Source organism: Onychomys torridus, chromosome 2 (assembly GCF_903995425.1).
Source record: "Onychomys torridus chromosome 2, mOncTor1.1, whole genome shotgun sequence".
In the NCBI taxonomy this organism is placed as follows: domain Eukaryota; kingdom Metazoa; phylum Chordata; class Mammalia; order Rodentia; family Cricetidae; genus Onychomys; species Onychomys torridus.
In genome coordinates this window covers 98,360,355-98,425,727 of record NC_050444.1, presented here as the reverse complement: position 1 = coordinate 98,425,727, position 65,373 = coordinate 98,360,355, and the positions used below count along the sequence as shown (strand labels likewise).

General features: G+C 39.1%; 1 protein-coding gene across 1 annotated transcript; it reads right to left on the bottom strand.

Moving 5' to 3' along the window:
• Window positions 1–5,100: 5,100 nt before the first annotated feature.
• Lurap1l (leucine rich adaptor protein 1 like) lies at window positions 5,101–46,907 on the bottom strand. The gene is made up of 2 exons (XM_036178783.1): window positions 45,939–46,907; window positions 5,101–5,839 (listed from the first exon to the last, which is right to left on the bottom strand). Exons 1-2 carry the CDS (start codon window positions 46,227–46,229, stop codon window positions 5,465–5,467), a joined length of 666 nt encoding a protein of 221 aa, XP_036034676.1. The 5' UTR covers window positions 46,230–46,907; the 3' UTR covers window positions 5,101–5,464.
• Window positions 46,908–65,373: the final 18,466 nt, after the last annotated feature.

The following is a 65,373-nucleotide window of genomic DNA, read 5'->3' as shown; positions in this document are numbered from 1 at the left end:
ATAACTTTGTCCGGTGGTCATGGCTAGCTACAAATGAAACTACAAGGATAACTTACTTCTGTGGTATTTGTAAAGGATGTCAAGTGGTAATTTGGTTAAATAATTGCTGGATTGAGCTCTCTATACCCTATGTTATTAAAGTGTATGAAATTTGATGAGCAACCAGCCTGGATATCTTAGATGTAAAATCTCCCTTTATGTATCTATTGCAGATGATAGTCGCATCATTAATTAAGCCCTTGTGCCAAGGGTTACACCAAGCACATTGTTAGTCATCCAACAATTCTGTATCAGGTTTCATACATTCATTCTGCAGACAAGAAAACTGACATACAAAGAAGTAAAGTCCCTTTTCCTTACGTTCACAATCTAGTATAGGAGAAATAGAGAGACGTTCAAATCAGTCTTTGTGTTTTATACCACCCTTAGTTGTAAGTTATTCTGCTACTTAATCCCTTAAATATTTTATTTTTATATTTCATTATTTGAATTTTAAAAGAATTTAATTTATTTTTTTTAATTTGCTTTGCGTTATTCTTTCAACCAGTCATGCTGTTCTGTAAGTGTGGTTCAGATAAGTTTCTGAAGAGTGATCTACAAAGACAGTTTAGCTTGTGTCTGTCAGATAGTAATAGTTGCTCTTAAATGTCTCATCCTTGATTTTCAGAAGGACATTAATCCATGTCCTTAACAACCTTCTCTGACTTAACACCACATAGTTTCAGAACTTTTTAAAAAAGGTTTTGAGAGTTTAAGCAGAATATACATCATCATCTCCTCTATCTTTTTTACAATGGAAACAATTTTCAGGGAGTTTTAAAAAACAATATATACTAATGATTTTTCATATAATGTTCAATAAAAATCACAGTGAAAGTGATTTGGAGAAAAACCAAGGGACAACAACCTGAAATGCATTATGGGTAAAGGAAAGGAGGATCTTCCAACATCTCAGACCCTCCTCTGCATCAGGGAAAAGTGCAGAGCTCAGTGCCAGAAGTCTATTTGATTTATATGTGGATTTAGTTGATGTAAAAATAATAGTCACAAATTACTCTGAGAACCATCTAAAATCAAGAATACATACATTGCCCTAGTAGTGCAGGCTGCTCATGGAGAAATCATGAAATGTCACAAAGTTCCTCCCACATTGGATAAACAGATTCTGCACATGCTATTAAGAACTTGAAGAAATGCCAACTTTGGGAAATGTTTGGAATTTAATTCGTGGTCAAAAACAGATAGATGTGATTCCAGTGCTGGCTCTGGTTTGGCTCAACTAGACCTTGGGCTAATCATGCTACACAAAACAGTTCATAATGATAGGTGAGAATATTAAAATGTTGGTTAGTGTTTAAGTGTTTAATGGAAATGATTTGCTGAGCATCAAACAATGATAACTGTCATTATAAAGAGCTACTGTAAGGCTGAAGCACCAATCAATACAATCTGCACTGCAGAAAAGCAAACTGTTGTTTGTTGCACATTCTTTGGTTCATAGCCACTTGTGGCCTCCCAGCTATCAGTATAATATTTTAAAATACTTTTAATCTCTTTCTCATCTACCCTTCCTTTTAAAAAGCCCCACTTAGATCAATCAGGACGATTGTTTATCTTCTCAAGGTCTTCAACTTCATAGTTTCTGCAGAATTTCTTCCTTTGTCAGGCAAGGTTTCCCATTCAGAGTTTTCACAGATTAAGACATAAATGTTTTTAGGGATAGGAGTAAGGGCATTTTTCTTCACTGCAGAGAAACATACTAGATGGGTGGTCTTGTTGATGGCAGTGTTACATCTTATTTATCTTTGCATCACTCCAACATAGGATAGTCACTATGTGATGCTTCCAGAACACAACAAGCAAACATGTAAAAGTGCTTCAATTAAAGTATTTACTGAGTATCTACTATGTGAAAGACACTCTTGTAGGTGGTGGGAAACATGGCAGTGAATAAAATATTGTTCATGTTCTCATAATCCTTATCTTTGGTTTAGAAGAACAAAGAATGCACACAAAAGTGAGAACTGTGTGAAAGAAAAGACTATGAGTAAGAAATGCAAAGTGCTCTGGACTGCTATAGAAGAGGCCCTTTTATGAAAAGGGCCATTTGATCAGAGACCACAGGGAACTATAGGAGTAGAAGAAGATGCCCACAAAAAAAAAAAAAAAAAGAATTGAGAAGTACATAGATTCTGAGATTGAAATATATTTTGAAACTCTTTAGAGAAGAAAAGTGATGCCTGTGAGGTTTTGCAATGAAAGATAAGTTCTAAGAAGACGAGGGAGGTCAGGGAACAGAAGAGCGGCATGGCTCATTGTATAGTATTTCATAGTCATTGGTAAGGATTTGGATTAGACACCAGCTGCCTAGATGTAGCTTACACAATTTGGATCCTGTGTGAGGAAAGAGAGTAACTAAGATTGACTAGAAGGATTTGGGCTGAGAATTTTCGCTGAGAATTTGACAAGAAGGAAGAACCACTTACTTAACTTGGGAAGATTGTGAAAGGTTCTGGATATGTTCAGAATGAGTTACGTATCAGAAGTTAAGTATAAAACCTGTGCAGGCAGATTGACATGGGAGAATAGAGTTCTAGAAAGACACTGTGGAATATGGTATCTGCTTAGAAATCTCAGCATGTGGGGGTCATGTAAAACTGTGGCGTGGAATAAAACTCCCAGCGTGATCTCTGAAAAAAGCAGCCCAGCGCACTGGGGTTTGGAGACCAGGAAAAGAGAAGAAGGGATAACAATAGCAATGGAATCTGAAGAAGTAGGCAGATAAGGAAAGTATCATTCTGGATCCAGGCAAGGACAGACTTCCAAAAAAAACAGTGACCAAATGTATCAACTACTGCGGATACGTTAGTAGGTTCGGTACCTCTGAACTGTCATTTGTTTTATCATCATGGATATGACTGAATTTTGATGGAGTTGTGGGAGCAAATGCTTTAAGTGAAGTTATTAGTGGTGATCCAAATGTCTGATAATCCAGCCAACTGCAAGGAATCGATGCTAAACCTCTGAGCATTAAAGAATACTTAAAACTCTAAACTCTGACTTCATGCAGTGGAGAATAGTGCCAAAAACATATCAGTATTGGCTTGCCTGAAATGCTTTTGTTCAACCATTTCACTTTTATTAAAAGACTAACAAATTCATAAAAATAAACTAACATAACTCGGGCACATTCTAATTTCTGTGGCAAGCTCAGTGTAGGCAGAATAGTTTGGAAAACATTGTTACTTTAATTTCTTAGCCCACTTCCTCATGGTGCTAACAAAGACCAAATATCAAAAGCTCAAGATCAGAGATTGGTAACAGGAACTCCTTTGTTGAAAAAGAGACTTCTATGCATTCATTCTGGAAAACAGTTGGTTACATTTTTATAATTGTGGGCTTATATTGGCTCTCTCATCTAAATTTTATTATTTAATGTCAACAAAGAGTAAAAGTAAAGGGGGAGGTTGTTAGTGAGTGTAGTCTTTAAGATCAGCAGAAACCTCAGCTCAGTTCAAGCCCTAGCCTTGATACTGGCGGAATCTGATAGCCCCTTTACATCACTTATGTTCCATGTGCCTCAGTTTCCTAAACATAAATTGATGTTGGTCCTCACATTCTAAGACTGCTGTGATGATACTATAAGCATTATATGGGAAAATTTTATAGTGCAAAATATAAGAGCTGACAGACTTGGATTGGAAATTGAGTGATATATCTTAGAAAGAAACAATAAATTTGACAAGTTTACAATGAGCATGTACAGAGAGAAAATAATTCTTGAATAGGGACATTCCTTGGTTGCAATGCAATGTTGTCAAATGTTTAGTGCACAAACATTTATTATTTCTTAGGATACTTTGAAATCTTAATAAATCTACTTCACTAGAAATCATAAAGAAAAATGTATAGGAATAATAATATGTATATGAATAGTATGTATGGAAATAATAACACAACATCAAAATTAACTGGAGTACAGAGATAGCTCAGCTATTAAGAGCTTGGGCTACTCCTTTAGTGGACCAGATTTGATTCCCAGCACCCATGTTAGGTGGGTCACAGCTGCCTGTATTTCCAACTCCAGGAAACCTAACATAGCTGACCACCACAGACACAGGCATCCATGTGCACAAACCACACCAAACCCACACAAATAAAGTAAAATAAAATAAATATCCAAAGGAAAACCAATGTTTTAATTTATTACACAAATGAAAATATATCCAGGTATCATTTCAGAAAATGTTTTTCCATCCCAGGATGAAAAAAATAACATGTTGGGCTTTAGAGTTATAATATAATATTTCTGCTCCTGTCTGTCTATCTATCTGATGGTACATGTTTATACCTTCTACTAGGATGTCAAAATATATACAAGAAAATATTAACAAATCTCAAACTATCTTTAAATGTAGGGCATTTTTAATAGTTTCCTGTTAAATTGCTATACTTCTCAGCTTCTTTGCAACCAGGCAAGGCAACTCCTGAAGGGAGAGGAGTTTGAGACAGACCTTAATATACATGTGGTAGTCATTACTGCCCCTGTAAAGGTTGTAACCATCTTTGTCCTGTGGAAGGTTTCTCATCTGCCTACCTGGACCCACCATCTCTGACACTGAGATGGTGCCCCTCACTGTGTGCCTACCAACAAACATGGTCCTGTCTTAGATCAGCCTCACTTCACTTTCAGCCTTCCCATCTCTTTTTTAAGCCACTCAGGGAAATCTGACTATCTGTGTCTATACTCATCTTGAAAACTACTGCCCATTCTTCTTTGAAATCTAATAGTAAAATACATATTGTAACTCAAATAAACTTAAGATTTGAGTTAAACTTATTGATTATAAAATGCTATTCTACAATGTTAACACCAGAGTGGACTTAATCAAGTCTAAGGTGGTTAGTCTTCCAAATGTTGATCATGTTGATGAATGTGACCAAGAGTGCTGCTCATTATGCACTAACATGTCCTGTCTTTGAATTAATGTCTAACTTGCTCCAAATATTTTGTTCAACTTATTATAAAAACAGTAAAATGTCTTCATATCTTCTGGCACATAGAAATATCAAATCACTTAAGAACACAAGCAACAAAAATGAAGTTATCAGACTTTGGTTTATTGTAAAATTTAGTAAAGTTTTCCTTATAATCCCTGACCCCTTGCTCTGAAAACATAAGCGGAAACAATTATTGCTTATTCTTTCCCCTCTATTTGTCTGTGCTACTATAAAAGAGGGGAGGAAGCTTATTGTAATAAATAAAAATAAAAATGTAACAGAGAAAAATAAATCAGTCTAGATGAGAAATATTAGGAGCAAAAGAATACCATTAAGCAGTTTAAAAATAAGCTTCTTTAAAAAGGTTGCCTTATTAAAATAAATCACACCAAAAATATAGCAGCAGAGAAGAAGGATACATACAAGTTAATTGCACACCAGTCCCATGCAAAAAACTGGGTCATTAGCCAAAGCAGTAGTACTCAGAATCCAACTTGGGATGCTTGTGCAGAGCCTGGGAGTCCTCTATGATGGAGCTGTCACTGAACTGATCCAAGTCCGAAGGGGTCTGATGGCCTGGTACATCATCTGCCAGAGTGTCCAGATAGCTCCCCACAGAGATGCCATCCAGCCCATCACTGCCATCGTGGAGGCTATTGTAGCTGCCATGTAAGGAAGTACCCTGACTTTCCAGCAGGCTGCACAGGCTGCCACTGAGACTGCTGCCTCGGCTGGTGATGGTGGCCTTTTCCTCAATCATCCACTTGATGGACTCAATGCTCTCATTGATGAGGAGCAACTGGCGCATGAGCCTCACATCTGTGGCTCTGAGGTTAACCTATGGCAGAGAGGAAGAGAAGAAATACATGCCAGTTATTTCACGTTCTAGAAAAAATCTCAAAATTGCTTATCCTGTGTACTTTATAGTCCACAATTTCAAATTCATGGAATTTTTAAAAAATGCTCTTGTATCACTCTCATTGGAAACTGTTGACTCCTGATAGAAGTCAGACTCAACAACTCACTTCCTGGCATATGCATCAGCCTCCTAATTGATCAATAAAAGCTCCATTGTATTTCTGACACCAATCAAGCTCCTTGAATATACCCATCAAATGGCAAGTTGTCTGTTAAGAATGTATTCTCTTTCTGGATAAACAAATAACTTATCTATATTTATATGGTACTGGGCTAACAAAAAAGTGCAGAAATGAAAGAATCCTCATTAGTTTTACAGAAACCTCTGTTTATTAAATGATAACATGCCAAGCAGCATTATAAAAAAAAATCAACATTCATTAGAAAAACCTAATTACACTGCACTGCAGGCAGTATCACTTTCTTCTCCTTTTATAAACAACTGAAAACTGCAGGGAAAATTTTAAGAATACAGTAGAAATGGGCAATCCTGACTGCTTCTCCATAAGGAGTGCTCGATAATACATTTGCTTCTAAGAACCAAACTGGGAGGCAGGGACCTGTCTGGCCACAAGGGGGCCTACTCACATTCATTACAGTTTGAAAATGGATATCCATTCTCCCACTTGGAATAGTAAGCCAAAAACGCTGGCCATGCCAATTCTCTCTTTAAGAGACAGGACTAATTCAGACATGTAGGTCTCTAGACTTCTCAAAAGCGTTCCTTCTTGAGTGACTCAACCCACAAAGAAAAAGAAGACTATTGTCATCAGAAATGTGCTTTCATCCAAAAGGACTTCCTGCTGGGGAGTTCATCCATAACTGAAGGTGAACTTTGGCTGTTTAGTGTGTGGACAAATGGAAGGATAAAGTTTCCACCAGGAAGCAGCTGGGGATACCCTGGGTTCAACCCAAAGAGACAGACGGACAGAGTCACAGAAAGAAGAGAAAGAGACAACGAGAAGAAAGAAGTTTCACTCTAGAGTACAATTTTCAAAACATAAGGAAAATATAAGTGTAAACACAGGAAGTACAAAGTGCACTTTTAAAATACCATGGAATCACTAAAATATTAAAGCAACCTCTGCATCTTCTCAGTGAAAGGCATAAACAGACAGTAACAGGTGGAAATTGGTCTCCCTATGGTATTCTCAAATAGAAGGATATGAGCTCAGTAGGCCTCAAACTGCTTTTTTTTTTACAAATGGATTTTCAATAACTTTACAATGACTGTGACCAAGGAGGAGGCTTTCTGAAAGTCTTTGTGTTCCAGTTCACCCACATACCTTAAAGGCCATCAAGACTTAGTTCAAATTACAAATAATACAAATATTTACAAAGCACCAACAATGTACATGGGTCCACTGGTGAGCACAGAAAATCAGTGGGTAAAACTTCTACAAGATTCTTCAGTAAGTCCCTAAAACTGAAGACATTTCCCATGCCTACTAGAGGCGTGGGACAAGATTTGTGTGGCCATTTCCCAACCAGTCCCCAAACGGACAATAGATGCCCCTTCCCACGTGGGAAGCAGTGGACCATCACTGCTCCTTACTTCTCCAAAGCCTCCTCATTCCTTCAGATGCACTGTTCCCAGCTTACTGACTATTCTCTTCTGCTGATCTACGAGCCTCTATGGCACTTTTTTGTTTCTATCTCACAACATTGCTGAATTTTGTGCAGTTGCATATTATGACTGACTGGGGAAACACATCACAAATAAATATGTATATATTGATCTTCTCAATTTAGCAATAAGTCCCTTAAAGAAGTGATTCTTACCATTCTCCTACATTGTGAAATCTTTCCTAAGCACGTTTTTAAAATTTTAGTCATATTTTTAGATCTTTGAAATATCTTAAGATATTAATAAATTCACACAGAAATTTCATCACTCAAGGGTTAATATGTACTAAGAATATATTCTTTCAGTAATTATGGTCTTGTATAGTGGTAACATCTATTAGACATTTTATTATTTTCAATTTTATCAAGCAGTAAGAATAAAAAGAAAGTAGGCTATGTAGAAACAAGTTTCCTTTGACCATGAAATGATTTAAATAAGGAAATCATTGGCTTCTAAAAGCAAAACATTCAGATGTTATTGAGTCATTGTTGGGGGGTGGGTTATGAAAGTAATGTGGTTAAAGCCTGTTGTTGTAGATAATGATTATAGATTTAAGTGTGTGTAAGCCCATGTTCTCTAGGACAGTAAACAGTGTCTGCCAGATTGCTGGGTGTGCTACTTTCTATGACTGGCTGCTGCTAGTCTGTTCCAGGAGTCCTTGTCTGTTATACAGGGCCTTGTCCCAAAACTGAGGTGTGGTTATGGTATTGATGAACCCTGGGTATATGAGCAATCAACCAAAAACTGAATCACGATGTTACTCGTGACTCCAGTGGTTGCCCCACCTTTCCACGCTGTTATTCATCTTAGTCCTTGTGATGGTTGCAGCAAGAACAGAGTAGCTTTACCACAGTGGCTGATGTTCTCTCAGCCAGAGTCTTGTAAGCCCCTTGACTTTATTCTGTGTTTACTGAGATTTGGGACCCTCCTCACGCTCTGAGCTTCAATGTTACCATAACCTTAGAGAGCCCATTCCTGATTAATCATGCCCAGTCCTCAAGCCCAGTTACAGATTGAGTTTCATGACTATTGTTTCCTGCATATTTATGACTTGTTAGATTCAATTTGCTTATTACTTACACATGAAGGAGTTTCAGAGTACAGGGAACTTTGACTGCCTAATCATCACTGCTTGCTAAGATGTAGAGGAGTGCTTGGCACACAGTATCTACTCAATCAAGATCTGTCCAATGACTGAACACTATTTATGCTCCAGATTGGACCCTCGGTTCAGCAGCCTGCACCTTTGTGAGAGTTGGTAGTAGGACTTGAAATGAAGGAAAATTATCAGGAAGAAATACCCCAGGACTGAAGCATTCCTAAGCATGTACTCCTGTTTCTATTCATTCACAGGACTCTGGGACTGAGTCACTGGCATAAATTCTCCCTTGCTTAAATTTACAAAGTGTAAGATAGCATCTCAAAGGGAAGCGGACTTCAAGCTGTGAGTCACAGTGCACACATGATTCTGTTTGCTTAGGGGTGATAATTTGTTCTAGCACAGCACAGGTGTACTGCAAACACCCAGTGAAAGGAATTGAACAAAGAGCCCAATCAAACCACATATCTTTTTCCCTAATACAAGTGTCTGTACTGACTGATTCTAAGTCACGTCAGTATATTCCCTTTCCTTCCTCACTTCCCACGGCCTATTCTGATCTTTACAATTCCTGCTATGTGGTTTGCCTTCACCCCGAGTCTGAGTATTCCAACCTTTAGGTCTGTGCCCAACAGGTTTTTGGCCTGTGTGGAAAGTGCTGAAACTTCATGTCATTTCTGACAAGTGGTGGACTGAGTTTATACAAAATTTGCAATGAAGGATCTAGAAAGAACAACTATTTTCAAATAGTTGCTAAGAACACAATTTTCAAGATCTGTTCTCTTATGAACAATCCCTTCTAAAACCATTTTTCAAATTACATTTATTTATTTACCTATTTATCTGTGTAGAGGGTGAAGGTGTACAGGTGTCCTAGACATGAATACAAGTCACTGTAGAGTCAGTTCTCTCTTTCCACAATGTGGGTCTCAAGGATCAAAGTCAGGTCATTGGGCTTGGCCAAAGTAGATTTACTGACATATACCAGAGCCATCTCATTGGCTCCCCAAAATCCTTTTCATAAGAAAGAATGCAACAGTTTTGACTTAGCATCATGGAATCGAAGGAAGAATACAGTTAAATTTTCAATTAACCAAAGAACTGAGGCAGCTGGAGAGATGGTTCAGTAACTGAGAGCACGGGTTGCTCTTCCAGAGGACTAGAGTTCAATTTCCAGCATCTACACGGTGATTTACAACCATCTCCAACTCCTATTCCAGGGCCCCTGAGGGGATTGGGCCAAAAAGTGGTGCACAGACATACATGCAGGTAAAACACCCATTCACATAGACAAAAATTAATAATTGTTTTTAAATCAGAGAACTGATATTCAAGATGGTGTTGTATGAGGAACATAATACACTGTACAAGTCTGACCTTGACATGTTCTACCTGTGATCTGTAGATAAACAAGCTTGGTGTGTAGGACTTCAGATTCCTTCAAAGAAAAATCATGAAGTTCTGTTAAGTTCACCATGAACCATGGGGCTTAATAAGGACAACAAAGTGAGTCCTATGAAATAAAGAAGAATCCTCATCACTGAGACTGAATTGAGCCCACCTCATGTACTTGTCTCCGTCCCCATCAAGGTTTCATTTTAGGTGTTACTTTATAAGAAAAGCATTACTGATCAGATGCTCCCTGGTTTTCCTTCCATTATGACATAGTCTCTGTCTTCTTTGAGGCTGTGTGATTACTAAGTCACTTTTGCTACAAGGAAATCATATGGGCCATAAGGAGACAGACAATTCCTGCTCAACAGTTTCAGCATGAAATATTAGAAAAAAAATTGTGGTTAAAACTGAAATTCTAAGTCAACATGAATTATAATTAGCTTATCAGAAATTGTATGATAATCTGTGTAATTGTGTAATTAAGAATAATTTGTATTCTCACCATTTGAATTTAATAAAAATCATATTTATGTTCCAAGGCAAACATGGTTTTTTTATTTACTATTGTCTTCTCAGTGTGTATGTCTGATGCATACATCTAAGTAAAGCCATGTGCTTGTCACAGCATACATGTGGAAATCAGAGGGTAGCTTTTGGAATCAGTTCTCTCCTCCCACAAAGGGATCCAGGGATTCAAGTCAGGTTTTAAGGCCTGCACAACAGTATTTTTACCAGCTAAGCCTCTTGTCACCCAAATAATGTCTTTAAATTAACAAACATGCACATGAGCTGTTGATTGTGTCTTCCAACAGCCATTTCTTATGTTGTCTTGTTGTACTTGAGGATAAGTACAGGTAAGATACGTCTCACAAAGTCCTCTATATTTTTACCCCTTTACTTACTAATGTCAATTTGAGTAAACAAATAAAGCATGCCATGTCTAAGTTACACATTCCCACTATAAACACATGATATAAATCCCAAATTTGCCAAAAGCTATAACAGGAATTTGGAAAAGGAAAGTTCTTGACAAGTCCATCATGAAGTTCATGGGATAAGAGAAAGAGGTTAGATGCGCCTCTTAGTGCTAGGCTCTATGCCTAGTTTCCAATCAGAAGAAACAATGATGATTTCTTTCTTTCTTTTTTCCTCCCAATTACAGTTAGAGAAAGTCTTTGATTCTGAACAACCCTCTTTTATAGTCATATATATATTTCCAACTTTCTTACCATACTTACAGGTATTTAAATTTTAAACATGAATTGGAGGGATATTGGAAAGGTGCCTGAAATACTATTTTTTCAGCCGCTTGTCTTAGTTTATGCATTGTCTTAGTTAGAGTTTCTATTACTGTGATAAAATGCCATGACCAAATAACTTGGTGAAGAAAGGGTGTGTTTTCGCCTTACACTTGCATATGGCATCCTTACACAAAGGAAGTCAGGGCAGAAATCAGAAGGCAGAAACAGAAGCAGAGGCCATGGGGGAGTGCTTACTGACTTGCTGCTCATGGAGTGTTCCTTCTTATACTCCCCACCCCAGGATCACCTGCTCAGGGGTGGCGGCATCCACAATGGCCTGGGCCCACATACATCAGTCATTTTTTTATTATGGTTCCCTTGTACCACATTACTCTAGGTTATGTCAAGTTGAAATAAAACTATCCAGAGAATACATATCCCCATTGCTTAACCTCCTGGTATCCAATTCTGTTCCTTCTCTGAATTCATCACATAACCATTTGATGATTTGATGATCACAAGACATTTTCTTCCTACACATGGTTGGATCCTCCAGAAGTGTGTGTGTGTGTGTGTGTGTGTGTGTGCGTGTGTGTGTGTGTGTGTGTGTGTGTGTGTGTGGTGTTTGTTGTTGTTGTTTTATTGTTTTTTTGTCTTTTTTTGAGACAGGGTTTCTCTGTGTAGCTTTGCACCTGTCCTGGATCTCGCTCTGTAGACCAGGTTTGCCTCCCGAGTGCTGGGATTAAAGGCGTGCACCACTATTGCCCAGCCCAGAATTTTTATTGATAGCTGTATTATACAGCATGTCTCTCTATCTGCCTTTCTCAGCAAATCCATGAGGACACTGCTGTCTCTCTGTCATTTGGGAAGACACTGTATGACGTTTCTATTCACTGACTTCAATTTAGAACTTTTGGGAGAAAAACCTGTGATTACACACACCTTTCTCATTTGGTTGAAATTTTAGAGCAAAATTAGTTTCTAACTGAAAAATGGAGGGTTTAATTTTTATATACGTCAGTTTTGACATCCTTCATTATGTTGCTCACTGGTAGAACTGAACAGTAACTACAACAGTTTGCTATTTTCCCAAAGCCTTATGGATAAGTAATTTCCCCAATAACTACATTACTGACAAAAACACTGCCATCAGTACAGCAGAACAATAATACTTCTGATGACACAGAAAGCAGAATGTGGTTATTTGAAAGAGGTACATGTGACTTCACTGACTCTGAATCCAGTTCCAGCATGAAAGTAGCTTGTGAGTATGTATCAGCTCCTTCCAGTGAGTCTTCCCATGGCTAAAGTGAGCTACATAGCTTTTCTTTCTATCCCATCAGGTTGTACTCAAACTGGTACCTTTTTCATGTTCTAATGGACTGACTGAAACTCAACTTTCTCTATGTCTGAGGCATAACTGACATTAATACAACAAACTGAAAATTACCTGAGCCAAGATTTATTTAGAGTGAGGTAACAAACATGTCTCACATTCCCAACAGAGAAGTTGGTCCACAGACCAGAAGTTTGTCCATTAACATAAATTTTTCTGCATATCCATCTCTCCAAGTTAGACCTTAAAGCAGTATTTCCAGATGAGGTTGAGGTCACAGCATGTGCTTCTCTGTGGCTATAGTGATCAGGTTTCTATTCTAAGAGGAAGATGAAGGGAGGTATAATGCCAAGTGTTCAACAGCCAATCACTAGCCAATGTATACACACTTACTGCTTTATTGTTGGCTAGTTTATGTCAACTTGACACAAGCTAGAGTTATCTGAAAGGAGGAAACCTCAACTGAGAAAATGCCTCCATAAGATCCTGCTGTAGGGCATTTTCTTAATTGGTGATTGATGGGTAAGGTCCCACACAATTGTGTGGGGTGCTACCCTGGGCTGATGGTCCTGGGTTCTATAAGAAAGCAGGCTGTGCATGGGACCAACCTAGGCCCTCTGCATGTATGTGACAGTTGTGTAGCTTGGTTTGTTTGTGGGGCTCCTAGCACTGGGGTCAGGACCTGGCCCTTGCACTTGAGTTGGCTTTTGGGAACCTGTTCCCCAAGCTGGGTTGCCTTGCCCAACTTTGATGCAAAGGGAGGAGCTTGATCCTGCCTCAACTTGATGTACCATGCTGTGTTGACTACCATGGGAGGCCTGCCCCTTTCAGAATGGAGATAGAGGAGTGGATGGGAGATAGGTAGGAGCAAGGTAGGGGGAGGGATGAGAGGAGAGGAGGGAGAGGAAACTGGTTGGTTTGTAAAATAAATGAAAAAAAAATATTTAAAAAAAGCCATAGGGAGCAAGCCAGTAAGCAGCACCCTGCCAAGGCCTCTGCATCAGCTCCTGCCTCCAATTCTCTGCCTTGTTTGAGTTCTTGCCCCAACTTGCTTCAATGATGGACTATAATGTGAGAGCACAAGCCCAATAAACCCTTTCCTCCCCAAGTTGCTTTTGGTCATGGTACTCCATCACATCAACGGAGCAGTGACTGAAACATCCCACCTCTGTGTTGAAATAACTGAGGTAAACAATTTATAAGGTATAAAGATTTATTTTGGCTCATGTCTTCACACAGCATACTTTGAGCATGTGGCAGAATAGTACCTTATGTGAAAGTGCATGTGAAAGGGTCCTGTTTAACTTGCAATGGGTGAGAAACAGAGAGACAGGCTGGGATCCCAGCATCAAGACGTAATGCCCAGCAACTCAATTTCCTTCCAGAAAGCTGTATATCTGATATGTTTTATCATCTTCCAGTTTTGTCCCAAAGTGTCAGGAATCAAGCCTTGGACACATGGGCCTTTGCAAGACATTTAAAAGCCAAACTCTACCATATAAATAAATGCAATATAAATTGGGCTAGTAAGGAAAGTGTGTGATAAATACACTTTTTTTTTTTTTTTTTTTTTTTTTTTTTTTTGCTGTTGTTCTTTTTTTTGGCTTTTGGGTTTTTTTTGAGATAGGGTTTCTTTGTGTAGTTTTGGTATCTGTCCTGGATCTCACTCTGTAGACCAGGCTGGCCTCAAACTCACAGAGATCCACCTGGTTCTGCCCCCCAAGTCCTGGGATTAAAGGTGTGTACCACCACCAGTTTAGATACACTTTCAATAACATATAAAGTAGCCTTTGCTATAAACTTCGGATAACCAATTGATTCTCAAAGAATGCCTTATTCATTCTTGCCGAACTCTGGATGTATGGCAACAGATAGAATTGCTCCCACCTAATTGATTCTTTTCTAGATGATCATTTATCCTTAAATACATAGTTACCTGTGGTTAATCTTTCTCATATAGTACAAATTATGTGTATTAAAACATATTAAAACTGAAGCCTGTGTTTGCCTTACATTGTTTATGTTACTGGTTTATCGATGGTATCAGCAATTTCTTTGGTGTATAAATGGTTTTGAATACAGAACAAAGATTTCATTTCCCTTTTCAAAGTAACTGGGACATTTCAAAATGTATTTATTTTGTATTTATGTGTACATATTTTTTTTTTATCTACACGTATATCTGTTCACCACTTGCGTGCTGGGTGCCTGCAAAGTTACATACAGATGGTTGATTATGTGCTGCCATGTAGGTGCTGGGAATTGAATAATATCTTCTAGAAAAGTTAGCAGTGTTCTTAACCATTGGACCATCTCTGCAGTCCAATAGGGACACTTTGAAGTTTAGTCTTCAGTATTAAAATCGTCTCTGAGTCTTTAAAGTCTAGAATCAATGAATTAAAATGCAAGGATTTATTTATAGTGTTTCCCAGTTTCTGTGTATGAATTCTTCTATAATGGCTAATTTCTAGTTGTCAATGTGATGTCAGTAAATGCAACTGATAGGTGTTTAGAACATCTCACATACAGTATTTTCATCTCTTAGATACAAACAGAAAGATTTTCATGTTTTTTTTTTGAGGGGGGAATTTCTTGAGTACTATATTTATATCATTTACACTTTTTATCTTCAACTGCTCTTGTATCTGTACCCTCACCTTCTCAAATTCATGGATTCTTATTCTTTAATTATTAGTATATATATATATATATATATATATATATATATATACATGCATATAAATTTATATATACAACCTGCTGATTCTATTTAGTGTTAGTGTTGTCATATGTAATCTGTTAAGGGCTGATCATCTGGGAGTAGATAACATGTCAGAGGACTCATCCCTGGGGAAGGCTTATTCTTTTCCTCTCAACATCCACTGACTGCTCTTCATCTAGAGGGTGGGGCCTGGTGAATTTCCCCTATCCACTTTGGCAGGCTAACTGATCTTTTCATTTTTTAGGTCTGATTTAGGTAACCATATTATTGAAATTTCTTGGGTACAGCTTTTCTGTCATGTATAGAAGACAGTTGCCTTAAAACCCAAAACTACAAAATAAAAAAGACTCTAACTGATAGTAAAACTGTAAAATCATCGAGAAGTGGTTGAGTACTTGCTACCTTTGAGTATAACATTGATTTGTAGGCTTACATACAAACCTAAAGTTTTAACAGTGAGTCTGACAAGAAGTTCCCAAAGCCCCTAAAAGTTTAATAAGCAGCTCATGCATCCCAATAGATGTTGGTTTTAGAGCCACTGGGAAGATAGAGAAGAAGGCTTTGCCTACTCTGTTGTATTTTGTGATAAGTATATTTAGGGACTTTCATTTTATACCTTACAATTTTTATCTCTCTCTCTCTCTCTCAATATATATATATATATATATATATATATATATATATATATATATATAGTGTGTGTGTGTGTGTGTGTGTGTGTGTTTTAAAAACAGAATGTTCCTGTTTCAGAAATGAAAAAAAAAAGAATGTACCTTTATCTTTCCCACTAACCAGAACTTGAGATAAATGTAAAACGTAGTGAAATGATTAATGTCAAGGTAGGCATGGTACTGAATGCTATAATTTAGGCATTTGGGAGGCTGAGGCAAGAAGATGGTGTCACCTGGGTTACACAGCAAGACACTGTCTCAAATATAAGGAGTCATTTATGGAAATGGTCAGATTCAGTATGTAGACTATTGTTTTATTGTTTTTGAGACATGAAGTAGACGAGAAGGGATAATCAAGGTGCTAAAACTCAGCTGAGCATTTACATTTTTATACTGTGATGATTTAATGGCTATATTTTTAAAATATGCTCAACACTTCTGCGTCTTGGTAGGTATAATCAAATAAATCCAAGCAATAAGGGTTGGTTACCATTATAAATAATATGCTGCATGTTGTAGAGTCATTCAAGAGTGGATTTAAGGGTTGTAAAAAAAAAAAAAACAGGACTAATGGAAGCATTTTATAGTTAACCTTTTTAATTTTTAACATTGCTTTTACATTTGTTTGTGCATTTATTGGGTTTTTTTTTTTTTTGGTATATGAATGCTTTGCCTATTTGTATTTCTATGTACCATGTGCATGACTGGTGCCCATTGAGGTCAGAAGAGGGTGTCAGATCCCTGGAGACTGGAGTTGCAAACTCTGTGACCCAGCCACTACATGGGTACTGGGAATTGAACCCAGATCCTCTGCAAGAGCAACAAGTGCTCTTAACCACTGAGCTGGCACTCCAGCTACCTCTTTAATTTCTTAATGCCAGCCATCATTACATCTTTTGGTTTCAGTCCTTACAACCTCAACATATTTCTTATTCCACCAATTCTATCCTCAGTCTGATGACTTCGTCCAGGTCATGAGTGCTCTAATGACATTTGCTTTTCCTATACTTGTTGAATAAGGGAGAAGGGAATTACCAGAAAAACTTACCTTTGAGTTTAATAGAGAGTAACCATTAAGTAAGTAAAACTGAGAAAACAGCTTCTACAACAGAATAAAGCAAGTGGGCCCTGCTCATGGGGAAGGCTCTTGGATGGCAGGTGTCAATGGTCAACTTGACACAATCTAAACTCAGCTTGGAGATGGGCCTCGGCATGGCGCTGATTACATGAAGATAACTGAGTTGGGAAAATTAGCCCATTGTGATACTACCATTCCCTAGACTGTGGACCTCCAACTGTAACAAGGAAAGAAAGTGAAGCAAGCCACAACATGCATTTGTTGCTCCGTGCCTCTTGACTGCCAGCTCCAGTAAGTTCCTGTTCTTGTGACTTTTCTGCCATGGTAGACTATAACCTTGGAACCATATATGAGCAAAATAAACCTTTTCTGCCTCAAACTGCTTTTCAGTATATTTTATCACAGCAACAGAAAAACAAAGACAGCAAGATTGGATATGTCCATGGATCGCCTAAGAATCTTGCTAATATATAGATTTGGTTTACTAGTTTCATGATTCTGCATTTCAAACATGGTATCTGATGATATTAACTCATAGGAATCCTGTAAGGTATATCATCATTACTCCTCCTCTTGATTTATATCCTTTGGTAGTCTTTGCCATGCACTGTAGATCAGGCCTATTGCCTGGTTTCTAAAGAGTACTGGAACCCTTCTGAGAAAGGTTGCAAAGAACATTTCTTCTGCTCAAATATAGCCCCTCCAAGCTGTGAAATGTCCTAATCTGAGATCCAAATGGTAAATAAGTGAGTGCCAGGCAATAGCCAGCAAGGGGAAAGACCTATCTACCATCCCCAGGCATCTCAGTGAGACTGGAAGCACGTTCTTGCAAAATTGAGCCTAGAGATGATTGCAGCCCTCACCCTCACCCCTGCCCTGCACCTTGATGGGAGTCTGCTAGAATCTCTGAGCCAGGGTCACTCAATTAAAATGCACACAGACTCACAGGAACTTTGAATCAGTTTGCTTTTTGATGATGCTGAGTTTGGAGGAACACAGATCACTAACAAATAATTGCTGTGACAACCCAGCCACACTTTGATCAGCAAGGGCCTGGAGGTCCTTCAGCTTCTGAATAAGTTGGGAGAATGGCAGACCACTGTGTCAATGGAATGCTACTCTTCTAATATCTAACAGGTTGGTGTTTAACAAACAAGTAAGTAGTTAAGTATTCATTGGTGGGAACAAAGAATATTCTAGGTAAAGCAAAGTCAATATTTAAATAGCTATCTTGATTTCCCATGAGGCGAACTTTCTTCACCAGAGAATGCTGTTTATTACACTGAGGAGTGATAGTGGGAGAAATGTTTGATAAGTAGTGACACAGTAGATACTCTCAATGGAGATAACACATAACTCTTGAGGGAAAATAAAACATAAATAATTATACTGATTAGAAGATCTAAACTTAACATCATAACATTCAGACACAATGTGAAGAAGAATTTGGAACAAACTAAAAGATTAACAATGACATTATTGTAGTTTCAATATTTACAATTTTCTTCTATTGCAATTTTTCTTTTCAAAATTGTCCATTTAACTTGAAAATATGCTTTGAGTTGGCCTCAAAAGAGGAAAAATGGAAGGAGCATAGGCTGGGAATAACAGTTTTCTGTTGAGAAGCTTACTATAAACCAGAATGTATTTATATGTTCATTCATTGTCTTTACAATGGGTCCCCTGTAAAATGACCCCTTTGGATAGGAAACGTAACTGAGCCACTGGCATCTCATTTTCAACTATTGTTAGTGATTTGGCCACATTTGCAATCCGTTATGGAACATGAGTCTCAGCCTTGTCATATTTTCCCCACAGTGCCCAGCACTGACTAAGTATTTTCACTTGGGATTTCAGGCAAGACTCTCCAGACAGAGCAGTAATGAAAGCCTCCCTGGGTGGAGGCAATGATGAGAAGAGCAGCCCGTAAACAACACCTGCAATATTCCAACACTAACTGCATGCAGTACCTCAACTTTCTGCTCTCATGATTTATTCAGTCTCAGCTTTTAAAAGCAGCTTTGGTAATACTAAAAAAAAAAAAAAAAAAAAGTATGTCATTCATTTATCATAAGCTTCCTATGCCCTGTACTTAGGTAGCTGCCATAAATATCTATTTGTCAGTATGTCTTCTCTCTCTCTGTCTCTCTCTCTCTGTCTCTCTCTCTCTCTCTCTCACACACACACACACACACACACACACACACACACACACACACACACACACCAAATGCTGAAGCTGATTATTCTCATGGTGGTTCCAATCTGACAAGTAACAAAGGTCTTTACAGTAAGAAGACAACTGAACAAATTGCATGTGAACAACATCCTTAGAGAACTGAGGTCACAAGGCAAACTGCAGCCTGGGACACAGGTCAATAAAATCAATATGGCCAGGAGTCCAGAAGCAGAAAGCCCTGAGGTAAGACCAATTTCAGTTAGCAATGTTTCAAAGGGCAATTTGTGAGTTGGTGGAGGTTGTATGGCACCTGCCTGGGAGTTAGGAATGGCTTCAAAACCTCCACACTTTCAGTTTCACCTCCAGGAGTGCTGCTGTGTTCTGATTTCCTGGGTTTCTGGCAGGAAGAGGTGATATGAATTCACAACATGCCCCCATGGTTAGACATGCCCGGTGGACCTAGACACTTATGCCTAGCTATTTCTGGTTCAAAATAGCCATTTCCAGGTCAAAATGTCTCGTGTGACCAGGACCCTGTGGCTTTGTGTGGTTGTGTAAAGCGCACGTGCAGCCATGTGATCTATGCGAATGTGTGGAGTAGCCGCATGGGTTCGTTTATACAGCGCAACCCACCCTTTATAAGCCGGTGCCATGTTCCCTGGCCTCACTTTCCCTTGACCACATGTGTTTTTCACAGGCCTGTTCATGTCTGTCTCTTTCTTTCCTATCTTAATAAAAACTCTTATTAGTGGATCTTGTGTTCATGACATTTCCTCGCAGGGTAAGAGCGCCACCAAATAACTAACAAGAGGGATGCTCCAAAGTCTGTATTCCCACACCTTTCTGGTCTCCTTATGCAGTACTCTCCTTACAGGAGGTTGTTTTGCAATGACTAGTCAAGTTAGCTTTTTCCTAAAGCATATCTTAGTTGAGAGAGGGAAACCATTCAGTCAGGCTCACTAGAGAACACTCTGCCTTGGGAAGTGCTTCAGGCCTTTGATTCTAGGGAAGATTGCCTGAGAAAAGGGAGAGAGAGATCGTTGAGTCCTGGAGGAAATTTCAGTCCATGATACCCATGGCTAGATAAACAATAAACAGCCCAACGCTGACTAATGCTAACAGGGAGCCGCAATTAAAGGCCTCGGAACCCAGCTCCATTTTCATACCCAACAGCCACAGACAACCAGAGAAAAGTCTAGAAACTGCCCAGAACAGCATAAAAACAAAGAAACAGACAAACAAAAAACTAACCAAAAACAAAAAACAAAACAAAACAAAACAAAACAAAACAAAAACACAAAGAACAAGTATAAGAAATTTCTTTTGCAAACTATTTAAACTAGAGAAATACTTTTAAATCCTGAAGGGAAGAGGGAATCAAATATATCACAGGAATTGCATCCTCACAGCATCACAGTGAAGGAGAATCAGGCTGAAGTTGAGTCAAGTCTGGTCTGTTCTTCCTTCCCTTCAAGCTGCATGGAAAGACCTTTACAGTCCAAGTCCACACATCGAGCCCCTCCCACAATCCTCTGGTAGTAGACCACCTCTTGGACTTTGGTTGTTGATAGGAGTGGCATGGTGTGGTTGAATAGTAGCCCAAATAACAAGCTTTGTTGTTTAGTTTAGTTTTGTTTTTTTAAGAGCTGTTAACAAGCTTGCCATCAGTATTGCTGAGAGAGTGGGTGTGTGACACTCTAGTAATATCCATAGAGAGAGTAGAAATTATCCCAACTGAAGAACTTCACACTCAAGAAATAAACTTCATTCCCTTAATTTTTGTTCCCTGGGCCTATCAGAAAAGATTAAAAACAAATTAATATAACTTTCTAGCATAAACTTCTAAGCTTTGTTGAAAATAGACTTCTGAATTTAAACATAAAATTTTGTAAAATCAACATTTCCCCAATGTTACCCTAAAAGAGATTAGTGGTATGACCTGATGACTTAGGCTGATTTTCTTTTTCAGGTAATCTGGTGGATTACTACCAATTTGGCTCAGAATTACAAAGTCATAAGTGAACTTGGAAATTTGTGTCTCAAAGACGAACAAACAAATGGCTTATGCCAGGTTGGAAAAAAATGATAATCTCAAAAACTTAAGTTTTATTGTTCTAATGAATGTTGAACAGTTTTAACTCTAAATTAGGAGTTTGATCTTACATATCTTACATTTTTTCCTGAGAAAATAAATAGCCACAGAACCTTTATCTAATTCTGTTTTGAATGATCTCTAACTATTGGTTTTCTAACTAAATGCTCCATCAATTTTTGACATATGCCTTCTAAATTTCTTGTGAAAGTTAAGGTTTCAACTTGCTGGTATCACAGTCAGAGCCCTCCCTGAAGAAGCACTGTGGTCTCACCACTAGACCTGCTCATACAGAATGGCTTTAACTGTTCCTGGGCCGAAGAAAGCTTAGGAAGGGGACTTCACCTTCCAGGAATTTGGTTTCTTCTTTTTGTTTCTGGTTTGTTTGCTTTGTTGTTCCCAATCCTGACTATGTAGCTCCATGTTTTATTTAACTCTGTGATCATATCACGTCCATTTCACAACTAGATAATGGCAGGTTTTAATTATATAGCCAAGTATGCCTCAAAAACAAAACGTGTGTAAACAGCCACCTCTAGTAGCTAATGAACATTCTCACCTTCTATACATCTTTGGAGATGCCTAAAACTGACAATCTGGTTTCATGATGGGATGACTTCATGGTCCCTGTGAAAAGATAGAAATCTGTCCAGATAATCTGGGAAGCAACAGTGGATATAGCCAGCTGCTCTCTATTGTCTGCTTATCAACTTGCTAAGGTCTGTGAAGAAAACATTCCTTTTCCACTAAAGTGGAAAATAACCCTTTGAAAGTGGTAGCCTGTGTTTTCTACTGTCCTATGCTCAAGACCATGAAATTGAGGTTTCAATTCCTGTAGGTGGCTGTGGACTAAAATGAAAAATCTTTTACCACTCACTAATAAAATTATCACATGCAGGAGCAGTAAAATGGATTAGCAGATAAAGTCCCTTGTTACATAACAACTGACCCCAAATCCACATGAAAGCATGGATACATGCACACACACATACAATAATGATGATGATGATTGTGATGATGATGATAATAGTCATAATAAATGCTTATGGAAGAATATGAGGGAGCTGGAGAGATGTCTCGGTGGTTAAGAACACTGGTTGCTTTTCCAAATCTCCTGAGTTCTATTCCCAGTGCCCACTATCTGTAACCTAGACCCAGGGGATCCAAGACTGTCCTCTTCTGACCTTCAAGAGTGCCAGGCACACATGTGGTGCATTTACATACATACTAGCAGAACACTCTTGCACATAAAATTTAAAAAATAAGCACACCTTTTTTTTAAGTGTCCTAACTTCAGACTATAGCTATTTATTGTTTTCAAGTACACATGGCAGTATTTTAATAAAATAACTAAATCTACTTCAAGAATCCTTCCAATTTTCCCTTCTAAATATAAGCCCAAATTGGGGGTGAGGGGTAGATTAAAAATGTCTTTCATAGACAAACTTTTCTTGTGTTCTCTGCAAGGCTCTGAGTAAATGACCCTCCATGAAGACAGCTAGACTGCAGCCATAGAAAAATCATGCTGTGATCCAACAAAAGTATTTGCAAATAAGAAGAGAGCTAGATGTAGGTACTGGGTTGCCCAAATCCCAGCTTCCATGAATTAAAAGAAGCAAAAAAATAAATAAATAAAATAAAACTTTAAAACGACAAGACACTTCCTGGAGAACTTTGCTGCAAGCTTTTCTTCTGGATCATTGGAAGTCTGGCCTCAGAGTCTTCCTTTCTTCATTCACCCTTTCCATCCCAATGGCTGCCAGAACTGTGCTGTAGAAGTCCTCAGCAAAGGCTTGTTTTATGTCTGTGTTTCCTGTCCTTTGGCTCTTTTGAAGAAACATGTTCTTCGATGGTACCAGATGAAAACCACCAGAGGAATCTTCTGAGAACCGACACAGTACAGTACAGATAATGCAGCAGAAGCAGAAACTGAGGAATTGTGGCAGTCACAAGTAACCACTAAGGTCTCTAGGCCTTCAATTAATTGTTAATATTAATTTACTCATTCCTCACCCTTTGTTCCACATAAAAACCCATTTCATTTGCCCAGCACAGGCATACACTGACTTTAATACTTCAAGAATAACTAAGTAAACACATCTTTTGGGTAGGAACAAGATGAATTCCATGAGGAAAAAGTGGATTGCTTTTACCTTTTTTGGGTTTTTGTCTGACTGTCTCTAAGAATACAGAGAAAATGTCAGAACAAAGTGCTTTTCTTTACAATCAACACAGGAGACAAAGAGGTGTGAAGTGGAAGTTTTTCCCACGTAGGTTCAAGCAAGCAAGGCAGTCTGGAATACATCCATCGGTGTGTACTCAGTTTGGTTTAGTTCAGTTCAGGGGCTGTGTCTGAGCAGATGTCACCAGATCCCACAGGTTAAGGGTTTAGTCTCACTTCTAATATGAGCTCCAGGTTATTTTCCCATGCTTCTTACCAACCAGCTACATATAAACCAGGTTCCTGGGATTCCCCTCCTTGGGTTACATAGTTTGCTAGTGCCTCCCACAGAAGCCAGGGTACCACCTTCCTTAGAGTTACCTGTGTATTATACAGGTTACCACAAAGGATGCAAGGCAAGAAAGAAGCTCCATAACTTCCCATGACCTTTCTAGTACTCCACTGTCCAGGAGGCGTCACAGGCACAGCTAACTGAAGCTTTCCAAGCCCCATCCATTTGTGTTTTCTGGAAGCTTCCACACATAGGCTTCATCACTTATATCACTGACCAACCTAATCTTCATCCCCTTTACTGGTCCCAGAGTTGGGTGGTTTGGGCTGAGGTTAGCAATCTTCTAATCATACTGTTTATTGTCTTGCCATGATGACAAATTCCCATATGGAAACCACCAGTGGGCTGATAGTCTTCAGTCAACTCAGTGCTGTACAAAACACATTTGTTACTGTGGAGGTTGCAAGGATTTTGGGAGCTTTATGCCAGAATACATAAAGGAAGACCAACCATGGATTTCACAACATTATAACTGTGACGTATTAAGTGTTGTGATGATTTGCAATAATCTTCCTTAGCTGCTTATATTATATTTTTACAAATAGTTTAATGGCACCTAAAGCACAGAATATTAATGACCCCAGTCATATACTCCTACCTCATCTTTTAGATGTATTTAAGCAATCCTTTTATATGGTTCTGTAGCTGGAGATTGCTTCAGGTATGAGATGTCTACAAGTGGTGCATTATGCTGCATGGTAGATTTAGCCTTTGCTAGGACAAAACAAAACAACAACAACAACAAAAGAGGTTTCTGGGCTACACACTGCTTTGATAAAAGCATAGATTCAATGTTTCTAAAAGTTGATGGCTCCCAGAGCTGGCAAGAAACACACCACTGCCATGTTGGGAAGCTGAGGTGGGCGGAGCCACCATCGACAGTGGCCATTTTGGTCTTATAAATGCTACAGTTTAAAACCATAGTTACACAATAGGACAGATTCAGATGAAACAAGACTTTAAATACTTTACAATATGTGTAAAGTGTACATAGGCTTAAAAGAGAAAAAATTATATATACAGTTATATAATAAATACATAGTTTTTAAAAATAAATTCTTTATAGAGACAATAAAGGTAATATAAAAAATAAGCCATGTAAAGATGGATATCACACATAAAATCTGGATTATGTTGTCTTTGATATTCTTAACTACAAAAAAATTGATTATAAAGCTGTTAAGTTAAGCCAATATGTATATTTTAAAGATACTTTGACTTCAAAATTTGGATCTAAGGATATGTTGCTTTAAAAAAGAGGCTCTGCTTTTGTTTCCATAGAAAGCCAGAGGCTATGGATTTGTTCCAGATTAAGATACATCAGGTCTGACCAGCCAAGACCCCCTGAAAGGTCTCTGGTGACACCATGGCCCAGATGATCCAACATCCAGAACAGTTTCAAGTCAACTGGCTCAGATAATACACTCTCATGAACTACTCCATAATCCTAACATTTTCTTTGTGTCCTCATAAGATACAGCTCCCCCTCCAGCAAAAAGTAGTAAGAGAAGCTATGCCCAAATTCCCAAACATATCAAGCTGGCTTTAGGGATGAAATTGGCTCACTCCTTCTCTAAACCCAAACATATTACTAAAAAAAAAAAAAAGAAGTTAAGAGATTCTTTTGTCCCATATCAAAAGAGCCCTTTGGTATGGGACAGAAAAAAACCAATATTTTTCTTTAAAACAGGTTAATTATAAATACAGTCTCTTTCTAAAATATCTACATTTAAGTCAGCTAGTAAAATATCATCAATAAAATGATAAATTATAAATTTAGGAAATTTTTTTTTTTACCTATCATGGTTCCACTTTGGACAATTATGCTTATTCTAAATGAATTTGGAGTCACTGAAATAGCTGTGCCCCAAATATATTCTTTCTTTCTAATTTAGTTTCTTCAAGAATTTCACATTTCTTCATTAAAACAAGTTTACTGGGACATCTAAGGGACTGCTTATTTTTAAATTGGATAGAATGTGGCTTGTGGCTATCTGGGCAGATGCATTTCCAGCATAAACAACATGCAAGTAGATTTAAAATGCAAGTGATAGGTGCTTTGCTATTTATTTACTACTATAACGCTTTGCAACCCAAACATCCCTGGTGGTGTAGTTGAGGGCTTTGCTGCTGCGAGAATGCAGCCTTGATTTGAGTTTTGTTGCCACTAGTAGCATACTCTCGACTTAAATCAGCTGGTCTTCCAACGCTTTGTTGTCCTCTTTGGTAGATGAGAATACTGAGGATCATTCTTAAGATTCCCTCTAGCCCTACAATGCCTTGGCTCACAAAACAAAGCAAAACAAAACAAAACAAAACAAACAACAACAACAGAAAAAAAAAACCAAAACCAAACAACAACAACAAAAAGCTTGTTAGAAGTACATGGCCACTGTAGAGTTTGCAATGAAAAGGGAAGGATTCTCCAGCTGCTCAAGACATGAGCATGAACTGCCATTGCTTCTTGAAGAAACTGCATTGGAAGAAAGTTTATACATAAATAACGATTTTCTGAGGTATTGAATTCTCTAGATAGGAGAAGCAAAAACACCAAGGATGGTCATGCACAGAGAAGTGAAAAAATTAGCTTGCAGCGTGTGTTCATTCTGTCTGTTGATCCCAGTGTAGGACACAGACAGCAACCTGTGCTAAAGATGTGGGTGAGAGAGGAAGAAGAGAAAGGCAGCATGCGAGGATGTGCAGAGAGTAGTAGACTTGCTGTCCTTGGGGAAAGAATTCACATGGCAATGAAATCATTTGAGTTGAGAATAAGGAAAAAACCACTTGCCCAGAAATATAAAGATCCTTTTGTGCTTAAAGCTGACAATCCACCTAGAAGAGCTAGGCTACAGGGTGTGGGAAGTGTGTCATGGAGGGCCTGAGGTGGGGAAGGCACTAACTGCACAGTTACATGGAGAAGCTCGGTGCATTTTCCTGGAAAGTTCTTGAACGGAGATTTGACTTCTCTGTGCTGCAAGCTGCTGAGTGAACTCAGAAAGTGCGTTTCACTGTGCAGGGCTTTATGAGCATCTGAAGCCCATTCTTTCTTGTGGGCAAAAATGCACCAGGAACAATAATAGCAGAGGATATTAGAGAAAACTGATTTGGTCATGTAAGAAGCAGATTTACGGACTTCTGCTTAAATTGACATGGGCCTAATTTAATCATGTCTCTATAGGGTGGGTGCTGACTCTTCAAGTAGCTTTCCAAACCGCATGTGATTACCTCAGTCTCCTGAGTTCAAAGCAGCAGGTCTACTCTGCAGGAATTGTGATGGAATGAAAAGAGGGTTAATTTGCACATGAGAAGCATAAGCAGACAGCTTCCCATTTCTCAGTCGGAGTTTTAAAACCAGGGCAAAGAGCTTTTGGAGGATGACACAGAAAGGCCTAGACCACTGACACCAAATTCTTCTGATCTCCATTTCCTCCCCATAAACCCAGTTTTCTCTTCCTACATTCTCATGGAAAATATGTTTGTCCTCTGGGGTTTTGAGTCGTCCTTCCTTAGTGGGGGGCATTCTTAAGTTGCTCCAGCTTATGTCTTAAAAAAAAAAAAAAAGACACAAAGGAAATTGTCAAGACTTCAAATGCATTGTTCCCACTTTTAATTTCCAAATACATTTTACACTTTAATTTTTGAAAGCTCTTCTTTGTTGGGCACAGTTATGCACGCCTATAACCCCAGTTACTTAGCAGGTTGAGGTAAAAGATGCTGATTTGAGGACAGTCTTAGTACTACAGCAAGATCTAGTTTCAAACAAAAAGATAAAAACATGATGTCCTTATGGCTGGAGAGGTGGCTCAACAGTTAAGAGCACTTGACTGCTCTTCCAGAGGTCCTGGGTTCAATTCCTAGCAACCACATGGTAGCTCACAACCATCTGTAATAGGATCAGATTCCTTCTTCTGGTCTGCACGAAGGCAGAGCACTCATACACATAAAATACATGAATAAATAAATCTTAAAAAAAAAGATTTGCAGTTTGATCTTAATGTGGCATCCTTACAGCAGTCTAATTAAATGGATACAGAAAACATTTTTAAATGATGAGAGGTTAATTTAGGAACACATTTTCTTTTGGGGAGGGTTGGAGAGGTGGGAAGTACCTATTCTGGCACTCCTCTAGGAGCCAGCGGGGCATGGAGTGCTATGTAAGCTTAGGAAGGGTTGATTCACCAATGCCTATGGGCATGATTCTCAACCACATTTGAAGTCATAGCCTGATGTGAAGTTTCCTCCAGGAGCACAGCTGTTACAGCTTGTGGAGTTGTTCAAAGTTTTTGGATGAATGGTCCAACGAGGATGGCTATGCAATAATTATAATTAAGAAACTACATTTTCTACTTAAGCAACTCACTAGAAAAATATTTTAGTGCTAAAGATAAGAATTATGATCTTTATCAAGATGTAAGAGCTTTAAAATTTTTCTGTTGCTTTATGCCTTAGAAGTCACAATTAACTTTATGCCTAGAAATTATCTAAAATAAGAGGATTTAAATTCTCTTTGAACTTGACAAGAGAGACAGCTACCGCCATTATTTAACTGTGGAAACTATTAACGTATCAAATATTCCAATGATTTTACTAAGGCATGGTTTCCACATTTTTTAGGAATGTACATAAACACATCCTCAAAATCTAAACTCAGTAAGGGGCAATAGATGATTTTTTTTTACTTTTGGAGTCCATGATTTGCTATTATTATTATTATTATTATTATTATTATTATTATTATTATTATTGCTAAACCCTAATGAGTTTCCAAATGTAGATGAGCTAAAACATAACCTCAGACAGCTTGACATCATATTAAAACAAACAAACAAGCCTAGTTTTGACTTCAAAGGACAGGTTAAAATATCATTCTTCTTTAAGTGGTTTTTGCATTTCTGTCCGTTGGACAGGTTACTTGATACTTTCTCTACATGAACTCTCTAACCCACAATATGACTGCATGGTGGTGGAACTGCATGAAATATTGTATGCAGCCTGTGCTCAATGGAATTTAGATAACTCTTTTACTTTTGAAATAGGTCAAACTATACTGAATTGCACTTATGTGGGCTCAATAAACCCACACAGATTTAATGTACACAAAGACTACAGTTAATAATAGAAGATGGTATACTAGAAATTTTCCAAGAGAGTAGTTTTAGATCATCTTGCTACAAAAATATCATAAAGGGTAGCATATGCAATATGTTAACTTGCATAACTATGTAACATAACTATGTAGTTACTTAACTATATAAGTACAGCATCCTATTCACCTTAAATGTAAACAATAAAAATTGTTATGGCCTAAACTTTTAAAATGCTCGCCATATTCAAGGAAGTTAGAATGTATGTCTGTATTTATTTAAAGACTGGCTCTGTGTAGACCGAGCTAGTCTTCTGTGATTAATGGTCTGCACCATCGCATCTGGCATGAAAATGAATGTGCTGAATTTTATTTCTGACCAAAATTTGGTTATTCATGTGATCAAAAGTGTTATTGATTTTAGCATAGTAAATGTATCCCATCAGCTTTGCATCACCACACCTTTAATCCCAGCACTTGGCAGGCAGAAGCCAGTGGATCTCCATGAGTTTGAGGCCAGCTTGGTCTACATATCAAGATCAGGCCAGCCAGGCTACATTGTGGGACCCTCCAAAGAGAGAGAGAGAGAGAGAGAGAGAGAGAGAGAGAGAGAGAGAGAGAGAGAGAATAAACAAAAAAGAAAGGGGAGAGAGGGAAGGAGGGAGAGAGGAAGGAGGTGAGAAAAAAATGCCTAATTCACATACTTAAGTGACTTTAATTTTCATTTATAACATTTGAATAGAAATATCTGGTACCAGTGACACAATATTACTCTGAAGGTTTATATGTTTGAAAGGGGTTGATAAATTCCTGAGTGTTTCAAATGAAACAATAAAAAGATAGCCTACAGCTAGAAATAAAAATTGTAGATTACTAATGCTAAAAGAAAGCAAGAGCCGGGCAGTGGCGGCACACGCCTTTAATCCCAGCACTTGGAAAACAGAGCCAGACCGAACTCTGTGAGTTCAAGGCCAGCCTGGTCTACAGGAAAGGAATCAAAACTACATGGAGAAACCCTGTCTCGAAAATCCACAAAAAAAAAAAAAAAAAAGGAAGAAAAAGAAAGCATAGATAATGGTGGCGTTGGCCTACTGTATTTTATGAAACATGTACAAACTCAGGATTCATGATACACTGGCAAGGTAGCTTAAATTTCTCCAATATATTCTGATGATACCTTGATATTGGATAAAGACAATATATTCTTCAAAAAGAAACAACTCTACAGCTTGAATGTAGAACATTCTTGTACAATCCTACCCTGTTACATTATGCTGCGCTGGCTTTAAAGGAAACTCAACAAATAATAAGGACTCACTCCTCGCATTTTAATGATAAAAAGGGTAATGACAAAGGCTTTAGAATTACTGACTCAAAAAAAGGTGGTTGAGAATACAAATATACTTCTGCTTTCTATTCTTAGCCTCTAATATTGCTAATGTCTGAAAATTGCTCCTGCCAGATTAAATGCAAATAGCTGCTCTAGCACTACAAATTAGCATATATTCAATGTTAATTCATTGCCTCTAGTTTTGAAGGACCACAGATGAGGATGATAAAAGCAGATGTCTGACATATGGCAACAGATGGGTCAACACATTTGAAAGAGCTGCTGGGAACAGAGTGATTCACTTTTCTCAATCCCTATCAAAAAAAAAGGTGAACGGAATGGAGCAGAAACAGTCCAAGCAAGGCAGGCTGAACAGGCTCCTAATTTTCCCACAGTTTTTATGTGTCCTACAAAAATACGAGACTCTCAGTTAGCAAGGGTGTTTCATGTCATAGTGTTGGTCTTATCCTGGTAGAAATTTCATAAACAAACATCAGAGAACTGTAGACGGGAACCTGCTACACTACTGTAGAATACATCAGTTGGTGGCAAGAATTATTAGAGCAGATGGAACATAATGTATTCATCAAGACATATCCAGACCTCAGATCCTAATTCCAAGTATACAATTCTTGCTCCTATGATTCCCTAGCCTAACGTGACCTGAAATTTTTCATTTGAAAGTTTATGCTTCTACATGTCTCTTATTATAATGTAGACATAGGGAAAAAAGACTAATGTGTAAAACTCTGACTCAACTATGACACTGCAGAGACACCTTTAGATCCAAGTCTGCTCACTTCTGTGGGCATTCGTAACATTAAATTACTGCTCAGGAGTAATGAGAACTCCACTATCACATGGAGGTGGTTCCACAATAGATAAAACAGGTGCTCACACAGTGAAAACTGAATGGCTGGATTTTGTTATGTGGCATTCTTCATCATATAGTTAGCCATGATGTCAAATTATATGTCTTCTCTAGGGTATGCATTAAAAAAAAAAAAAAAAGAAGTTTTGTTAGCTTGATTTGATTTCCCTCTGCTAAGTCAAATAAAAACTCTTACACAAAAGTCCTTATACAAATTCCTAATTTAAAACAAAACCACCACACTTTCCCTACATTTGAACACCAGAACAAAGAGACAAACTCCAGCAACAAAAGCTCATCTTTCACACAGCCGCTCACAGGAGTAGGAAGGAGATGCTTTTATGCCAATTAAGATCTTGGAGGACACAGCTTTGGAAAAAACTTGAATCTGGATTGCATCTAGACTCCTCTAATGTCAGTAAAACAACATGGTTCTGTGGCCAGAGTCTTCCCCTCTGCTTCAGGAACATGATTACAAACTGAATGTGGAACTTGTCTTGGTTTTGCCTGGGCTGCATCTATAGGGCAATCAGACTATGATTCCCATTTTCCCATTGCTTTTTTTTTTTTTTTTTCTCCAGTAACAGCAGGCTCCGCTTCCTTGCTGATTATTGGAGTCCACTGCCAGGGAAGCAGGGTAGAGGAGCACCTGCAGCGATGTACTGAATTCTGCAAAGGCATAGTTCCCTTCAGTACAGCTCCAGCTGATGCCAGCCATGCTCTGCAAAGGCAGTGGAGGGTTGTGTTCTCTTCCTACAAGTTTTGTTTTATAATGTCACAGAGAAATTTTTTTTTTAATTTGCAAGGTGGCTTTCATGCTGACTGGGATATATCCCAACAACAATAAACAACAGCACAGACAAAACAAGTAGTCTTTAACCAGCTTTAGGGTCATAACTACAACTAATACCTCAATGCATTTCCTTCCACCTAATCTTAAATCACTAAATGGTAGAAACTGCAACTTGGAAGAAGTCATTCTCCTATGCATCAGTGAGAATGAGCCTCAGGCCTTATTCTTGGTGGCTCTGAGGCTTAACCTGCTATTCTGCCCTATGAAAGAACTCTGGAAACAGCATGCATGTATTCTTTTATGAAAAAGATTCATTGTGACAAGAAAAAAACTCCATCAAGAATTTGAAAATCATGTAGAAATGGTGACATTGATTCCCTGAGCTAGGAATTATTTGAACATATTATGAAATTTAGAAACTATTCATCAAAATTAAAATCTAAGAAACAAGTTAAATATGTAGTGTTATAGGAATGCACACACAAAAAACAATTTTTCAGGTAATACAAATGATGATGTTGAAGAGAGGCCAGAGAGATGGCTCGGAACTTAAGAGCACTGGCTGTTCTTTGAGAGGACCCAGGTTCAATTCCTAACATCCACAGGATGGCTCACAACCATCTGTTACTCCGGCTCCAGACCACCCAAACCCATTCTTGACCTCTGTGGCCACCAGGCATGCAAGTACTGCATAGACATACAAGCAGGCAAAACATTTGTACACATAAAATAAATCTTTTTTTAAAGGACAGTTACATGGGGAAAACTTGTAAAAAACAAAATCAAGCAAAGAACTTGGCTCACAAAAAGGTAAAGATAGAATTGACGAAGCATAGCTTCTAAAATAAAAACAACTGCAGAAGAAAAGCACCCAAATAAAATGAAAATGCTGCTAATAAAATAATGCAGTCTGGGCAACATAATCATCTTTTTGCTCCTGCTATTAGTGAATAATTATGAATCTATGTCATTAGGATGATTGAAACATTTAATTATTCTCTAGAAAACTTCAATAAGGTAACCTGGGCAACTTGAATTTATTGAGATCATATTATGAAACTACAAAATCATTATAATAATGGGATTATAGTCAATAGGAAGAAAACAAATATTTCTGAAATATTTGTATCATATAAAAGTTTAATAGCCCTATTTTGTTTCTATTCTTGTTCCAAAAATATGCTGTCATGTTTTACTTTACTGCACATTTTATTCCTCAGTAATCTACAATGTTTTCTTGTTATGGAAAGTTCAAAGGTATGCCTTTTCAAGATACTAGATACAAAACACATGGAAACTGTTTTTCTCTGTAGAAAAGAAATAAAAGAAAATGAGCAAGCATGCAAAACCCCCCATCTGAATTGTATAAGTTCTTTAAAATAGCAGCTATAATTAGTCATTGTTGACTATTGAGCCATATGAAAACTTCTTAGTCTGGCACTCTCTTATTTAGGATTATCCCACCTTTTTATTAATCTCATTTTCATTAACTCTTAACACAGCCATATGTCTGTCTTGGTCATTAAGATTTCACAGTTAATTCGTGCTTCCCACTACCTCTGATTAAACAATCACACCTTTGAATCAGCTATTACCCTTCTAAGCTCCTCCTCAGAGGGATAATCTAGCAAATGAGCTATTTTATTATTAATCTATTCCTAATACTGAACTCGTGTACTCTGTTAAATTCTAAAGTTGAATAAACTAAATGTGGTTCTAGCAGTGAGAGAATGTGTCATCTATTGAGAGATCCAAAAAGGAAGAAAAATCAAAACCAACACTAAGTAAAATGTAATGAATTGTTTGACCGGCATTATAATAAGTTGGGATTAACTACATGTAACTACCTGGGAGTTAAGGTGGGAAGGGAGCCAAGAGCTAGCCAGGCAAAGGGAGCTAAGCCCGCAGATGACAAGAGGCTAGAACACTTGCAAAGGTCTGAGGAAGGGAAATAGGGCTCCAGTTGGAAATTAAGATATAAATGTATAGTTCCTGGGCCCAGCGTCAGATAGACAGCTATGAAATAATAATTTTCTTTATAAAAACATACACTTTATTACAAATCATGAGACCTTTGAGCTTCGACACAAATTTTCAATGCCATAGAAATTAAATTGTTTAATAGTAGCCCCATGCCTTATTACTTGTAAATTACTTGGACCTTTATAGGGCTTATCACAGGAATTGATACTGCCAATACCTAAAAAATATGTGCTGTGTTTACTTCACGACTTCTACTTAAACATTTCCTGAGGTGGAGATACAAAGCCCCATCTAGGGAACATATTTACACTGTTAAATGTATGCTTGTGAGTTTTCATCCATGTCTGATCCAGCAAGAAGTGAGGATTTGGAAATACAAGTTGCTTCATTTTACTACAACAAAACCAAGTCAGTGATTAAAAAAAAAAAAAAAAATCCTAACAGTACATTCCTCTGTAAGAATTGGGTGAAATCCAATTGGAATCCATTTGTCTCGAGACTGAATGCAAACAAACATGACCCAACACTTCATGTGGTGAAACTGCAGAGCATTCCCAGTAGTGATGCTGGACTTTTGGAATCAGAGTGTAAATGGAAATGCATTTCCTCTATTTATATTGGCCAAGCCCTTACACCTGGAACAACCAGTTCTGGAAGTGGGAAAGCTGGCCTGCCTTTATCAGTGTGAACTCTTTCCATTTCTGTATCTCCATTTCCAACTCAGCAACTTGAGCCTTTGCTATTGCTCCTAAGAGAGTTAACTAGCTGTGAATGGTTATGTGTAACAGTCACAGAGCAGGCAAGAGTCCCTTTGGCCCACTTGATTACTGGCGCCAAGGAAGATGATGATGGCAAGGTCTGACAGCCATACTCAGAACTCATAACAGGAATCTAAATCAATGCAGACATCTGAGAAAATAGTTCCATCTAGTTCCAAGCACAATAATGGAGAATAGAGATTTCATTTTCCCTTGGTATGAATTACTACGACACGTATAGGTTGATATGTTGATGGCTTATAATCAAGCAACTTGCTTCTTGGGTTTGAGTACCTCCCTCTCTGTAACTTGCCTAACAAAACAGCTCACAGACTACTCTTTCTGTTTAAACACAAGAGGATGATGTTGTTCCTTTATCTTTCATTCAAATTATAATTACTGAATACCTCCTGTAGAGCAAAATCTCCCCATAAGCCTTTCAAGATTTCACATGGATTGAATGATTTACTGAAGATACGATGTTCTGGGACAGAACAGGCATAAACCAAGCAGGAAGAGAAATTTCTGGCATGCTATTCTGAGGCCTTTCTCATGCTTTAGGCAGACCAACTTATATCATCTAACTCAGGAGTTGAGTGTTCAACCTTCCTAATGATGTGACCCTTTAATACAGTTTTTTACATTGTGGTGACCCCAACCATAAAATTATTTTTGTTGCTATTTCATAACTGTAATTTTACTACTGTTATGAATTGTAATGTAAATATCTGATATGCAACCCATTTGCGCATGTCGACCTACAGGTTGAGAACCAGTGATTGAACACTGGTCTGTGGTAGGCTTCTGTGAGACAGGTCCTAGTGGTGTTCTATCACAAAAACTTCTGAGGGCAAATTCTAATTCAGTTGAAAATAGTTCAATAAGCCAGCAATTGTTTCATTATTGTGCAACAGACTCTGGAGACAGAAGAAGACACCCATCGCAACCCCCTTGCAAACGAAAGTCTACCTTGGGAAGTACTCACTAAGTTATTGAGAGTCATAGCAGCACAGCAGTATGTGTAGAAAGTGGGGGAAGGAAGAGAATGAGAAGGTTTAGGGGACACAGGGTAAAGCACAATGAGTTGGTGTGGGCCTAGTTTTTTACAACTTTTATGAAAAGACTAAAGTATTTTTAAAAAAGACATTATTTTTAAATGCCTGCCGCATATTTAGAATTTTTCCTGTAGAGGACTTGAATTAGGCAGGAGAATTCCATGCAGTGGTACTTCTCAAAAGGCAAAGACTGATGCCTCTGGGAAAGGCAGTGTTCACACAGCTGTGTACAGACAGAAATATCCAGAAGGGAATATATAGTTCCTGCTTTAGTTACGACACTACATTATATGATGACCATTTAAAATCTTTCTAATTAATACAGTTTCAAGTGAAGACACACATACACAAATAGATTGATTCATTGTACCAATATTCTGATCCTATAGAGAACATTCAAGAAATCTAGTGTTCCTCTTTCTATTCACTCATCTTTCCCATGTGGACCTGCTTATGTGAAGGTCACCTCCAGTTTGTTGTTTTAAACACCTCAGATACAATGTGCCCCAGCCACACTGCCCTTGTAATGTCCTAGTTCCAGACTGAACACCAAGCCAAGGACAGTCAGAGAATTCATACCCTAATACTACCTAGCTCTCAAGTGAGGCTATCAAATTAAATGATTACTCATTTTCAGCTAAAAATGTACAAAAATCATGTGTCTTTTCATAGCAACAGAAAGCAAGCAAATACAGTGAATATTCATTCTATTGGTTCTGTTTCTCACAAAAACTCTAATATGTATATATAATCAACTTCTCTAGTCCATAAATTTATAACATATTAATAATATTAAATGTCAACAATACTTACTATATTAATAATAGCTCAAAAGTTTTATCTTATGTACGTATACAACCTACTTGCCACTATGGATGATTTAGATTATTCAGCTCTCTTTTTTAATGTACATGTTTGTATGAAGGTATACATGTTGCACATGTTTGTATATAGGTAAGGGCATGTGTATTGTGCATGCATGTGGAGGAAAACCAACCTCTGTCATCCTCGAGCATGCCATATGCTTCCTTTAACACAAGGCTTCTCAGTGTCCAGGAAATGATGAAGTAAGCTAAACTGGATAGCCAGGATCCTTCTGAGTCTTTCTTTCTAGCTCTGGGATTACAACCATGCACCATCATGCCAGGCACTTTTACGTACATTCTTGGGATTTAACTCTGGTCATCATGTTCATTAGGCAAATGCTGAACAAACTGAGCTATCTCTGTTTTGTTGGGATTTTAGTAATGATGCACAGTGATAAATAAACACACAAATTTATGATGATTTGTTTTGGATAAATTTCTGTAGCACTGCTGATGCCAGAATTAGTAGGTTATGAAGGGAGTACATTTTGGTTTTTTTTCTAAATAATAATATCAAGCTCATCAGGGTACTTTCACACCCCACCCACAGCAAAGCATCAGTGACCATTTCTTCCAGTGTACAGGGCAGCACATTGGCACTCTTTTCTCTTTGCAAACAAGCATCAAATTTTATTGCTATTAGTCTCTAATGGCACAACATAATCACAACACCCTAAGTATCCTTTAAAGCAATATGCATGTATGATAGATGATAGGTAGATAGATGACAGACAGATGAACAGATATAGATGATACATAGATAGATAGATAGATAGATAGATAGATAGATAGATAGATAGATAGACAGATAGACAGATAGATAGATAGACAGAGACAGACAGATGATTGATAGAAGATTATTGATTGGTTGATCTTAGAAAAATAGCTGCATAATGAGCTGCTAAGAGTCATGAATATAGCTGAGCATGATGGCGCACGCCTTTAACCCCAGTTCTCTGGAGGCAGAGTCAAGTGGGTCCCTGTGAGTTCAAGGCCAGCCTCGTCTGCATAGACAGTTACTCATCAGCTAGGGATACATAGTAAGACTCTGATGTGCTAAAAATCTCTGCACACTGGTACTCCTGGTATCAAACTTGCTTTAGATTCGTCTGGAGCTCCAGTTTGTGTTCAATTCATTCACTCATTCATCCATTTCTCTCTCTGTCTCTGTCTCTGTCTCTCTGTCTCTGTCTCTGTCTCTCTCTCTGTCTCTCTCTCTCTCTCTCTCTCTCTCTCTGTGTGTGTGTGTGTGTGTGTGTGTGTGTGTGTGTGTGTGTGTGTACAACAGAGATCAATATTGAGTGATTTTCTCTATTGTTTTCCACCATATTTGGGGAACAGGGTCCTGAAAAGAACCTGGAACTCACCAACTTAGCTAGACAATGGGGCCATGGGGCCAGTAAACTTATAGATCCTCCTCTCTCTGTCCTACCCACCAAGTGCAGGCTTTGTGATGAAGCTCTAAACCCAGGTCCTCAGGCTTGCTCAGAAAGCACTTTATGCATTATGCCACCTTCCCAGATCCTGCCTGTGTTTAAAAGCCCCTGCTGAAATCTACCGAGGCTCTGCCAAAGTAGAGGGCAAAAGTCAATGGCAAAAGTGTGGAATTGAAAGAAAAAACAAGGGTCTGGGAGACAGCTCTGCTGTTATGAGTAATTATTGCTCTTTCAGAGATTTGGTTCCCATCACTTACATGATGGCTCACAACTCTCTGTACCTCCAGCTCCAGCAGGTCCAGGAGACCCAGTGCCTCTGACTGATACTAACAATTGTTAAGGAATTCAAAGTCTTTCACCAGGAATCCCAGTTCCACAGTTGTGTCTTAAAAACTCAGGTCTTGATGCAGGAAAACATCTTTTAAAGGTGATTCACTTCAATGGAAGATGATAGGAGGTTTATTTTTGTGTCAGCACAGGATGGACAGGCACTATGAGTTTAACATTCCCACACAATTTGTAGTATCGTTTAAACAATGCATCATGCTTCTGTTATGCAACCACAACCAGAAAGGAAGAAAGTTCTTTTCTTCCACAAATGTTCTTAGAAGAGGTGTGGTGGTACATTCCTTTAAGTTGAGCACTTGAGAGGCACAGGTAGTTGTGACTCTGTGAGTTTGAGGCTAGCCAGAGTTACATAGTAAGACTCTGTCTCAAAAAAAGGAAGGGGGGGGGGAGCGGGAGAAGGAGAAGAAGAAGGAGGAGGAGGAGGAGGAGGAGGAGGAGGAGGAGGAGGAGGAGGAGGAAGAGGAGGAGGGAAGGAAGGAAGGAAGGAAGGAAGGAAGGAAGGAAGGAAGGAAGGAAGGAAGATTATTGGATCAGCAAGATGGCCCAACAGCAGCTTATATAACCTGAGTTAAATCTCCAGGACCTACTTGGTAGAAAAATGATTCCTACAAGTTGTCCTCTATCACACACACACACACACACACACACACACACACACACACACACACACTACATGTAGTTTTTTTTTTTTTTTTTTTTTTAATTTAAGAAAGTGTTCTTTATGTGTGTCAGTAATTCCAAAGTATATTCTTTGGTTTGGGGTAGGACATTAGTTTGTGGAAATGTGATAGTTTTCAAGTTATATATTTACCTTCTATGAGCTTCTCGCAAAATGGCATTAGGGCTACCTTAGTGTTACTCCTTAAGGAAGCATATCTCAGAAGATTTACTTATTGCATCAAGAATGCTAACATTCCATGGCAAAATGACAGAAGCAGATGAATCCAATAAAGAAATAAAAACAAAAGGACATGACTGTCTCTAGGTATGGTGGAGGAGAAAGTTTATTGTAGATTAAAGGGAGAGTATAACCAGATGAAGGCACATCTGGGAGAGTCCAAGGTGAACCTGACCCTGAGCCGTGTGAGGAGAGGTGGGAAGGGGAGAGCCAGATCAAGAGCCCAGGGGGTTAAAGGGTAGACAAAAGACTTGGTAAACAAAATGGTTGGATTATATAGGAAAGGGCAGCTGGAGTAAGGCATCCAGCCTCTTGACTGGAGAAGTTCAGGATAGGGGGCTGGGTATTCCAGCCATACCCTATAATAGGTAGGGACTGAGGGATGCAGGAAGAACCTGGCATCCAGGTCCACTTTGATATGTTAAATTGGCACCTCAACTATTTGTCCCAGGTTTGAGACCTAACAACAGCTTCTGATGGGAACTAGCTGTCCTTCAGGTTAAACCCTTAATTTGCATGGTTGCCAGGTCACCTGAGGGCAGGTCCTCATGAGTCACCTCCACAGCCAGGCTCCCCAGTCTCCAGTGTGGCATCTGGCACCTGCTGATATGTTGGCTTGTGATCTTTTTCAGACCAAATTATTTTCCCACTTTATCTTTCCAACCGTCTTGAGAACTCATTAAAGAAAACTCCTTCCACTCCCAGCATCTACCTTAAGGGATCTAAGTGATGAAAGTCTTCTTGCCCACACTGAAGTGTACTCAAAGCAAATGTGAAGTTAATTTAATGAAATTTAAATATGCTTTCAGGGAATTTTTAAGTTTTTTGTTTTGTATTGTTTTGTTTTTTTAAGTTACAAAAGCAAAGAAGCCATTTAAAATGGCAAGGACATAGTAAAACTCAGTAAGAAAAGTCTCCATAAAAGTCAAATACAAATCCATTTTCAAGATGTTTTTCAAATATTTTTAAATTGTGTTCTAGTACCATTTATGAAATTGTTTTTCAAAAAAATTAGATTTATTTTATTTGATATGTTTGAATGTTTTGCCTGCATGTATGTATGCATATGGGTGCAAGAAACCCGGAACTGAGTTCTCTGCAGAAACAGCAATTGCTCTTAACTGCTGGGATGCTTCTTCAGCCCCATTTTTCTTTATATGTGTATTTGTGTCTAGTCCAAGGTATTGCTCTGAAAACTCTTATTAAAACAAAAGTTGACTATCAGTTGCTGTATGTGACTGTGTTATAGTAAGAAAGTCTTAAGTCACTACCTTCAGATTTCCATGCTCACAGACAGATACTGAAATCTGCAAACTATGGCCCCAAATATGGAAGTCAGGACACAGTGTTTTCAAGTCAGCTTTTACAAAGGCACCACCCTACATAAAGACTGCAAAGCATCTCCACTTGAGATGGCTCTGACTGGGATCCAGATTGTCACAGTCAGTGCATGTGCTAGTCCACAAAATATTTTGATTGACCAACTCCTCTAGATAGGCAAGCTTAGGAATCTACATTAGACCACATGTAACTTCTATTTTGTATCCTTTGCTGGTTGCCTCCATTATCTCCTGCATTTTAAACTTACTACAGGGTACATCAATGGAAACGTTTTTTGTTCTCAAGTCAGAAGTAGATACAGACATTTTGAAACAGTACAACAATCTTTTGAGTAACTTGCAAAGAAAGAGTATGGTATACATTAGATTACTAAATGCTTGAAAAATGATAGACATTATTTATATTTACTAGAAGAAGATTTCAGATATTATGAGATTATAAAATGTAGTCATATTTAATAACCAGTGAAGTCCTCATTTTAAAATTCTTCAAAATGAGTCTTTGTGTATACTGTGGGAAGTATTTAAAAAAAGAAAAGAAAAAAAAAAAAAAACACTCCAAAACATAATCAAAGTCTAAAGTCTCTCAAAACTTACTTTAAAGGCAGATAAAAATAAAACATTTTATTGTATATGTATGCATATATGATGTGTTTGAGGATAATGGCATGTACCACAGCGTGTGTGTGTGTGTGTGTGTGTGTGTGTGTGTGTGTGTGTGTGTGTGTGTGTGTGTGTGTAGGTCAGAAGACAATTGTTAGAGATAGTCAGCTCCTTCTACATGTAGGTTCCAAACTTGAACTCAGGTTGTCAGGCTGAGCAGCAAGTGCCCTATACACTGAGCCATTTCAAGAGCACCAAGACTGACTACTAAAAGATTACATTTTGTCCTAGATCCCTAAGGTCAAAAGCATGAGTGACACAGACATAATTGATGATTGATAAAAGAATCCATCCACCCAACAACCCCTACCATGTATCCTGAGGGCTTGTTTTGTGGGTTTGTCATTTTCTGAGGTACTGAGATATCACAGATTCATAGAGCTAAACCATTTTTTTAAAGAAATTTCTGGAATACAGACTCGTGTAGAGAAAAAGACTACATGGAATCAGCTACCATGAGTTCCAGTGATGATATTGGTCACTAGTTAATTGTGTGACCTTAGTCTGTTTCCTCAACCCATATCTACGCCAAGAAAAAAAACTTTTTTCACACTGTGGATGAGAATACCTCCTTTGTTATAGTCTTACCTGAGGTACAAATGCTATGACACACACTAAAATGAACTGAAAAGTAGTGAACAAATACTATTGGGCAGATTTTGTTCATTCATCTATTTATTTTGTGGTGTTTCACTTTTGTTTTTGCTTTTGTGTTTTATGACAAGGTCTCCCTGCTACCCAGTGGCTGGCCTGGAACTCACAGAGATCTGCCTGCCTCTGTTATAGAATATTATTTTAACTAGGTGGCCCAAAAGAGAAAGCCTGTTTCATGCCTCTGCCTCCCAAGTGCTGCCAGCATTCACAGGCTCATTGGGTAGATTACATATCAGAGGCCCAGCACCTACCTCCAGTTCCATAAGAAATTCCGTGTATAACTTTACATTTCTTTCTTATATTGTCAATGTCCTAATCTCTAAATTCAAAATAAGATCTATCCTCATTGAAATCTTTGTTCCTTCCCCTGCAAAAGAAATCCTGAAATTACTTGGAATTGGCCTATTGTATCCAATTATGCTTGCCAATGTCTTCACCAATATTTTCCTTACATGTGGCACTGTGTGTATTGTTAAGAACTGTTTCAACTTTAAGGAGTTTGGCTGGAAACAGCTTCCTACCCTTCTTCCGTCTCTTCACTCGCTTTTCTGCTTCATAAACTACCTCCCCATCTCTGAGAGCAGTGGCTACAACATTTACAGACAAGGATGAAAGACGTTATCCATGGAAGCATAAAAGGGGATGACAGAGATGAAGAGATAGTTCAGAGGTGTTCAATGGGAAATGTGCTTGCTGCACATGTGTAAGGACCAACATCTGGATCTTTAGCATCCACACAAATGCCAGGTGCATTCATATAATCCAGTGAACAAGCTGGCTAGCTAGACTAGCCAAATGGGCTAGCACTGTCTCCATATAAAAGGTGAAAACCTATGGACAAAGACATGATGTAAACTACACATGCACTTGCACACACACACACACACACACACACACACACACACAATCATGCTTAATATATATATATATATATATATATATATATATATATATATATATACACACACACACACACACACATAGGGGCGGTGGTTAAAGAAGATAACAGAGATAATGATGGGATCATATGTATATAAAACCTTAGATGCTGAAACTGCAAATGTCTGTACTGTGCCCTTGAGGGCACAGTCTTGTATTCTAATAGGAAAAGAAGAAATGCCTAGTTCTGGGAGATCCCTAGAAAGGCTTGTGCATAGCTAGAATGATTTGAGGAAGGAATGGTAAGGACAAGCAAAATAAAAACCTGATAATTATACACCATTCAATCTATAAATAACTCAAAATAAGATGTGGGATTGGGCCCACTACTAAAAGGGTTGACTCAGTGCTAAGCAATAGGACCGGAAGGTTGAGCCTAGGCTAGCTGTCTACCTCCTGTACTTTGGGATGCTAGGAAGAGACAAAAAGGACTGCAGAGATGTATCTGTCCCGTCTTCCCAGCAAAGCCATTAACCAGCTCTACATGAGACAAGTTAGTCACCTTGCAATTATACCTAAGCAAGGATTTTGAATACCTACAAGAACAGCATAAAAATAGAGGGGAATGATGGCCTTCTTGACAAAGAAATATACCTCCACTGCCTTCTAAATTTCTGAACCCACTGAAAGATTTACTCAATGGTGATCTTCATTAGAACACAAAGTTTATCATAAAGCATCTATCCTTACATGGATTTTTCTCAGTCCACAGACACTGAGACATCATAGAGAAAATATAAAGAAGTTTCATCAATCTGCTGTTGCTGTCCACTTGCCTTTTCAAAAATTAATACCAGAGGGCTGGAGAGATGGCTCAGCAGTTAGGAGCAATTGTTTCAGAGGACCAGTGTTCAGCTTCCAGTGCCCAGATGGTGGCTTACAACCACCTGTAATTCCAGTTCTGAAGTGTCAAACACCCTTTTCTGGCCTTTGAGAACACCAGGTATGAATGCAGTGCAGACATTCATGAAGGCAAAACATTCATATATGCAACAAAAATACATCCTTTTTAAAGAACTGATATACCATGGTCATCTGAAATAGCAAGATAAAGCTGAAAGAAAAGGATTTTTATCAACTTGGAAATTTCCATTAGGAAAAAATAGATGTCCGGCAGATATTCTTGGTTGAACATGTTGAGTTTTCTTCATCCTACAGAATTCAATACTACAAACAAAAGGCAAATAAGCACAAGGAACTTGAAAGTCCTTGGTAGACAAACTCACTGAAAAAAAAATGTTCTTACAATTACGATTTTAATTTGTGAGGGTGTACATACGTGTGCACGTGACACCATAGTGCTAGTGTGGAGGTCAGAGTACAGCTTGCAGGAGCTGATTCTCTATGTGAGTCCTGGGTATCAGGTCGTCGGGCTCAGGGGCAAAAACCTTTACACCCTCTAATGTCCAATGTTTCCCAACCTTTTGAATGCTGTGACCCTTTAATACAGTTCCTCATGTTGTGGTGATCCCAACCATAAAATTCCTTCCTTGCTACTTCATAACTGTAATTTTGCTACCATTATGAATCATAATGTAAATATATGATATGTGACCCCCAACGGGGTCATGACCCACATATTGAGAACCACTACTTGGACTAAAGAGTAACTGCAGTAATGATTCTGAGCTTAGAAGATGTTTGAGATGCTTAGAGTCTAGGCAATCTCACTTCCTTTACTTTGGTATTTTATATTTCAGAACTCATTGCTTAGTAAGATATGGTAACTTCTTAATAAATATTTGGAGAGATTAATATGCATAACTTGTATATGTGTATTTAGACATATTTAGTGAAACAGGAATAGTAATAAAAAATTGCGATGCAAATATATATATATATATTCAGTTACATGCAGAGATATACATATATTTCAATATTGGGAACATCTCAAGTGGTAAGCGAGTATTTAAGACATGAAGTCCTTAAGCAGACCATGTTTAGGGATTTAAAGAGGGTCTTTGGAGTGATGTTCTATAGTGTTTTAATAGGTCATGACCTCTGAAGACTGTCTTTTTTGCTTGGATTTTTTTACTAGTGTCTTCCAAACACGGAAAATGAGACTGGAAGGAAGCTGAGACGTGAGCTTAGATAGAGAGTCTGCTTCTTTAAGCCTTTCTCAAACCCTTCCCCCTCCTCTGCCCCTGGGACTGAGGGTCATTGTTGGAACCTTTCTCCCCTGCAAGTTGGTAGAAAATGCTGTTGGTTGTAGACATTTTCTTCAGAAAGCTTGGAATATTTTCCTCCAATCACCTCATTGTAAAGATAAAGTGAGATATGCAGAGGCTAAGACTCGCCCAGGAACTCAAGGCCAAGGAATGAATGCTTTAGTCTAAGTACGTCTGGAAAAACGAGTCTTAGATCTACTTGACCCATTGTCCTAATCCGAGGTTAACAGCAATGGCAGAGAAAACAAGTGCTGATTGAGGACTAGAGGAAAGGGTAGGAGGCAGTCATTAACAAATCCCTGGGCTCGGGTCACCTGCTCTCCAGGATCAAAACAGTGAAACAAGCCATTCATAGGCACATCAAGGGCGAGTAGCCATTGTTTTCAGAACCAGCTGTGGAGAATATGCTCTACAGTGGCCTTGGGACAGCTGCAGCTGCTGCATCAAGAGGAGGGCGGGGGAGAGCAAACTACCGAGGCAAGCTGCATGGACCCCGCCGCGCCACCTCCCGGACAACTGGGAGGCATTTCTGCCTTAAGTGCATTGGACTAAACCACCCTTTGAACCCAGGCAAAGCATAAACTGCTCACAGCAGGCCCATACCCGCGGAGCAACTGCGGCCCTTCCGCAGGCTGGTGTGGGAGAATCCGCGGCTAGCAGCTGCAGAGTGGTGTGCAGTGAGTGACGCTAGAGAAAGTAGAGCAGACTGAGCGGCAAGAACACCCGGGTGACCGAGCAAAGTCCTCAGGGTTCAAGCTTAGCTGTTGTCTAGTCCAGAGACGAGTTCCCGCTCTCCTCCCGGCCTCTCCCCGGCTCCCGCGCCTCCCTCCTGGGTCTCAGGCCCCCAGGTCCCCAAGTCGCCCTTGACGCATCTCACTCACCATCTCCTGCCTGAGGACGTGCAGTTTGGTCTCCAGCCTCTCCAGGGCGCTGGGGTGGCTACGTCGTGGAGAGCCAGAGGCAGGGGAGGATGAAGAGGAGGAGGACACAGAGGGAGCAAAACTGCTGCAGCTGCTGCTGCTACTGCAGCTCCCGCCAACCCCGCTGGGGTCCGCAGCCCCTTCTCGGGGCGCCAGCTCCTCCCCGCGCAGTGAGCGCGCTAGGCTCTCGGGCACTTTGCGCCCCAGCTTCAGCTCGATATCTCTGAGGTCTGGCAGCGGGCCTTCTTCCATGACTCTTTGAGAGGGGCGACACTGACAGTAAAGGCAGAGGGCGCAAGGAGGCGGAGGCCTGGCGGACTCGGGAGCTCAGCAACCGGCTCTCCCGGCCGGGCCTGGGTCCCCGCGGGCGCCTGTGCGCTCCATGCCTCGGGGCGCAGTCGGAAGATCTGCACCCGGTCGCAGTTCCAGGTTCTGCCGCTCCGCAGCTAGCAAGATTAGCCAGATTGCTTCATTCCTTCCTCTCTGGCCACTCCACCTCCAAGTTGAGTTAATTGATACTGCAGAGAAGGGCAAAAGCTAGTACGTTATACCAAGAGACAGGAGAGGGCAATGGAACCTGCTCGATGGGGGAAAATTCCCATTTCAAACTGTCCATTCACATCTCTGCGCCGTTCACAGTGCCCATCTGGTATTACACCACACAGAACGATGTGGCCACACTCCCGGGTCGTTTCATTTTCCAGCCATATGTCTCCAAGGATCAGACTATCGTGGATCGTCAGGAAAAAAAAAAAAAAAAAAAAAAAAAAAATCTCTGGTCAATGGAAGAAGTGGGTTCGTCGTGTTTATATGCCGCATGGACGGATTTAAGAAAGGAAGAAATGGTTAGCTTAGCTGGGGTTTAAGGGCTCCCTGGTTACGGCAGCAGTGTCCTCCCCATTTAGGTTGTCTCATCCAAGTCATTGTGTTCCTCCGAGCCTCGGAAACTTTAAACTCGGCTGGCAGGTGGACCAAACCAGGGCCAACCCTTGTACCGTATGTCACAGACAAGAAGAGCAGCAAAATCTTCTCAATCTTGAAGCTAAGGAACTGAGTTGCAAGTCCTGCTTCAACTGAGCCTCCCCACATTAGGTTACTAAGTTAAAAGTTGTCCCACTACAACTACAGCCTGTCAAACACATTTTTAAAATTAGGGGCAGAAGAATGGCTGTATTTTATGTCATTTTTTGTCCCCCTATCTTTCTAAAAGCCAATATGCTTAGCATTAGAAAACTTGCCCAATATTTGCCCAAAGAAGACTGAAAAGGTTTAATCAATCAATAATTCTACGAAGCAGGATGGTGGTGGTGCACGCCTTTAATCCCAGCACTGGGGAGGCAGAAGCAGGGGGAATCTCTGTGAGTTGGAGGACAGCCTGGTTTACAGGGCGAGTTCCAGAACAACTACTCAGAGAAACCCTGTTCCGAAAAATAAAAAATAAATAAATAGATAGATAAATGTAATGAAAATGTACAGTGAAATAATAAATGCTCTAGCAATATTCCAGTATACTACCACAAGATAGACTAGCCAAATACATATATATATATATAAACACTGAGGTGGCAGCAGAATTTCAAACAGAGAAGTTGCTGGATCCTTTCTCTTTAATTGTGGAAGAAAAACACTGAGAATAACTAGTGAAATCATACTAGTCTTTTTTGACAATTTACCTATACTTTTCAGCTATAACAAGACCCACAACTTTATAAACTATTAATCTGCAATAGTTCTACCAAGTAAATTAGTACAAAGTACATAGGTTATAAGATAGCTTGAACGTTGTATTTGTGTCAATGAGGGCTGAAAATACTATTTTCTACCCACTAAACTATAATTTTTGGTTTCTGTTGAAGCATTTCAAAACTGAGCTTTTTTTTTTTTTTTCTGAGACAACTAGATATTTGTGTCCATGGTTCTTCTGGCCCTGCTTCCCATTTAGCTTCTGCATCCAAAATAACATAGATTAATGAATTTGGAGTTTGTTTATATCATTCTCTCATCTAAGAAACCTTAAAAGGAAAGAAAATGTAGCCTTCTGAATGAAATATCTCATGTCAGGGACAATGTTGTTGAAATTGTTTTGTCAACAAGCCAGAACTTCACATGTGTTAACTCTTCTTCTAGAAATGAAAAAAAAAAAAAAAAAGTGGTAAGTTAAGTGGCTCATTTCAAAGTCAAAACCACCATTTATGGAATCAAAGGAGAACCAAATTAAAGCTCAACTCTCCCATACAACTGCACATATTGTCTTAAAGCTGGCAAACCACAAGCTCATTGAATGAGGATTGCACTGTGACATGTAATTATGGACGCCTCTCATTATAAACTCAAAGTCCACCTCAGAGCTGAGTGCAAAGCAAACCTCGTGTGTTCAACATCCAGCTTGAACTTGGTTCAAAAAGTTGTAAAATTATCAGTGGAGTTCCTGTGCATAGCTCAGACAGTAGTTGACTTTAACGATAACTTTAAAAAGGTGTTATTCTTGTATTTTAAGTAAGTCAGAAGGAGAACGTTCTAATACAAAGTGTGTTGTGTATAGTTAACATTTTGTTCTGGTGAATATAAAGCAAATTTAAGTTTTCAAAGGAAAGGCTAGTTATGTTAAACTTTGAAAGGGTCTGTATGATGTCTTATATTTTTGTTCAAATAGAAATGTTTTGAAGGCCCAATTTCCTAATTGGGGAACAACTTAGAACTCAAATCCTTCCTAGGCCTTTAATACAATATGGTAAGTTTATCTTCCCTGAGGTCTGATATGATGGTATTTCTCACTCTAAATTTCTGAAAATTGGGTCCTTTTTTAACTTTTGGTCTTGAGCATATTTTCTGTTCACTTTAAAGATGTATCCATGAGAAAATGTGTGAGAGATTTGGCCAGTAGCTCTTGCCACAATGCGGGAAATCAGTCATAAGCAGCAGCAGTGGTTCTAGATGGGCTGTGGGCTGGGAGTGGTATCAGTTATAGAGCCAGAGGAAACCAGGAGAAGAAACAGAAGCACTGTGACCCCATTCTTTTAACAGCTCCCTGCCTCTTCCTACTTAGCCACCTCAGTGCTATCCAAAACTCAGGCTGTTTACCCAAGCCTAAAGTACTGAAAAGCAGAAGTGCAAAAACTATGTGATTGGACAGTTTTTATGCTTTCATGGGTGATAGGTCTGGGGACTGCTTTAGGTCTGAGCTGTATTAGCCTTTCTACTTTATTAAAATGCATCAGCAAACTAAGAATGGACATTAAACCATAGAAAACAGAGAGACAACTTCCTCTCCTGTCAGACTGTGTTCACAGAGAAGAACAGAGACCTTTCATTTATTATAGAAAATCCCTCTTGGTTAACTAAATAGGAGTATTTTTGGACTCAGATGACATGTTCTCAAAGAATGCCCTGGTCGGTCACAACAGACTGAGGTGAGGCATGCTTCACACATTCCTCGGTAAGAACACTTCCTGGTCAGAGCCTGGGACTTAGAGCACAAGGCAGCTCAGCAGGACTTGACTGTGTGGCTAGCACCACTCCTTAGTCTGCTGCTACCATTGGGGTTGCTCTGGCACTGAGGAAAAGTCCGCCCAGCTCCTGCTGGCACAGAGTTCAAGGACTTGGGCAGTCTCTTCCTGAGACTCCATCTCCCACTGTGCAAAAGAAAATTAAGCTTCCAGCAGGGTCAGATTACCCTTAAGAGTTTTAGGAAGTAGCTATGTAATAGGTATCATGTTCTCTGGATCTTTGATTTAAATGCATAGAACTGCTGGGCCTGTAAATATTTTTGTTCAGCTTCTAGGTGGAACAAGGAAGATGTCATAGCAAAGCTAAAGAATGTTGACCTTACCCACACATAGAAGAATTATATGTCTGCTAAAGCCACTAAAGTTTTATATGGATCATCTATAACACCATTTAATTTGCCTATGATTTTGTTGAAGGCTTGGAGCTATTTACCGAATAACATCATTTAGTTCACTGTCAACTTGAACAAGTTGTACATTTGAATGTCATAACTATGGTCATCTATCTAAAAATCCACCTATCTATCTATCTATCTATCTATCTATCTATCTATCTACCTACCTTCCTATCTAGGTTTTACCTTTTGTGTATCTGAAATGTTTTCCATCTAAAGAGCACAATGCCTTTAAATAGTACTCTTTGAAATCTAATTAATATTTATAATCAGAGCTAACCACTTCCTGAAGAGATTTAGTACATAATACTAAAAGTAGGTCACTAGCATCTAAGCCTCCTTTATCCCCTCTTTACAATCCTTGTCAAATCTCACTTGGCCTTCATTGCTTATAGTAGTGCATAATTTTCTCTTCCATGCTTTGTTCAGCTTTGTCAAACTGGACAGATAGAGAAATCTTGGTACTTTCCTCTGTAGCAATCCCAGTGTGATTTATAGGATGACAATTTTGATTCTGTGTTCATAAATGTTTACAACAAGCTCCATGCAAATATGGAAAGAACTGATTTGCCGCTTTCTTTGGTGATTTAAATACCTTCATCATATCAATGTCTGATACAGAGTACTCAACATGAGTTGGGGAAAGATGTACAGTAATATACCTCAGTATAGCATTTCCACTGCACAGATCAGATAGATGTATATGACTGCACTGTTTATGTAAATAAATAATGGTAAATTACTTATGGAAATAAATACATTCAAGAACATAGAACAATCGGATGTCAAAATATCAGGAAGTGATAATAAAATTTGAGGCTTTATTGTATTTGCTTTCATTTTACCTAACCAAAAGTTTATACAATATACTTTTTAAATAATAGGTATGGTTAGCAGCAGGTTTGCAGAAAGTCCTGAGAATTTAACAATAATCTCTTGCAAACTGGAATGGGTTGGCTCCTGGACTCCTCTGTTTCAGAGTTTCCAATACTGTGACAGGGAAGTGACTGCCTAGGACAGACACCAGACAGTTCAGAAAGCTCATGAAATCGCTTGTGTTTGTTTCCTTGGATTGCCATAACAAAGTTTCCTAGAGTGGGTAGCTTAACACAATAACAATTTAATATTTTCATTTTTACAGGATGAAGGTCTCAAGCCATGGCCGAGTGGTCAACGTGTCTCTTGGTAGAACAGCTGCCCCCCCCCCCCCCCCCCCCCCACCCCCCCCCCGCTTTTACATTTGCTGGTTCTTTACTCAATGTCTGTATCTTAAATTGTTTCTTTGAAGGACATGTTATTGGCTCACAGGCCCATCCACCATAACCCAGTGTATCTTTCATTAGCGAATTATAACTGAACTGATCTTATTCCCCAGGAATCTCACACTCTGAACACTGCAACTGAAAATTCACTTTCATAAGCTGCTGGCGAGCCTTGTGTTCTCTCTCTCTCTCTCTCTCTCTCTCTCTCTCTCTCTCTCTCTCTCTCTGTGTGTGTGTGTGTGTGTGTGTGTGTGTGTGTGTGTGTGTGTATGTATGTGTGTGATTTTTAAAAGCAGTTTGTGATTCAGTGAGAATATTTTTATGATCATAGTGAGACATGCAGAGCATGTTATCATATATAAAAGATAAGTACTGTAATTAAGTTCTCAGAAAAAAATAAAGCAATGGATACTGGACATTATGTTTCATCGTACTGTACTGATATCTCTATGATGGATCATCAAGAAGCTTTTTGTACCAGGAAAATTTTTTGACTCAGAAAATCACAAATTGTTGTGATATTTGGGAGAAAATAGAAAAGTACTAGATGGAAGCTGCTACATACTGAGTACAGGACTGATGACCAATCCTTGTGGGTTTTTACTGCCCAATGCTCCAAACAATCCAGAGAACAAATACCACCAACATTCTTCTGTGAGGAGAAACATTTTAAACTCCAACAAAAGAAAACTTCAGTGTTCTGCTCATGGCAAATAAGGAGGCTGGGTCTCCTCCGAAATTGTGCTCCACTACCGTCTTCATGCTTTTTTCTTTCTGGTTTTTGTTTGTTTTTTGAGTGTTTTGCCTGCATGTATATATGGGTACCACTTGTGTGCCTGTGGCCTCAGAGGCCAGAATTGGGCATTGGATCCCCTGGAACTGGAGGTACAAATGGTTGAGAGGCACCATGTGGATGCTGGGAATTGAATCCAGGTTCTCTGGAAAAGCAATCAGTGTTCGTAACCACTGAGCCATCTCTATAGTCCCCTACACAGTTTTCTTCACCTCCAAATGAACATTACTCCTTGCTCAGAACACTTAAAGGAGGCTGGGTACAGTGGCACACACCTTTAATACCAGCACTTGACAGGCAGAAGCAGGCAGATTTCTTTTCTTTTCTTTTTTTTAATTTTCTTTTTTGTTTTTTTTTTTTTTTTTGAGACAAGGCTTCCCTGTATAGCTTTTCACCTTTCCTGGAACTCACTTGGTAGTCCAGGCTGTCCTCGAACTCACAGAGATCCACCTGGCTCTGCCTCCTGAGTGCTGGGATTAAAGGCGTGCGCCACCACCGCTCGGCCAGCAGGCAGATTTCTATGAGTGTGAAGCCAGCCAGGTCTATATGGGGAGTTTCAGACCAGCTAGAGACACATAGAGAGAGCCCGTCTCAACAACAACAAAAACAAAACAAAAACAAACAAACAACAACAAAAGCTGAATTATTAAGGGGTTACTCTTCTGTTCTACACATATATGATACTGAGGCTTTAACTCAGGGCCTCAGACAAGTAATCAAGGTAAGCAATTGACCACTGAATAACGTCTTCAACCCTGAACATAGATTTTTATACCACTATATAGCCTTGGCTGGCTTGGACCTTTCTATGTAGACCAGGTTGGCCTTGAACTCAGAAGAGATCCACCTCCCTCTATCTCCAAATTTCTGGTATTAAAGGATTGTACCACCATGTCCAGCTGAACATACACTTTTAAGAAATAAAAATAGAAAAACATCTTAAATTATTTTTTTTTCCTGATCAATTAGGGGAGTCCATACACCAGCTGAAGCACAGCTTAAAACTATAAAAGACAGAAAGAAGAAATTAAAAGAGAAGACTAGCTGCACTCATATGCAGTGGAAGGTAAGGGGTGTGGGAAGGCAGCTCCCATTTCTTATGAACTCTCACACTCTTGGGAAGGACAAGGCCAATACTTGTGGCCAGATCTTCATTTGGGAGAACTTAGGTCTGAATAGATATGGAAATTAGTGATTGACTCACAAGTGATAGCCCCAAGGGAAGTGTGAAGGTGTGAAACAAAGTGCTGGGGATAAGGTGTCCTTATGGCCAGGGAGAATGCTCCTCTCTTTCTGATGAAGCAAATGCCAAGGGCATGGCAGCTTCTCAAGGAAAAAAAAGTCAAGGTGCCATGACATTCCAGAAAGATGAAAGGCAACTTCAAGGTGGTTGCTCAACTTCTTCGTTCCTGTGATCTTCCTATATCCAGGCCACCTATGGCAGCTGACTTTGTGGTGGCTGACCCTTAATTCCATAATAACCTTTGTCTGTGATAGCTCAAACTCTTCAAAGTTTATTTTAAAAGCATGCCAAATTCTGTTTAAATTACATCATGCAGTACCAGAAAGCATTTCATCTTTGGTTTGAATTTGTGACTCACTGTTGTCTCTTAAAGGGCCAATGGAGAGGAGCTGATCAGAAATATCTATGAAGCCACAACCTAGATTTGATCTCAAAGCTGGATTTGAGTCAGGGGACATATGTGAGCATCTTAAATGGAATGACTGCATTCTTCTGTGAGACTTCTTGTTAACAAACGCAGATATAGCATAGAATTATTCATTTCTTTTGCCTGCTATCAACTCCAGACAGATTCTGTAAGTATTTGGGTCATAGACCCATTGCAGGAATGGTTTAGTTGACATATAACCTGACATTACATCACTCTGAATTGAGTGAATAAGGATTAGAAAAAAGAAAGAAAAAAAAAAAAAGGATTTCCTAGCTTACTGGAATGTAGCTTCTATTTTACAGAACTTAGGTTTCTTGGTGTGATCTGAAACCTTTGCTTTGTGTTATAGCACCTTCTCCACTTATGTAAGTTCACTTTAGTTAAAACAGTACTTAAAGGTCAAACCATATCTAACTGAGAAGGCTTGCATTTCACGCATTTTTTTCCTTCTATTGAAAATAGATTTTTTTCATACAATAAATTCTGATTACAGTTTCCCTTCCCTCTACTCCTCTGTGTTCCTCCCCACCTCCCCTCCCATCCAGATACATCCCTTTCCTATTTCTTATTAGAAATACACAGATATCTGAGGGATAATAATAAAAGAAAGAAAATAAAATAAGATAAAATGAAAATATAAAACAAAAACCAACACACCAGAATAGGACAAAATGAACAGAAGGAAAAGAGCCCTAGAAAAAGGCACAAGAAACATAGCCACAGAGACCCACTCTTTTACACACTCAGAAATCCTACAAAAGCACAAAACTGGAAAGCCATATTTCATATGCAAAAGACCTATAGAATAAAAACATTAAAAGGCAGAATTTTAAAAAAGAAGAAGAAAATCTGACACTGCATTATGAGACAAGGAACCTCCAAAGATGCCACTCTTTCCTTTTCTCTTGGCCATCTGTTGCTGGACAAACAGCTTACCCTTAAGAATATTTTTTTTCCTCGGTGAGACTCCCTGGGAGAAAACTGAATTTTCAATTGCAAGTGTTTATCAATTGCAGAGAGATTCTGGGTTAGCGATGGGGGTTACCTCTTCTTTCAGATCTAGGACCCCACATGGTCCAGACCTGTGCAGGCCCTGTGCATGCTGCCTCAGTCTCTGTTAGGTGTAGAAGGTCTTATCCTTGGTGTTCTCCATCCCTCTGGCTTTTACAGTCTTTCCTCCTCCTCTTCCACAGGGTTTCCTCAGCCTCAAGGGGGAGGGATTTGATGTAGACATACTGTTTAGGGATGAGTGTTCCAAGGTCTCTTATTCTCTGCATAATGTCTGGTTGTACGTCTCTTCTGTATGTGTTCCTGTCTGCTATAGGAGGAAGCTTCTCTGGTGATTGCTAAGCAAGTCATTGATCTATGAATATAGCAGAATGTATTCAGAATTAGGAGTCATTTTATTGCTATGTTCCTTTAGTAGAGGAGTAGTATTTCATTTTCTCCCAGGTCCTTGGACTATCTAGCTAGTCTCAGGCTCTTGGTCACTCAAGCAGTCTTGGGTATGGTTTCATCTTGCGGAGTGGGCCTGAAGTCAAACAGATCTTGGTTGGTCACTCCTACAAACTTTGTGCTCCCGTTGTCTTAGTACAACTTGCAGACAGGATACCATTGCAGACTGAAGGGTTTTTGCATTTACGTTGGCATTTACTTTCCTTTTTTGGTAGCAGCATTTCACATTATTTAAACAAGCATTTCAATACAGTGACAGACACATAAGGAAAAGACAAAGAAAAGAGAAAGTAATAGATGTCAGCACCCAAAGGTTGAGGTAGGAGAATAGCAGAGTTTGAGGCCACTGTAGGCTACAAGAGTAAGACCTTGTCTCAAGAAACAAGAAAATAGAAACAACAATAACAACAAAATTCCAGTAAACTATAAAGGAAGTTTTGAAGTCCTATGTCACACTGTCAATCATTTGTCTATGTCAATACCAAGGCCCTTTCTCACTTTTCCTTTTGCTCTCAGTGGGTGTTTCCTTAAACATTCTTTTCTGTTTCCATCATGGTAATCATTCACTGTGCTCTTCAGCTGTTCTGAGCAGGAATGAGCAACTGTGTGGTGCAGAGCTTGCAAGCTGTAAGTGGTGCACTGCCTTTTCCTCCCAAGTCTCTTCAAGTTTCTCTTTTTTTTCCCTCATGGCATTCTCCTCCCTTCAGTGCTGTGGACTGAGCCCAGGGTCTTGGGCATGCTATTCCCGTGCCATACAACTAAACTTCCTCCTCAGCCCGCTTCCTTATTTTTACCCTTATTTTTACTTTCTTTCTTTCTTCCTTTCTTCCTTTCTTTCTTTCTCTCTCTCTCTCTTCCTTTCTCTCTCCTTCCTTCCTTCCTTCCTTCCTTCCTTCCTTCCTTCCCTTCTCTCTCTCTCTCCCTCCCTCCCTCCCCCTCTCTCTCCCTTCTTTTCTTTCTTTTCTTTTCTTTTCTTTCCTTTTCCTTCCTTCCTTCCTTCCTTCCTCCTTCCCTTCCTTCCTTCCTTCCTTCCTTCCTTCCTTCCTTCTTTCTTCTTTCTTTCTTTCTTTCTTTCTTTCTTTCTTTCTTTCTTTCTTTCTTTCTTTCTTTCTGTTTTACCCATCCTTACTACCTGTGTTCTGTCTGTCTATTAGTCTGTCTTTATCTCTCTTTCTGTTCTTATAGTTCAAGATTTTGACTAGAAATGTGGGGTGTCCTCATACTGGTTAAAGTAGATTTAACAGTTAACTAGTGTTTATTATTCTGCATCTCATTGTGTCTTCACAACCACCATGGAAAGGATATCCTCTAAAATAATAATGTAAATTAAGTAGGGCCTGGAGAGATGGCTCAGCATTTGAAAGCACTTGCTGCTCTTCCAGAGGACCTGAGCTCACTTCCCAGCGCCCACATGGTGACTCACACCATCTGCCACTCCAGTCCCAAGGGAACCTGAGGCTTTTTTCTGGCATTTATGGACACCAGACATGCACATGATGTGTGGACATGCGTGCAGGTAAAATAAGAACAAAAACAACAAATGTACACATAAAATGAATAGTAAATAAAATCCAAGAAGAAAGTCATCGCCCTCACCATGTCACAGACACAGCCAGTGCTCATTTGACTTCAGCAAAGTTCACACAGCTGCAACATTAGAAGATTCTTTATCTGAAGGTAAATACCCCTCTCTGAATCCAGTGACTATATACTTAGTTGGTGAGAAATGCTTTCTCCCTCTGTTGGTCAAAACTGCCATGGAGCAGCGCCCTTCCTCCATGTGAATGCAACTCTTTGCAGTTGTGTTGTGACTGAGAATACCACATAATTCGGGCACCCAGAGCCTTTCTGTCCTTCTTCACCCACTTGGAGTCTCTGTTCTTGTGTTTATAAACCCTTGTAGAACACATCTGTTCAGTGAGTAGAGGGAATGTCTTATGATTTTATAGTAATGAAATGAGGGTCAGGAACTCACGAGACAGGTAGGTATAAGCTCTGTGAATTCTTGGCTAACCTAGTCTACATAACAAATTCCAGGCCATCTAGAGTTGCATGACACACCACCTGCCACCACACACATCCCAGTGCCACACCTCAAATAAAACAAATTACACAAAGAATCACTGAACTTTGGGCTAGAGAGCTAGATGGCTGAGTAACTGAGAGTGCTTGCTACTCTCGAAGAAGACCTGAGTTTTTGTTCTAGCACCCATGTCAGGTAGCTCACAACTGCCTGTTACTCCAACTCCAGGGGATCTCATACCCTCTCTGGCCTCAGTGGGTACCTGTACAACATATGTGAGATAGGGGCTCACATAGATACACATTAAATAAAATACAATTTTTAAAAAGAGTCAAGTACTTAGTTGATAGGAAAAAGCTCAACTAATCCTAGGATTTGTTTTGTTTCTGCATCTTCTTTTCAGAGAAAGAGTTCTGTGTTGTGTGTAGCTTTGTTCTACTCCTTTTCTGATCATTTTTATGCTGTGGTAGGAGTCCTACTCAGTGTCCACACTCTGACACCAAGCTGTACCTCCATCCAGCCTGCTTGGAAAATAGACATGAACAAGGATTCTTTTTTGTAAGATCTCCTAAAAGACATATACCATCTTTACCTGGGTTAGGCAAATACGCACAGCATTTCTGTGATTTCTGAATTCCACTTGCATAAGGTTTGACAATATCCCCAAACTGTAATAATCATCATTTTGTTTCATCCTTATATCATGATAATCATAACAGAAGTTAATGTGTCTCATCAATATTTTAGGAAACAAAAGCACCCAGAGTTGTGAGCAATTTAATGAAAGTGACAATTCAGCATCATTGTCTCCTCCTCATTTGTCCCTGTTAGGGGCTCATCTCCATGTTGCTCCCAGGCACCTGGCTTTGGTTCGTTTCTTTGTCTCTGTCTCTGAAATCCACAGCATCATCTGCACTATCTATCACTTCATAAAATCATCTTGTGCAAAATTGAGTTTCTCACTTTTCTCAGCCTGTATCCTGTACTTCCTGTTTTAATTGCTGGTCCTGAGATCTGTGAGCTCAGTATCTTTCTATTTTCACTGTATTCAGTAGTTGCCCAACTGAACTGATGCTTTCTATTCTGGAGAGGCTACTGTAGTTTAGGCTCATCAGCCTGTGATTACATCTGGATCCTAACTGCTTTTTCCTTGATAAATGTGAAATGTTCTTCTCATCTAACTTACAAGATACTGTCTTTAAGTACATTTTTTTGTTGTTGTTTGTTTTTAGAGACAGGGTCTCTCTTTATAGCCCTGGCTGTCCTAGAACTCACTCTATAGACCAGGTTGGCCTTGAACTCATAGAGACCCACCTGCCTCTGCCTTCCAAGTGCTGGGATTAAGGTGTTTGCCACAACTGCCTGACTTCTCTGGGTACTTTATTTTAAAAATATTTTTTATGGCTTTCAAAAGATGTAAGTGCCTCCATTGCCTCTTACCTTAATCCAAAATTACTCCTACCCCCAACACTGCAATGGCTACAGCTTGGATTCCAGAGCATGACACATATTTTAGTCATTCAACATAATGGCCAAGGGCACTCTAAGTCAGTTTCTTGTTCCAGGAGAATGGCTTAGGGCCTTGCTGATAATGTCCTCTCGCCCAGAATTCCTACTTCTTACTCATGTATAATCCATTCTTCACCACCCCAAGCCCATTCTTCCTCTTTTCTAGTCTCTCTTCCTCTCTCCTATTTCCCCCTTTCTCCCTTCTTTCCTTCCATTTCTTCTTTCCTTTCCTCCCACACCAGAGTCCTGTAGGTGTCCGGCATTATTATAGCACAATAACAATAAGAGAAAAAAACGTAAAGAAGAGCTGATTTATGTGCTTCAAGAATTCACAGTCAAGTGAACTCAACCTGCAACATTACAGCCTCAGTTCAGTGTTCTGCTCCAACCTGAGTCCATACTTGGCTCACTGTTATCAGAACTCATAAGACAACTGGAATGCAGGGGTCAGTAGGACTTCTACTGTTCAAAATGAAGCATCTGGCCTTGACAATGTAGGAAGGAATAATACATGGCTCCTGGTCAAAAGGCTTACAGTCTAGTTGAGAAAGTAGATTGTGTTTTAAAAATTCGTACACGTAATGCTAATTCAGAAAGATGTAGCTCAGAAAGCAGCCAAGGGAGGGAGGTATGTGCTAGAAAGTATAGAGAAGGCCTCCCAGGATAACCAGGGCTTGGGCAGGGGGTGGAGAGAACTCACACTAGTGGTTAAGTAGGGGAATGGTGTTTCCCAGAATCAATTCTATATTTTAATGCAATTTCTTTTTGTCTATAAATAAATTGTGTCTCAACAACTCTTCACAAGTCTGGTTTGTTTTTATCTCTGTCTATAAGAACTGATCTAAGCAATTGAAGACTGTTACTTGATTACATATCCACACTAAACTTACTACAGATAACCATATTGTAATGAGCACTACTGAAACATGAATTCTTTTACAACTCACCTTTAAGCTTTACAATTTTGTTTTGTTTCTACTGTAGGGAAAGCCAATACATATTATAGATTAAGTAACCCATCAAGTTTTTTTTTTCAATGGCGTTAGGAGTTTCTTCAATGTGACCTGCTAGCATATCAATTTACTTCCCACTTTCCATTAAAATTCCTTGGAGCTATCTATGCGAGACATTATTTGCTTTTCAAATGCAACTATCAGCTTTCAGAAGTATTCAGAGAATTAATTTATATTCAAATACTGTACATACAGGTGGAGATTACCAACAATAGTACTACTATCCTTAATGTTATTATTTGCCTTCATAAAATATTTCTTAGACAATGATGTTTCCTAATTATCACTTTTCTAAATTCTGCTCTTGAATGCAAAAATGAAAGTCATAGAAAGGACTAAACTGGAAAGAATATAATTGGATTTCAGAGCATCCATGCTTCAAGCTCTCCTGTGACTTTGATATAAATTGCTTAACGTCTATAAATCTGACTTTTGTCATTTCTACTATGAAGCTAATTGCACACATATGATAGGACTAACTGGTTGCTTAAGTTAACTCTGGCTAGTACCTTGCTTAGGAAAGCTGGCCTCTCTGGAGCTAGGTAAGGTGCTGGTGCATGGTTGTAATTACAGAGGCTTTCAGAAGGCTGAAATAGAATGCTGAGTTTGAGCATAGGCTACTCAGAGTAACATTCTCTCAAGAGGAGAAGAATGTAATAAAGGAAATGAGAGAATGGGAAGGAGGGAGGAAGGAAGAGAAGAAGGGAGGAAGAAAAGCAAGGAAGGAAAAGAGGATGACCACACAAGATTTCCATGGCTCACAGGAGGGAGAAGAGCCTCAAGATTCCTCCTGACATTTGTGAGAGGCTCAGCTCTGTGTGCTCCTCATTCTCTGTGGCCTGATGTGTGTGTGTGTGTGTGTGTGTGTGTGTGTGTGTGTGTGTGTGTGTGTAACACAGGATGAGTGGACTCTTAAACAGCCAAGGCACACCTTTAGAGGCCTTCAGTGCTGCTCACGTGACATAAGGTAGCAAAGCAAACACTTTAGATTACAGTCAGCTGCCAAAACTTCCCTGAAACCAAGGCATGGACTCTGTTGTCATAGTGATCCAGCCATTGTTTGTGTTTTGTTTGACTTCAGTCACGAAAAGCACCATCTACTTTGTAGACTCAGTCTCCCTCCTCCTCCCTCCCCCTACCCCCTTTCATTCTCTTTCCCTCTCCCTCTGGCAGAAAGGGGTGACAGTGTACTAAGTATTGTGTTTCTGCCTCTTGGGACATATTTTGTTGTAGAGATTATGACCCATCTCCCTGTCACAAAACAGGGAAGTTGAACCAGGGTGGATTAAACATGAAGATTTCTACCATTATGCTTTATTCACAGTTTATATTGTTTCAGGCCAGATAGTAAGCACCTGCGAGGTCACCCAGAGGGTACCAGGAGAAATGAAGACTATCTAGTATTTAAGCAAATGGGTGTATGACATCCCCTACACACCCTCACTTCTGTCAGTCATTTGCTCTAAACTCCTTCTCTTCAGACTACCAGTAATTTTTCTTTCTTTACTAAAACACAAGTAAAAGTAAAAACAAACAAACAAACAAAAAAACCAAAATACAAAACAAAAACAGCAAAAAAAATCCTCTTTTTTTTTTTCTAGGTGAGATTGCTGAGCTGACTAGGAAGATGTAGAAAGTTGACATTCAGAACCTTTTTTGAAAAAAAAGCTTGTCACTAATTGAAGACATAAGAAGTATGGAAAAGTGTGGAAAATTAATTTCCTTTTCCTTCTACTGAGAAAAGAAGGCCAGAGGGGCCTATTCTCTGCTTGCTTCCAGAATTTGGCCCGTGCTGAAAAAGAAGGCCCAGTAGATGTTTATTGTGTGTTTTATATGGCATAATCTGAGTTTGGTTACAGATGTCGGTGGACTGAGTCATGCCCTAGCCTTGCTGCCTGTTTGGGTGAGACAGAGCCATTTACAATAACAGATTTTAGTGCTGTTTCAGCCATGAAGCTGTTCTCTTGGTTGTTACCACTGCTTTGGCTACTTGCTAAGTTGCAGACATTTCACACATCTTATTTCGGTGGCTTCAAACTGTCATTCTGCTATTCAGCAAATGAGGAGGACAGACATACATCATAGAAATGTAAAACAGCTTGTTCAAGGTCATCTAGAAGCAAACTATTTATATCTGACTTCAAATGCAATTCTCATGTGCTGTCTACAGTACTCCAAGCCCTACATCACTGACAATTATTAATAGTTAAATAATAAGGCTGATGATATGTGTTTGCTTATGTATTTCCCCTCAGAGATACACATAGAATCTCAGAGCTTACTTAGGCTTCAATCTACTTCACTGCTCTGGAAAAGACAAAACAAGAACACTGGAATGCTCAGGGATTGGGGTTGGGGGAGACAGAGACAGTGATGCAGAGATCAGGAGAAACCATGAGGCAAAGAGGAACTGATATCACAACCACTTCCTGCTAGTAAAATAAAGCACTAAACTAATGTTTGTAACCAAAAGATGTTGGAAAAGGTGAGGAGTTTAGTGTTTAGTCTGGTGAAGGCATGGGAGATTCAGGATATAGCTCCATCTACCAAGCCCTCACAAGCACAGGGACCAATTCAACCAAATCTATTTTGGTGCTTGCTTTGATTGTTGCTCAATCAACACTTGTGTAATTTTATGAAAGAAGTTCTATGGTACAATGTGTTCGTGAGTGTCTTCGTTTGGGTTTTATTGCTATGTTGAGACACCATGACAATGCAAATCTTGCAAAGGAAAACATTTAATTATGGTGTCTTGCTTACAGTTTCAGAGATTCAGTCCATTATCACCATGACAGGGAGCATGCCAGAATGAAGGCAGATATAGTGCTGGAGAGGTAGCCATCGGTTCTACATCTGACTTGGCAGGCAGCTGTGATGGGGATGTCTTTCTGTATGCTGTTAATATGTGTTGCTCTGATTGATTGATAAATAAAACACTGACTGGCCAGTAGCCAGGCAGGAAATATAGTATAGGCAGCATAAGCAGAGAGGAGAATTCTGGGGGTGGAAGGCTGAGTCAGGAGACATTGCTGCTGCCATGAGAAGCAAGATGTAAGGATACCGGTAAGCCATGAGCCACGTGGCAAGGTATAGATTTATAGAAATGGGTTAATTTAAAATATAAGAACTAGCTGGGTGGTGGTGGCACACGCCTTTAATCCCAGCACTTGGGAGGCAGAGGCAGGTGGATCTCTGAGTTCGAGGCCAGCCTGGTCTACAAAGTGAGATCTAGGACAGGCACCAAAACACCACAGAGAAGCCCTGTCTCAAAAAAACATAATAAAATAAAATAAAATAAGTAAATAAAATCAACTTGGAGATTTTTTACTAAAGAAAATTAACTTTAAAACAACAACAACAACAAAACCCAACAGCTATAGAGCAAACCAGTGCCTTTGATTTGATGCACTCAGATTCAGGGGCAAACTGAAGATGCATTTGAAGAAAACATGATCATTTTCTGTTGCCCACTTCTCTGATTTTATAATTATTTCCCTTAGAGTATTATACACAGTGCCCTCCTCACTGCCAGGGATCTCCACCTCAGTTCATATCACCCAATCAAAGTCAAAATACTTTTGAGTCTTAGCAGGAGGGATACCTTTTATTTTCCAGGGGCCTCTGCTTCATACTGGCCCCTTGGCCCTTGTGTTAGCATACTGAAATAAATAAAAGTAGGGTTCCTTCTTAAGATAAAGAACTAACCTGTCTTGGCATGCTCATTTAAAAACGCAAACGCTCTGCGAGGAGCATAAACAGTAGAGCTATGTTTTCCAACAGCCCCCCACAGAGCTAAAGTATCGGCAAAAAGCCAGCTTCTTTGATGTTGGACTAATTTGATAGGATTAAAGAGGAAAAGGAGAAGGAAGGAAGTTGAAGGTATGGACCAACTTGAAGCTGAAAGACAGGGCTACAGCTTCCACAAAAGAAATGAAACACTGAAAATTGGTCAAGGTCCAGAATCACAGAATTAGACACTTCGGTCACCTTTGAAGCTTATCAGAGTTCCCTGTAGTTCAGCCAGTTCTCTACCTGTGGGTTGTGACTCCTCTGGGGGTAGCATATCAGATATCCTTCATAACAGATACTTACATTAAATTCATAACAGTAGCAAAATTACAGTTACGAAGTAGCAATGGAATAATTTTATGGTAGTGGGCCACCACAACACAAGGAACTGTATTAAAGGGCCACAACATTAGGAAGATTGAGAACCAATATTCTAGTTTGTCAAGGAACAAGTTTGAAACAAAAAAGTTCAGCACTGAAAAAAGTCAAATAAAGTCTAGAAAGTCTAGTTTATTCATTTCATCTAAAAGTGTCAAGTGTGTAGGTGGTCTTCGAAACAGAGGGAAGACCTTATTGCAAAAAGCAGGCACAGTGTAACACATCTATCATCCCAGCATTCAGGAGGATCAGGCAGGACAATCAGCAGCTCAGGGTCATCCTTGGCTGCATAGTGTTTGAAGTCTGCTGGAATACATGGGATTTCTTGAAAGAAAAACTAATAAAAAATGTTCCTACATATCAAAAATCACTTGAATTTCAGCCTGTAAAAGGGGCATTTAACAGTTTTCCCAAAATGCCTAGGAGTTAATGGAGTAATTTCCTCGGCATTTTGAATCAATTTAAATTTGTTTATACTTATTGAGTATATCAATACTCTAGATAAGATGAATTGGGCGTTTGATGACCCATTTACATTCATTAGTTATACTTTATCTTTGATGAAGAGGGTACTCTTTCCAAACATCCATCTTGTGGTGTGTGTACACTAATTGTCCCCCGCTATCCCAGACTCTACAAATGCACAACTGAGTAAACCTGTCCCTCTTCAGCTGTGTTAGGAATACAAGCTGACTGTAACTGCCATTAAAATTCAGATAAATGTAATTCTCTCAATATAATGTAGTCTTCATAGTATACCCAGCAATCAGAATCTTGATATGAACTTAGCTTTCTCATCTTCCTATAGACAATGTGTATTTTAAATGCTAATAGAGAAGCAGATTCTGAGCAGGAATGATCTTAAATAAAATTTGAGAGGCAGTTTATGAAAATAATAAAAAAGATAGAGTTATGGTGGATGTACATAACCTGAACAGATTCATAGTAAGGATTAATAATGTGTAAAGCAAAAGACATAATTTATAAGAGGCAACACAATTTTGTAAATTACTTTGAAAATTGTATTTTGTGTGTCAGGATAAAAGTGGAGTAAGCATTCCTAATCGGAACAGAACCAGTCCCTCTGAATAGAACGCAAACCCACAAGAACTGGTGGAGCAACTCTCTGAGCACCTAGAGATGGTAGTAGATGCACTAAGAAATGAAAAATAAATAAATAAATAAATAAATAAATAAATAAATAAATAAATAAATAAATATCTCTCTCTCTCTCTCTCTCGAGAGAGAGAGAGAGAGAGAGAGAGAGAGAGAACAAGCCAGCCAGCCGGGCATGTTTCAATCCCCGCACTTTGGAAGCAGAAGCAGAATTCCTATTGAGTTCAAGGCCAATCTGGTCTACCCAACAAGTTCCAGGACAACCAGAGCTACACAGTGAGAACTCAAACACAAACAAAAATGAATAATAACAACAACATTTTAAAAAGAGGAAACAAAGACACAGATGGTCTCACACTGAGTTCCTGGTTAGACTACAATGAAGCCTAAATATGAATCCATACCTGGGTTAAAAACAGCAAGAACTCCAAAGAAATCTTTCTCTTGAGCTGGCAAGGTGGCTCAGTAGTAAAGGTGTTTGCCG

Excerpts from the sequence above, each read along its gene's own strand:
- Lurap1l (XM_036178783.1), bottom strand. The coding sequence starts at position 46,229 with ATGGAAGAAGGCCCGCTGCCAGACCTCAGAGATATCGAGCTGAAGCTG. Across the intron at positions 5,840-45,938 it reads ACGTCCTCAGGCAGGAGATG|GTTAACCTCAGAGCCACAGA; the intron begins GTGAGTGAGATG and ends TCTCTGCCATAG.